Raw genomic sequence first — 60,586 nt, 5'->3', positions numbered from 1 at the left:
AATGCAGAATGGAGGGTAATGAAATGAGCTTGATTATTTACCGCATGGTAATGTGGAGCCATAGCACAGGTTTTATAAAAATAATAACACAGCAACACAGATGTAGGAAGGTTGCCTTCCCTGCTTTATTTTGTGCACTACAAACTAGTATGTTTCCTGTATCTGTGACGTAAATGTGAACTTTATATGGTGTCCAAAGTAATACATGTATAAAAAAAAAGTGATAATTGCAGTCAGCCTAAAAGAGATTTGCAAAACCATGAATCAGATTTGGACTGACAATCTGAACATAGACAAAGACTCTTATGCTAAGGTCACACATAGCCGGTTGATCCATGAAAACCGTGGCCGGGCCTACCGCGGTCATTCTGGCAGATTTGTGGGGATGATCTGTCACATAAATTTGGGTGAAGTAAATATGCAAATGAAGCCACAGTAGCCCTGATGATAGCAATGGAAGACGCTTGTAAAACCAATGGTGCCAGTGATATATAGCAATGTATGGCCTTACAGCAATGATGGCAGTATGTACAGATTTCACGACTGCAGTACGGCATAGCCACAGCAAGACAAAATAAGCCACACCCTTCTCAGCAAACTTTTTACTTTCTGCAGAATGTTGTTCCGTGAACAATTTGAGCTCGATGGTTGCGACGGAATGCGATCGTAATCCCCAGTAGCTGACATAAGCCTCATGTATGCCTCAAGGATGATCATGTATGCTTCAAGGATGCTCACTTGAATGATGAATGATGAATTCATTCGGTGCTTGACCCACGACAATTTTCAACACGACGAAACTTTCCAGGGATGTAAGCCATGCCCTCTTAGTTGTTAAGGTAGCTCCCTGGCTCTCACGAATTCTGATGGAAGGGCTTGAAACACATACCAGTTGACCCCTGAAAGGCTTAAAATCATCTACCAGCATCTACCATGAAATGATTATGGCTATGTGTGACCTTAGCTTTAGGAGAAAGATGGTAATTCATACAGTTGACATCTTTTGCTTAATAATTTAATGAAACAATGCTCATCACAAAATGGTTGCCTTTAAACATGACACTGAACATGAAAAAACATGTGGAGGAGAGGTGCATGTGAGAAAGTGGGAGAGATGAGATGTGGAGAGAGACTGAGAGAAAAAGAGATGGAGAAAGAGCAGGATGAGAGAGAGTAAATGAGTGTGCCCAGTAACGGAATGAACCTATTTTAATTATGAGTCTCCTGAACCCAAAGTCTGCCTCCTTCACAAATCTCATATCTCAATATGGGAGCACAATTTCTTCCAGACATCCACTGGCAGCATCATGTGCCTCTTCATCACTGGCTGAGGTGGTGGGATCAGGCAAAAGAGATCCTGTGGCTAATACCACAGAATATCATCCCTCATAGTCCATAAGAAATGGTTTTGGCCTGAAAAGCTCATAGTTTTGACAAGAGTGCAATCTTCCACATCCACATCTTGAATTATTCCTGGATACACATAGCTGTCATAATTTACAACACACCTTTAAGTTTGTCTGTGATTTCAGTGACCAGAGCAAAGGTTGCTTCTGCAGCAATCACAGATGTCTGCACATCCATGTTTGCAGCTCTCTTGGATGTGGTGGGCACTTGTAGTCATCTACAGCTGACCAGAAGCAGCTGAGTTCTTGCCGGTTTATTTGCCCTGGGGTGTTGGTGAAGATCTGTTTCAATAGAAAAGACTGTAGGTTAATGCTGCTTTACAGATTATCCACATTATGTCAGCAGCATAGAACTGAAATTTACCAGGTGAATCTTCATGGTTCCACAGACAGTGTCCAGCTGTTGGGGAATTAATTATTTAATTAATTAATTAATTAGCCTCACTCTCAAAGCTACACTGCTGCCTCCCCACTGTTTCTTATCTGGGATTTGCGCTCTCACAAGGGGAAAGAAAACCATCCCAGGACAGACAGCAAATTCTCTGTGAGCTTAAACCTCCCAGCACCCAGACAGGCATGCTAAGGTTCCTCGGTCTGGTCAACTACTGCAGACAGAGGATTCCTGACTGCACCACACATGATAAAATCCATCACTCTGTTTGCAAACAGGACTCTCCTGAACAGATCACATGGGCAGAGAACATGATGAACTCCTTTGAAGACCCTAACAACCTCCATCTGTTCTGCTTTTCCATTGAGTTTGCCTAGCTTTTCCCTTTCACTTTTATGTCTTTGAATCAGGCAGGATGGCAGCTGGAGTGTCAGCTCAAGAGCATGGAGGTAGTTATCAGCCTGTGGATTACCTCTCCAAAGCTCTAGAATTGGTTGTTCAGGGCATGCCTGCCTGTCTGTGTGCTGTTACTGCATCTGCCCTGATGCTGAACAAATTGTTTTGTGTCATCCAATTATTGTACATTTGTCTCACCAGGTAGTGATGATTCTTAACAACATTCAGACACAACACATGACAGCACAGCATCACTCTGGGGATAAAGCAATCTTTTCTGCAACCCAAAGTCTTTCTATTAAGCCTGCAGACACTCCCGACTCACCTGCTGTACTGTTACATCATTTATTGACTGCCTCATCATCCTCTGAACCTCCTGACTCACATGACTGTTTACATGAAATTACTGACGTCTCGAAGATTAGATGGGATTGATCCTCTGTGCTGTTTGAGCATGGTGTGCATGTGTTTCTTGATGGTTTATGCCCAAAGCCTATGATTCCACTTTTTTACTGTGGTTATTTTCTGTGTTCTTCAATACTCTTACTCCCACTATAACTGACCTTAAAGGAGATGTGCAGAACCATGGCCTCACTTTTTGTTTATAAATGCCTTAAGATGGGTGGCACGGTGGTGTAGTGGTTAGCGCTGTCGCCTCACAGCAAGAAGGTCCGGGTTCGAGCCCCATGGCTGGCAAGGGCCTTTCTGTGCAGAATTTGCATGTTGTTAGCGTGGGTTTCTTCCACAGTCCAAAGACATGCAGGTTAGGTGAACTGGTGACTCTAAATTGACCATAGGTGTGAATGGTTGTCCGTGTCTATGTGTCAGCCCTGTGATGACCTGGCGACTTGTCCAGGGTGTACCCCACCTTTCGCCCGTAGTCAGCTGGGGTAGGCTCCAGCTTGCCTGCGACCCTGTAGAACAGGATAAAGCGGCTAGAGATAATGGGATGAGATGCCTTAAGACCTCAAGAATGGCATAGGAATAGTTTTAAGCGTTAACAATAAATCTAATATAGTAATTTTTACAATCAAAATGATTCATGTAGGTAGCAGTCTGAGTGAATGACCTTGACATCTGTGACATCACAGCAGGAAGGCTATCGGTCTCATCACCATTTCCGCTATACTAAAACACAGAGCTTACTGCAATTGCGATCCTCCATTTTGAGCTAATTTATCGCCATGCCACGTAGATGCATTTTTGGCCGGTGCAGCAACATGACAGAAGGTGGATTTATGTTGCATTCATGGCCCAATAATGTTCAAACTGCAAAGATTTGGATCTGTTTTGTGAGAAATTCATGGATTGGGCGCCTAAGAAGTGGTCTCTCCTCTGCTTTGCATATTTTACTGAGGACTCGTACGAAATCTCTGATCTGTTGAGGAGTGTTGGCTATAAGCTGGTATTGAAAGAGGGTGCAGTACCAACAATTAAAGGAAAAGAAAACTACAAGAAAAGGAAAGTAAGTTCAATTGCACCATTTCTCCCGGAGTGTGAGCCAAGCAATAATGGCAGAGTACTCAGTAGGGAGAAAATGGAGAATGAGTGGACCAGTCGTCAGATTTCTCCACTGGATATTCTTTTTTTTTTCCCCCACTGGATATGCTTGCCTCAGCAGCAATATCTCACCCTTACGTGGAAGAAGCGAATGAATGAAGAACTGAACGAAGAACTAAAAGTCAGATTGTTTCAAAACAATTGGCCACAAGATCGGCCTTCAAGAAGCAAGAACACATTTGCGACTCTCATTTGGATACAAAACAACAAAAACAACAACACTCGTTGTTTACCTGCATTTAGATTAATACATGTAACTTGTATTGTGTACTTAAGTTACCGGTATAAGATTATTTAATTTGCTTCAGAATGTGATTGTCTCAGTTCATCTGATTATCCTTTTATGTTTTATTAGTGAAAATGCATGCATCTACATTGCATAAGTTATAACACCTATCGTGTTTTTATGAGAGTCACATGAGACTGTCAGTTCAATTCCATCCAGTTCTCTAGACAGCTTTGTTCTCTGACTTTATTTTGTAAGGTGGGGGCCTCTGCGGCTGACGTGTTACTATCGGATTCACTTTCCGATGGTTCGAACTGATACAGTTCTACGTGTATAACAGTAGCATGTACACACACTCCAATTTCAGGACTATCACAGTCAGATGAATTGCTATCTGAGAAATCTGAAGAATCTCCAGTAAATCTGAACAAAGATGCCATTGCAACCATGCTCACCTGCCGAGTCTGGCTTTGGTATTTCACCTGACGTCACAGGGTCACGTGACGCCCCGGTGTCCACCATTTTGGACGGCAACCTAGCTAATGTCAACAACAGTAGCTAGTATGTTACTGTAGCAATATTTACGTTCAGTCATTTGGATGACTGTTAAAACCTTTCAGTCTCAAGTTTTTCCTTTACTGGATTTACTAGTTTACTGAGCTAGCGCGTGATGGCTCCCGGCTTGGCCGGCGAGCGCGCGATGGCTCCCGGCTTGGCCGGCGAGCGCGCGATGGCTCCCGGCTTGGCTGGCGAGCGCGCGATGGCTCCCGGCTTGGCCGGAGAGCGCGCGATGACTCCCGGCTTGGCCGGAGAGCGCGCGATGGCTCCCGGCTTGGCCGGCGAGCGCGCGATGGCTCCCGGCTTGGCCGGAGAGCGCGCGATGGCTCCCGGCTTGGCCGGAGAGCGCGCGATGGCTCCCGGCTTGGCCGGAGAGCGCGCGATGGCTCCCGGCTTGGCCGGAGAGCGCGCGATGGCTCCCGGCTTGGCCGGCGAGCGCGCGATGGCTCCCGGCTTGGCCGAGCGCGCTAGCTCAGTAAACTAGTAAATCCAGTAAAGGAAAAACTTGAGACTGAAAGGTTTTAACAGTCATCCAAATGACTGAACGTAAATATTGCTACAGTAACATACCAGCTACGATGTTGTTGACATTAGCTAGTGCTAACAGCTAGTTGCTAATACACTGCTACAACTACACTGACCCTAATAATACAGTTCTTGGTCATTGCCTGGTAACAGCAAATTTATAACGGGCCATGTCTCAACAGACTAAGAAGTTATTTCAATGACATTTAATAACATTTTGTTTATCCTGAGGACCGAAAGTAAATGAATATGTGAACAAACCTTAGCTGTAATCAGATGGCGACCACCGGCTCCAGGGACGACCCGCCGATATAGGCATGTTACCCAGCCTGACACAAAATATTTGTAGGCATCCAAACTCTTATACGCTTTCAGATCAATACCTGTGTATGGCGATGGGTTTTTAACGACATAGGTATACAGATCATGTGGGCCGAAGTCAGGTAAAGACGAGGGCTTCGTGTACTTCCGTACGTCAGTGAACAATCCAGGCGGAAGCAGGTAAACGTCGTTCTCTAAGCCTGCTAACCTCAATTTTTGCAAATACCTCTCCCTCTGCTCGCCCTGTAAATGCCCTACGTAACTGGATAGTGAAGGTGTTTTCTGCATCTCGCTCCTTTTTCTTTTATGTTTTTCGTTTGTCGCCTTCCTCGCATTCAAACTGATTCGAGCCGTGCCGTCCAAAATGGCAGCATCACATGACTTGGTCACGTGAGTGAAATACCTCAATAGCACTGTGATGTCACCCACTCAGGGCTGGCTGGCTCAGCGGGGCAGCTCGAATGCCAACTTTGTGGTCGATTTTAACTATGCAGCATACAAGAGTCAAGGATGGAGATACTATCCACTCAGAAATGTATTTAAAAATAAAGGTTCTGCGTATCTCTGAAAAATCAGCTTTCCAAGATGGTGTTGTATATGTTCGACACAGCATGTCTATTCCAGTGTATTGAAGCTGAATGCATGTGCACTACAACTACTGGATCGGTACATTACTGCTTGTTCAGTTTCCCACATGCATAGTCAACATGCACAATCTGCACAGAATTACATTACTGCCCCCTTCTGGAACTCGCCTGTTACTGTCTCAAGGGGGGGAGCATGGAAGGAAAATGAAAATGAAGCCAATTTTACCTGTAATTCTATTTCATTTTAGTTCATGTTGTATTGTTTATTGTAGTTTCTATTTAGTTATTGATTTTTTTGAAAACCATCGCTTTTGCAACGATTAACTCTGGTAAGTAGGACCTACATAAGTGTGAGAAACACTGGTATGATTGACAAAAGTTTCAGTAAATAATTATTGTGCTCCAACCTCAAGAACAGGAAATGCGTTGTCCATGGACTCATTCTGTGCAAAATTATTGTTAATGAAGTATCAGATTTTTAACTTATCATAACTATTTTTGAGATGCCTGTGGTGTGTTATTTTACTGTATTTAAAAACATTTTATCATAAAGTTTTTGATACACTCGGTACATAAATGACAGTTGATTTTTCAAAAGAAATTTATTTCACAGACAGGCGGTTCAGATGTGAATGCAAACATGTAAAGTGCTCCATCTTGTGAGAAAAGCACGACTCTGCTCCAGTCATGTGTAGTGCTTTTTGTACAGTGTAGTTGGGTTTCCTGTCACTGTGGGCTCCAGAGCGCAGTAGTACAGTGCAGAGTCTGTCACTGCAGCAGGGGAGATGAGCAGATCCACTTTCTTACTCGTTTTATCAAGTTTAATGAACAATCCTGGATGAGGCGGATCAGCCTTTGTGACCTGTTTATTGCCTTCAAGAATCAGCAGCAGAAACTCTGGTCTTGATCCAGGTTTTTGTTGGTACCAGTAGAGACTCCGAACTGATCCAGTATATGTGCAGGACAGTGTGATGTTGCTGCCTTCGGTTCCAGATATAGTGGTTTGGTCTGGTTGAATGCTGTTGTCAGCAGCCTCTGCAACAAAGATATTAAAATAATACCATAGCTATTTACTATTAATAAACTATGACTAAGAAATAATTGTTCTTTTTATTTGTTTAAAAACATAAAATACCACGTGTAATATATATGGCTTACCAGTATTAGCAATGGTCAATAAAAGCATGAAGAGGAGTAACATTGTTATCCTGAGTGTTTAGTTCAGACCTCTAGCTTTAGAAATAAATGTCATTGTTGTGTATTGAGATTGTCTCTGCTGTCTCCAGATGTAACTCCACCCACTCACATACAGTGCCCTCCACAATTATAGGCACCCCTTGTAAAGATTAGTACAACCCCGATTCCAAAAAAGTTGGGACAAAGTACAAATTGTAAATAAAAACGGAATGCAATGATGTGGAAGTTTCAAAATTCCATATTTTATTCAGAATAGAACATAGATGACATATGAAATGTTTAAACTGAGAAAATGTATCATTTAAAGAGAAAAATTAGGTGATTTTAAATTTCATGACAACACATCTCAAAAAAGTTGGGACAAGGCCATGTTTCCCACTGTGAGACATCCCCTTTTCTCTTTACAACAGTCTGTAAACGTCTGGGGACTGAGGAGACAAGTTTCTCAAGTTTAGGGATAGGAATGTTAACCCATTCTTGTCTAATGTAGGATTCTAGTTGCTCAACTGTCTTAGGTCTTTTTTGTCGTATCTTCCGTTTTATGATGTGCCAAATGTTTTCTATGGGTGAAAGATCTGGACTGCAGGCTGGCCAGTTCAGTACCCGGACCCTTCTTCTACGCAGCCATGATGCTGTAATTGATGCAGTATGTGGTTTGGCATTGTCATGTTGGAAAATGCAAGGTCTTCCCTGAAAGAGACGTCGTCTGGATGGGAGCATATGTTGCTCTAGAACCTGGATATACCTTTCAGCATTGATGGTGTCTTTCCAGATGTGTAAGCTGCCCATGCCACACGCACTAATGCAACCCCATACCATCAGAGATGCAGGCTTCTGAACTGAGCGCTGATAACAACTCGGGTCGTCCTTCTCCTCTTTAGTCCGAATGACATGGCATCCCTGATTTCCATAAAGAACTTCAAATTTTGATTTGTCTGTCCACAGAACAGTTTTCCACTTTGCCACAGTCCATTTTAAATGAGCCTTGGCCCAGAGAAGATGTCTGCGCTTCTGGATCATGTTTAGATACGGCTTCTTCTTTGAACTATAGAGTTTTAGCTGGCAACGGTGGATGGCACGGTGAATTGTGTTCACAGATAATGTTCTCTGGAAATATTCCTGAGCCCATTTTGTGATTTCCAATACAGAAGCATGCCTGTATGTGATGCAGTGCCGTCTAAGGGCCCGAAGATCACGGGCACCCAGTATGGTTTTCCGGCCTTGACCCTTACGCACAGAGATTCTTCCAGATTATCTGAATCTTTTGATGATATTATGCACTGTAGATGATGATATGTTCAAACTCTTTGCAATTTTACACTGTCGAACTCCTTTCTGATATTGCTCCACTATTTGTCGGCGCAGAATTAGGGGGATTGGTGATCCTCTTCCCATCTTTACTTCTGAGAGCCGCTGCCACTCCAAGATGCTCTTTTTATACCCAGTCATGTTAATGACCTATTGCCAATTGACCTAATGAGTTGCAATTTGGTCCTCCAGCTGTTCCTTTTTTGTACCTTTAACTTTTCCAGCCTGTTATTGCCCCTGTCCCAACTTTTTTGAGATGTGTTGCTGTCATGAAATTTCAAATGAGCCAATATTTGGCATGAAATTTCAAAATTTCTCACTTTCGACATTTGATATGTTGTCTATGTTCTATTGTGAATACAATATCAGTTTTTGAGATTTGTAAATTATTGCATTCCGTTTTTATTTACAATTTGTACTTTGTCCCAACTTTTTTGGAATCGGGGTTGTAAAAAGGGTTAGAAAAAAAATCCACCATTTGGTGAAGTAACTTCATCTCACACTGAAAAATGAGAAGTCCAACCTTTAATAGAAATAAATTTATTCATAGAAAATCAAATCCTTCATCAAGAAATAATTATTTTCAACAAAAACACACATGCCACTATTATGAAACTACAACTTTAAGTATTGTGGAATCAAGCCCCAGATCAACCTTGAAAAATCTCCAACTTTGCTGTGAGACATATTGTAGATTCATTTACAAACCCACTCTACCTTAACAATATCAGCAGCTGTTTAGTGTCCTGCAGCTGCAGAAAACAAATGTTCATTCATTCACCATTTATTTCCAGGGATCACTTTATCCTGGTCACATTTCCATAACTGACTTCCATAACATCCATTCATCTTCAGTAACTGCTTTATCCTGTCCAGGGTTGTGGTGGATCTGAAGTGTCTCTTGGCAACACTGTGGATGAAGCAGGAATAGACACTGGATGGGACACCATGTGCCTTCACATACCTTGGCAGCTCTGACAGTATTACTTTATGGTGGACATAATTAGAAAAGCTTGTTAACCCACATTGTAATACCAATTAACCCAGTTTGTAAATATTTGATGAAAGGCTGGCTATCATAACAAAACCACAAGTTTGTTTTGTGGTACAGCCCTCTCAACCCCTTTGTCACATATACATTTAAGCACAGTGAAATTCTTTTTTTTTTTTTGCATATCCCAGGTGGTTAGAAAGCAGGCAGGGTCAGCCATGATGCAGCATCCCTGGAGCAGAATGGGTTACGGGCCCTGCTCAAGAACCCAACAATGGCAGCTTGGCAGTGCTGGGGCTTGAACCTCTGATCAGTAACCCAGAGCCTGATATATTGAGTCACCACTACCCCAGGAGATTAAATACCCTTATTGTGTTAGGAAGATGGGAGGGGACCTTCATAAAGTGGATGGCTTTATAAATTAATATTTTCTGTGAAGAATCCTCACTGAAGATGAGAGACCCTGATGATGTTATGAGTGGTTTTCACTATCTGCTGGAGAATCTTGGACACTACAACAGAATACAGTTTTCATCGCAGACAGTGTTACAGCTGCACAGGGTGCTGTCTCTGATTCTTTCGAATGTAGTAAGGGTAAGATAGGTGAGGTTTGCTCTGCTGTGATGTGCCCCAAAGACTGTCTCTATGATCACAGCAGCAGAGGAGCACAGATTGACCAGTTGCGTTCTCCTAAGCTGTACTTTGCAGCAGTGTTGCGAGTCGTCAGAGTAATCATGATCTCAGCATCTAATGAAATGTAGTGTTCAAGCAGATTTGCAGTTTAGAACTCCTGCCTAAAAACTCAAAACCATATCAAAGTGAAAGCTACTCTTAAAACTTATCACACATATATTATTAGTTGCTGTCATAAAAACAAAAGCCAAACCATTGTACAATTTCCACTTTTCAGGGACAGTTCAGCTGTGGGTAGTATTGCTGCCCAGTTCAATGTTGAGCTCAGGTTACATGAGATTTCCTCCATGTTTTCTGCTTTAATCATATTCCTCCCTCAAGCCCAGTTTTCCAATGAATGAATCATGGAATGAATGAATGAATGAAGGAAGGAACTGACATCTAATAATCCAGTATATGCCAAGAATAGAAACTTCGTAAATCATGAAAGAATCCCCCCCAAAAGTGCATGTAGATTTCTCAAAATCATTGGCAGAATTGCTTTCAAAGGAATAAAACTGTGAAAGTTTTTGTACAGTGCAGTGGGATTTCCTGTCACTGTGGGCTGCAGAGCACAGTAGTATAGTGCAGAGTCTGATACAGCAGCAGAGGAGATGAGCAGATCCACTTGGTTATTTTCCTGAACTTTAGCAGTCATTCGTGGGGGGAGGTCAGGACTTCGAAGTCCAGTTGGATAAATATAAAGAAGGAACTTGGGTTTAGATTTTGGATATTGCCTGTACCACTGCAGGGTGTTGGTTCCTAAACCACTGAATTTGTAGCTGCAGGACAGAGTAACATCATCACCTTCATCAACAACATTCTGAGTGAAAAGTGGCTCTATTGAATCTGCCATGGAGTCACCTGTCATAAAGAAGAGAACATAATGTTTTTAATCAAGCCAGGACTACATGTCAGACCTATTTTCTGATTTTTCTTAACACCACACAGACTAATTAATCACTAGTTTCTGAAACAAGAAAAAGTCAAAGTTAACTCACTCAGTGAAAGCCACAGACACAGGAATATAACAGTGAACATGATGAATGTTGTTAGATGAATAAAAATATTCTGAGGTCTTTCTGTACTCTCATATGTTAACATCATAAAGCTTCATGAAGCTCCACCCCACAGCATCACATGACAGTGTCACGAATGTTACTGTCAGACTGTTGAGTTGCTGCAGCGTTCTGGCTTTACACTGAGCATCACGTGGGACCCTGACCAGGATAAATCACTGACTAAAGATGAATCAGCGTGGGTGTATATGTGGGTGTGAGTGAGGTTTACTGAATCAAATGAAGTTTGCAGTGATATTTGCTTGAAGAGTGTGTGATAATTTGTTCAATGTGTTTTACTTCCTTCATGTGTGCAGCAGCAGCAGGTTAATGTTAGAACTGCTAATTGGAAGAGAAACAGGTTTACTTGAGAATTAGAAAGAATTTAATATATAATATATTTTTTACTTGTTAACAGTGGCATCGTTAGGCCCTATCACTCGGGACTATAGCCCCGGGTATTTTCACTCTCAAAAAAGTAAGAGATTAATAGAAAACAACTGACTGAAACAGATTGGAACTTGACTTGCAGCGTCCAAAGAAAAAGGGAGGAGGGGGATCAAAACTTTGGTGACTGCCAACAGAAGAACATTCAGAACTGGTTGGAAGATGGCTTAAAAAACAATCCACTATTGTTGGATTTTTCAAGCTGAAACCAGATAGTAAGTCATCGACCGTGGGTGTATATATAGAATATATCAACAATGTAACCTGTCAAATTATGCTGATGCATAAAAACTGCTCCATGTAGCCTGCTGATGTTGAATTTACAGCGTAGGCTCTGTATGATTAGTGTGCCAGGCGAGCTCAAAAGTTTGAGTGGTTTAATGAATATCCACAGTGGTGGTCTATTTGCCCTGATGAAGTTTATTTAACAGGTCAACAACAATTTTTGTTCATGTAGACACCAGTAGTTGCCCTGACATAATTTAATCATGTTTTAATGCGACGTGTAGCCTACGCAGAACCAGGCAATCGGCCATACCATAGCCAGCCTTTGGCATATTAGTCACATATAGGGGTATTTTCTTTTTTTTTCCACACAATATTAATGTGAACATAAATTTGTGTTGTCCAGACACCACAAATGAGCTGCTGCAGTCAACTGAGCCTGGATGCATTGGAGAAAATGGTATTTATGTGTGTGTGAGAGAGCAAGAGAGAGAGATTGAGAGAGAGACTTGGAAGACATATGAATATGATCATAATCTTGTGAGATGGGATGTTATCTGAGATTTTGAATGGTGCAATATAATAATGTAGCTTAGAATGTTTGTGGTCCTAAAGAAGAGATATGTGAGTGACAAATTATATATTTTTAGTAAAATTTATCATCAGTTTAATAGTGATATTTAATAGTCAGTTGGCACATGCCTCAGTTTCCTGAGACATTATGGGTGTTGATGATAACTTAATAAGGAACAAACTGAACTATACATTTAAAAAGAGCAGTGCAAAAATCAGTAATAATAAAGATGACTGTTTCAGTGAGGGTGTGGTCGAGTGTCGGCTGTGAACGGAGAGGAGTCAGATTGAACCAGCAGGCAACATGGGACAAGGTCAAACTGTGTCTAATTACTGGCTGTCTATTAACGTGTGTCTCTGTGTGTCTTTCAGGCCCACTTTACACGGGGACGGTCTGAAACAAAAACGCAAAAGTCCGTTTTCGTTCACTTTTTTTTTTTTTGACTGTTTTCAAGGAGGAAATCTGCGTCTATACGGTGACGCATAAATGTGTGGAATTCAATTGGATGTGCATGCCAGGCGGCTAGGTGGTGCTGTGAAAGACCTCCGCTATGTCTGCACGCATGCGCAACATCTTCCGTCTTGTCTGATCTGCACATCTGCGCCGCGAAAACTTTGACTACTATGGTAAGTAAGAAAGTAAGTAAAAAAGTAAGAGCATACTATACTCTGTTCATTAGCGGTATATGTGCAGATTCGGTATAGATGTTCGAAGGACTCCTGGACGTTTATTAAAGCTGCCAGAGCAGCTTGAAGGTCCGTTGGATCGATGTAATCAGACATGCTCTTACTTTTTTACTTACTTTCTTACTTCCCGGACTGGCATGTACAGGATATGACATATGTATGATGTAAATGCGTACCCGACGTGAGCAGATCCGAGCAGAGTTTCGCGTATTGGGTAGTTTAGATGGATATGCAATGGGAGCTGTTTTTAACTTATCCACTCTGGAAGGCGTTTTCAATTTTTTCCGTTTTTCAGCCTCGGAAATGCCATCCCCATGTAGACGAAAGGCACTTCTGATAAAATATTTAGTTGTTTTTACCCGACAGCGTCCTCGTGTAAACGGGCCCTCAGATGGTCAGGAATGAGAGAGAGAGAGAGAGAGAGAGAGAGAGAGAGAGTGTTGAAGTAGTGTCACTGAAAACTGACCATTAGAAATGTGGGTGGAAACACCTTGTTGACAAGAGAAGTCAGAGGAAAATGGCCAGATTGGTTCAAGCTGCCAGGAAGGACTCATGAACTCATAGCAACTCTTTACAACCATGGTGAGCAGAAAAGTATCTCAGCATGCAACTGCAGAAGAACACATTGGGTTCAACTCCTGCAGCCAAGAACAGGAATCTTAGGCCGAATCCCATTTCACCCCTTGGACCAACCCCTTGGCCCTTCCCCTCCATTTTGCGCGTTCACGTGAAGGGGTAGGGGTATCCCAATCCCAGTTAACGCGGAGGGGTAGGGGAAGGGGTAGGGCTTCTGTACCCCTCCAAACGGAGATTTTCCTGGAGCTGACTCCGAACGAAGGGGTTTGAGTGATTTCCCACAATGCCATGCGGATTTCAGCGAGATTTCATGCGGATTTCAGAAAGCTGGCGGTTCCCGCGGCGAAAGATTGTCATAAACGTATTTTCTCCATTATTTACGTGTTTTAAGTTGTTATCCAGAGGAAACACGCCGCTTGATTCACTTTCGAGCTGAGAATGAGCAGCGATTTCTGAAATCCAAGCTGCTGCTAAAAAGCTTTGGGAGTGAGTATTGGCTTGACTGCGTATGTTTTGTTCTGTTATTCTCGCTTTTATTGTTTACATGAGTGTTCTGACACCTCATTCTGTCGGATGTGGTGCACGAAGCGCCAAAGATATCCCATTCAGTGGTGTTAGTTAACAAATCACACCCTGCCAGCAGAGATTTCTGGCTCTGACTGTAGCGGCTGGTCGCAGCCAATGACGCATTTGGTCGCGTTTTGCTAACGTAAACGCTGACGGAGGTACGCGATGACGTATGCGATCGTTGAAGGGCTATCCCAATACGTAAGGGTTGAATTTCAAGCCCTATCCCTTGTAGCTCAGTTTCAAGGGGAAGGGCCAAGGGGAAGGGGTAGGGGAAGGGCCAAGGGGAAGGGGTAGGGGAAGGGGTAGGGGTAGAAATTAGAATTGGGATTGGGCCTTAGAATCAAGAAGAAGTTCCTACTACACTTGCAGATGAGTGTTTGTTTTTATTGACCTATCTAACCCCCATTTATTTATTTTGAACTGATTATATAATTGATATTATATCATCTGGAATTGTGTAACTTTAGCAGTTGATCAGCCTTCAGTATAACATAACCGTGTGAAAGTTTTTGTACAGTGCAGTTGGATTTCCTGTCACTGTGGGCTGCAGAGCACAGTAGTATAGTGCAGAGTCTGATACAGCAGCAGAGGAGATGAGCAGATACACTTCTTTCTTCTTTTCATCAACTTCAGCAGAGAGACGTGGCGGGATTGAGTCACTTTTATATCCTCTTTCTGATATATAAAGAAGGAAGTCTGGTTTAGATTTTGGATATTGTCTATACCAGTGCAGGTTATGTCCTGTACCACTTGCTTCATAGTTGCAGGACAGAGTAACATCACTGCCTTCATTTATAACTGTTTGAGTGAAAAGTGGTCTTATTGAATCTGCCATGGAGTCACCTGTCATAGAGAAGAGAACAAAATGTTATCATTTCCACCATCAAGCCAGAATGACACAAATCAGACCCACATTCTGATTTTTCTTCCCACCACACAGACAAATAAATCACTAATTCAACACTTAATATTTCTGCAGTGACAAAAAAAAAGTCAAAGTTAACTCACCGAGTGAAAGCCACAGACACATGAATATAACAGTGAACATGATGAATGGTCTCAGCTGAGTGAAAGTATTCTTTCTGTACTATGATATGTTCACATCATAAAGGTTCATGAAGCTCCAGCCCACAGCACCACATGACAGTGTCACCATTGTTACTGACAGATTGTTGATTCTTACTGAAGCATCCTGGCTTTACATTCAGCCTCACATGGGGAACCTGTCTTCAACTCCGACTGTCAGCAGAATTCATGGAATTATGAAAAATCCATCATTCTAATCTGTAAAAATATAATATAATTAATACATTATTAAATGTTTAAATTCCCTGTTATATTTGTTTTATCAGTGGTTTTGCTGCATTAGGAGATTTGGCCTGATCTGAAATTGCTGTAAATAAGTATAAATCATGACAAATAATTTAGTATGACAAGTTATTAATATTATCAAAATGCAATTGATTTATTGACTTTGTAATAATGAAGCCTGTTGTTTCACTGAGGTGAGGAACAAACCAGCTGCTGCTCTTCACAATGCTATGAAAGATGCCAGTAAGCCATTAAGAGGTGTGATGCATTTTGTGTGTGAAGTTTGCTGGATCGAGTGAAGGTTGCAGAGAGAGAGAGAGAAAGAAACTGGGTGTTTTATTTCTTTTGTGTTCCTCATTTCCTCCCTGTAGCCTTGTCTGCTGCCTGGCCTACCTTTATTCTTTCTCATGCCTATATTTTAATTAATTTGCCTCATATGATTTTAATATTATTATTCTGCTTTATAAACCTAAAGACTAAACAAAATCTCATGGTTGCTATTTGTCATTTAAACATGAAACTCTGTAAGCACAATAAAGTATTTGCATTATCTAATCACAAACACCTCCATTACAAGTGAACCTGTCCAGAGCCCATTTTATTCACTGCAGCTGTAATGTGCTTGTCCATGTTGGAGACAAATATATTACAGGTCACACATTATTAACAAATTGTACACAGCAAAATCCCCAGTGTTGAATTAACACCCAGAGTGTTTATATAGGTCCAGTTGGACCCAGATTAACTCTGAAAGTGTTAATTCAACACTGAGGAATTTGCTGTGTATTTATAGTCTGACCGCAATTTCAATTTTCTTCATTAATTCAGAGAAACAAGTCATTTTGGTTTTGGTGAGTTGATACTATTCAGCTTGACCGAAAAATCTGAAACGTTGCTGAAGCTCCATTAGATTGGAGCACAACTGCAATAAGATCTCACATCTGTACAATCTCTTCTTTTTTGCATTGCATTATATATTAAATGACTATGTATGTATGATTGAAGAGAGTGAACATTATTGTGAAAAGGAGTATTCATAAACAAACAAGTCAAGGTCTCTGGGACGTGAGCAGGGTCCTCGTGCTTGGCCCACAATAAGACATCTAATGATGCCATCTTGTGGTGAAAGGTGAAAAACCAAGGTTTTTTTTTTGTTTGCTTGTCTGTTTGTTTTGTTTTGTTTAAATGAACTATGCTCCTCATTTACCGGGAAAAAAAGCGTTGCTGGGAAAAATAAGTTATTGTTTTTTTAAAAAAATTCATATTTCAATAGGGGCGGCACGGTGGTGTAGTGGTTAGCGCTGTCGCCTCACAGTAAGTAGGGCTGGGTTTGAGCCCCATGGCCGGCAAGGGCCTTTCTGTGCGGAGTTTGCATGTTCTCCCCGTGTCCGCGTAGGTTTCCTCCGGGTGCTCCGGTTTCCCCCACAGTCCAAAGACATGCAGGTTAGGTTAACTGGTGACTCTAAATTGACCGTAGGTGTGAATGTGAGTGTGAATGGTTGTCTGTGTCTATGTGTCAGCCCTGTGATGACCTGGTGACTTGTCCAGGGTGTACCCCGCCTTTCGCCCGTAGTCAGCTGGGATAGGCTCCAGCTTGCCTGCGACCCTGTAGAACAGGATAAAGCGGCTAGAGATAATGAGAATGAGATGATGAGAACATGTTTACACCAACAACCAGTTTACACTCAAAGTGTGTAATTGAATTCAAAATATGTCATTAATCCAATCATCCCAAAAATGTGTTATCCACCGTTCGATAAAAGTGACAAATTTGACTGACCTAAGAGTTATATTCACTATAGATCATCCCTGAAGCTATTAGCAGCCTGAGACCTTTAACTTTAAAATGGTAGCATCTAATAAGATAATCTGCTTTGGAAATCCTGAGCATGTGTATTCAGTTTTTTTTTTCCACAAAATGGATAGAAGACATATTTTTTGAAAATGTGTCCAATCTAGTAGCCTGCTGAATGAGTGTACATGAACTGAATATGGCAATAATTTGACTGGGCATTTATATGTGCAACAATATCATGGTTGAGGGGGCAAGTTTGTATGGGATCAATTAAACATGTTTTGTTTTGTTTTTTCCCTCCATGAAAGACCTGGCACCATCTCATCTCATCTCATTATCTCTAGCCGCTTTATCCTGTTCTACAGGGTCGCAGGCAAGCTGGAGCCTATCCTAGCTGACTACGGGCGAAAGGCGGGGTACACCCTGGACATGTCACCAGGTCATCACAGGGCTGACACATAGACACAGACAACCATTCACACTCACATTCACACCTACGGTCAATTTAGAGTCACCAGTTAACCTAACCTGCATGTCTTTGGACTGTGGGGGAAACCAGAGCACCCAGAGGAAACCCACGCAGGCAAGGGGAGAACATGCAAACTCCGCACAGAAAGGCCCTCGCCAGCCATGGGGCTCCAACCCGGACCTTCTTGCTGTGAGGTGATAGTGCTACCCACTATACCACTGTACCACCCGACCTGGCACCAGTTACATGAAAATAAAATAAAGTAAAACCATATACAGTGCCTTGAAAAAGTATTCATACCCCTTGAACTTTTTCACATTTTTCCACCTTACAACCACAAACTTAAAAGTTTTTTTATTGAGATTTTATGTGATAGACCAACACAGAGTAGGACATAATTGTGAAGTGAAACGAAAATGATAAATGGTCTTCAAAATTTTAAACAAATAAAAATCTGAAAAATGTGGTGTGCATTAGTATTCAGCCCCCTGTACTCTGATACCTCTAAATGCAATCCAGTGCAATCAATTGCCTTCAGAAGTCATCTAATTAATTAATAGAGTCCTACTGTGTGTAATTTACTCTCAGCATAAATACACTTGTTCTGTGAAGGCCTCAGTGGTTTGTTAGAGAACACTGAAGAACAAACAGCATCATGAAGACCAAAGAACTCACCAGACAGGTCAGGGATAAAGTTCTGGAGAAGTTTAAAGCAGGGTTAGGTTATAAAAAATATCCCAAGCTCTGAACATCTCAAGAAGGACTGTTCAATCCATCATTCAAAAATGGAAAAAGTATGGCACAACTGCAAACCTACCAAGACTTATGGTACTTATGTGCTACTTTGTGCACTACTTATGTGCTACTCTGTGTTGGTCTATCACATAAAATCTCAATAAAAAACTTTTAAGTTTGTGGTTGTAAGGTGGGAAAAATTTCAAGGGGTATGAATACTTTTTCAAGGCACTGTAGATATCAAGCTGAAAACATCTTGGAATGTTTATCAACTTTTGCTTACTGCTGTTACTTAGATGCCAATTAAAGACATCAGATAAACATGTTAGAGTGACTTTTTACAGAGTTGGATTACTGACCTTAGTCGCTACTCTGAGCATGCAGTGCAATATTCTGCACCTTAAGAAATAACCAGCATTTCCTGCTTACTTTTCAAATGGTTAAATTAACCTACAGTGGTGCTTGAAAGTTTGTGAACCCGTTAGAATTTTCTATATTTCTGCAGAAATATGACTGCAGTCCCAAAGTCACCATGACAGTTGCAGTCCCAAACCATCATAGCAATACTGTAAGTGTCCAGAGCCATCTTCTAAGTGTATCTTTCAACTGTCCAGATGGGGCCATCCTCAACAAGAGCGATGTGATGAGATTCCAGCCAGACGTAGGGCATCAGGATAGTTCAGGCAGGTGTGAAGAGCAGGAGACGTCAGCTTCACTGGTATCTCAGGATGGATGTGTCACAAGAGAGAGAGAAACACAGGTTTTTAGGTATGCCCATTGTTACCTAATGGTTAAGCACAGTATACAATGTGTGTGCTCAGTGCAAGCAGGGACTCCGGCAAGACAAATTATGACAACATAACTAATAAAGAGAGCAGGAAGGTAACGCAGAAACATAAACCAGCCAGCCACTCCACCATCGAAGAAGCACTTACAGAGTCTGACAGTCCATACCATTCATTAAACAAGCACTTCAAGAACGATGCAGCCAAGTGAAATCCATGTCGCCAGCAGCCCTTGTCAACCATTTAAGGTAAAAACTGGACTCATTGGGGATTTGAACCCAGGACCTCTCATACTCTAGGCAAAAATCATACCCCTAGACCAATGAGCAAACAAAAAAATGAGCAAACAAACAAAAATTAATCCACCTCTTTCTCCGTGGCTATAGGCTCTAAATCATCCTCAAACAAAAAAAACAAAGCTTGAGGACGAATTTGAAGAGCTTTCGTGTCTTTTTCAAAAGAATCAGTATCAAGAACGCACACAACTGCAGAGAATAGTATAGAGTCCGTATGGAAACAAAAGAAGGTACTGGCTCAAATGACATCACACATGCAGCGCCGCCAAGCTGTAAATCGCTGCAATCTAATAATGGCGGACAAGCTTTTAGTGATTTTTGGAACAGAATTCAGACAATATCTGATAGGTTTCTCCTCATTGTCATGTAAATCTTTTGCCTTTTACTAAAGATTTTCATGGAGCGGAATGTTAATGAGTTGAACTTATTTTTGCAGGCTTTGCTTTGGTGGCGCTGGACATGGAACATGTCCCCTTCACATTTCATAATTCTTCATTTGCCCCCCCCCCCCCCCCCCACATTTAACATAAAATATTAGTTCACCCAGCGCTGTTTCTATTGCTTCGTGAAAGAATCCATTCCATTTGATCGATAAGAGAATACACATACCACTGAAAATCCACTCTGGGTTTTCCGGGCGTTACCTAGCTATTTCTAAAACCTTATTCTTTTGTTCTATGCCCTCAAAATTAACCCTAGGCCACATTAAATTAATGTTCAACTAAACAATGAAATAAGCTTAGCCGTATTCTTGGTTGATGATGAATTGTTTGCAGTATTTGCTCCTTCCCCAGACACAATGGACATGAGGAAATTCTTTACAAAGAAGTGGAAAGTAAGTCAAAATTTCCCCACAGGACAGTTTTTTTTATCCCAATGGAAATGTTAGTGCAGTTAGCTGGCTAGTCAATGTTAGGAGACGTATCAGATAGCTTAATGTTAGCTATCATTTAACTCAAACTCAAGGCCTCCCTTATTGTAATGCCAAGAATGAGGTCAAGTCTGCTCTGATGATATTTACTGATTCCCTGTTGTGATTTGAAGAACTTGTTTTGTCTGGTCTTTGCCAGTTTTCTGGAAAGTAAGATGGGAAATCAGTGTATGGGGAAGGAATAGTAGAAAGGAAAGCAATGGAGAGAGATGGATGTTATTCCAGGTGGATTGTGAAGGAAAGGGGGATAAAAGTTATGAAGTGGTAGAAATTGTGGTGGCACCAACGTAAGAAGGAGTTATATCTATAAATCTATTTGTTATACTAATCTGTAAATGTTACTGTAGTACCACCATTGCATGTAGGTTGACAAAACTGCACTTGTTCATTATGTGACGTTATCTTTTATGTGTCATTGCTTGACACAGTGTAATTTTGTGTTATGAAGTTTGCATGATGCCATGTCATGCCTGTTCATTGTGTGAAATTATGAATATTCTTATTTTTAAACATACAGTTGAGTGTCACTATTGCTTGGCACAGTGGCATGTTGTGTTACTGTATGTCTAAAACTAAATAAAAAAGGAAACACAAAATAAAAAATAAAATGCACCCATAAAGTCATTGCTGGTGATAAATTGTGTCACATTCATCTCATTATCTTAGGGAGAGCAGTGGGTTTAAAAACAGGCTGATGAGTATATGGACTAGTTGAATGAGGACTTATTGTTGAGTCTCTAAAGTAGTCACTGAATTAAGTGACTTTTGTGGGTAAAATTAGGTGTTTAACAACCTGTTAAAAATACACCAGAATGCAGGAAATGGCATCTAATTAATTAAAAATTTTCTGGGGGAGGACCCCCAGACCCCCCACCAGTGTGTCCCCCCCACATTAAAAATGTGTCTGACACCCCTGGTTAGAAATATTGGGCTTTTTGAATGAACCCCCCCCCCCCCCCCCCCACACACACACACAGTGACGTCTCTCTTCAAAAGGATCCAGCTGTTGGGGCTGGAGTCTAGCTGTGTTTGCCTTTCTGGATTTTAATATTTGGAAGTGGTATATTTAAAGCCATTGGCTGCCACAAGTTATCCTTTCTTGGTCTTTTGGCTAAGATCAAGTGTAGTATCTGTTTTATTAGTTTGATCTCTGATGTATTCTCTAAATGAGAATGTTATCTTAAAGAGATTTTCAGAGCAGGAAGCTGGAATAGGGGCTTGTTTTTTTTTCTGCTCTGTATATCAACTTGGTATTGTAATACTTCCAGAATTAGTATTCTTGTTAAAAAAAAATATATCTTTTTTTTAATGAATCATTTTGATATGTTTTCTAAATAAAGATGGCAAAGGGATGTTTTTGAGCCGAAAGCTGATTTTGAGATTTGTTCTTTTTGTTCTATGCATCTTTATGGTATTGTAGTGGCTTTGCAGTGCGTTCTTGATACCAATTCTTTTGAAAAAGACACCAAAGCTCTTCAAATTTGTCCTCAATCTTTGGTTGGTTGTCTGAGGATGATATAGAACCTATAGCCACAGAGAAAGAGGTGGACAAATACACAAGCCAAGTCGCTCGTGAAGAAGATGATCAACAACTGCAGCAGCTGTTTTCTGGAATCCGGGGAGTTCATGGTACTATTTTATTTTATTTTGTTTTATATATACAGTATATATATATTTTTACTGATTTGATGTTCAACTTTCACAGTTATGATAAAGCAGTGTCTCTTTGTAATTGTCATGTTTGTATACATGCTATAATATAATCTGTTTTTTTTCCAAGGCAGTCTAGGTTATGATAATATTTGCATATTTACATCAGGCTTTTGTGTCAAGGAAAAACATTTTGCGTTTATGAATTTTCCATGCTGTTGAATGTATGCCACTATAGGAAGCATGGCAATCGAAATATCTTTTCATACTTGTGTGGATTGTCTGGAATCTGGCAACATAGCCTACTGTATGTCTTAGCAATAATTTGTAAAAATATATCATGCACCAACATTACGTAATGTAAGCTACGTTAGAATATCATTTCGAAGTTGGAGACAAATTTTTGCTGTAATTTGCTGTAATTTAAAAACTGGATTACTTGAGAAAGGCAAAAGGCACGGATGAATACTTTATAGCATTTGAAATGGTAGGGACTGTTGTTTATTTTGATGTATGGTTTGTCATGTAAACTCAGGAGTTAGTGAGGTATTGTGCCGATAAGAACGGGTGTGGAGATGGACGCAGAGCTGTATGCAGAATATCATTAAATCTGATGTGAATTCATTGATGTTCAATTTATCGCAAATTGTTTATCACAGGAACTCGTGGGTAGCACCTTAGGGAAGCTCAAGTCATGTGGTTTAATGTGATATATGTGTGTTAATTGTGTGATGAGTGTTCCACCAGCAATTTAATAGAGGTGAATGGGTGCGATTTGCATGCATCGGTCATATACGGTTATTCCGCAGTGCCAAATACATTATTGTTTCTGAAATGTGATCAGGAAATTTTACTGGGGCACAGCAGATATATACTGGGGCACGTGCCCCAGTGAAATGGGTCTGGCGATGCTGATGGACAACTCATAAATTCAAGCAACAGGCTAAACGCAAGCTTGACCCTTACTGTGCGGTGAGCTCTTTGGGATGGCATTGCTGGCTTTTGTTTCCAGATCGTAGGAACTGCTTCATGTACCAGACATCGCTCAAATCCTTCTATGTGAATCTGCCTCATAAATTTATCTTTTTCAAAATGTATGGAGCAGACAACAAACCGTCCTGTCGGCTTGAAGTTACCTCTCTTTGTCAGTACAAATCAAACCCATTCATTCCGCAAGTGTCCTGCTGACTTTGGACTACAATGGATCAAAATTCTGCTTTTTTTATTGGCTACACTTGAACAGCCTTGAAGGACACACCCCTTAGCAGGCATGCTTTGGTTTTAGTTTTCATTCATTCATTATCTCTAGCCGCTTTATCCTTCTACAGGGTCGCAGGCAAGCTGGAGCCTACGGGCGAAAGGCAGGGTACACCCTGGACAAGTCGCCAGGTCATCACAGGGCTGACACATAGACACAGACAACCATTCACACTCACACCTACGGTCAATTTAGAGTCACCAGTTAACCTAACCTGCATGTCTTTGGACTGTGGGGGAAACCAGAGCACCCGGAGGAAACCCACGCGGACACGGGGAGAACATGCAAACTCCGCACAGAAAGGCCCTCGCCGGCCCCGGAGCTCGAACCCAGGACCTTCTTGCTGTGAGGCGACAGCGCTAACCACTACACCACCGTGCCGCCAGTTTTAGTTTTGTTGTGGAATTAAAAAAAAAATTAAAATGTGCTACACTTTGCAAAGCAGATGAAGCCAGAAATGCCACAAACTTTCAAGCCTTTTGCATATGACGCCACTTCTTTGAATGAACAGTAACTTACCAGGAACGCGTTTGTGTAATGGCGGACTCAAAGAGCCAAACTTTACCAACTAAACAGAACATGTCCCTGGTCTCATATTAAAATACAATTTAGACAGTAAACTATTTAACATGTCTAGTTTTATAAGGTGTAATTTTCGTAAGACAAGCACTTTAATGGAAACAAAGGGTTTGGGGAATGACAGCGTGCTTGACCAAAAGGACCCTCTAGTTGAGACAATCTGTGTATATTACAAGCTGCAAACAAAGGCTCTACAGAGATTTGAACTCAGGTCACTGGAGTTAAAGTCTACAGTGCGAACCATTACACCATGAAACAGAGGCCACATTGCTTTCACCACCAAATTACTGGCATATACTGACAGCGACCTGGCAAAAAATCAAACAGACCCTTGGTCAAAAGCTTAGATGAACACACACCACAGACCTCAGTGCCGAAACCCGGGATTGAACCAGGGATCTTTAGATCTTCAGTCTAACGCTCTCCCTACTGAGCTATTTTGGCAAGATCATGCTACCATCTAAGCGGTCATGTCACTGATATAAACATTAGTAGTTGCGAAAACTTGTTTAATGCTTTTTAGCTTTTAGTGATAACTTAAGGCCTGTTTCATAACAGAGGAAACATATTGCAGTTATTATAATTATAAAGAAATACAGGTCTTTATAAATAAAGACTAAAGAATAGTGAAGTGCAAGTTGGGCTTTATTCTACCAAGAATAAGACATTAGTTCACCTCCAATATTGTCTTCCTTAAAATAATGTATTGCCACAACATATTGTCAGTGTAAAAATGGTGGTTAAACTGATATGATGAAGAAGTGAGGGTAAACATGTACATAGCTCCATCTTGTGAGAAAAGCACGACTCTGCTCCAGTCATGTGTAGTGCTTTTTGTACAGTGTAGTTGGGTTTCCTGTCACTGTGGGCCCCAGAGCGCAGTAGTACAGTGCAGAGTCTGTCACTGCAGCAGAGGAGATGAACAGATCCACTTTCTTACTCGTTTTATCAAGTTTGATGGACAGTCGTGGATGAGGGGGTTGAGTGTGTATGACACTTCCACTGCTTTCAAGAATTAGCAGCAGAAACTCAGGTCTTGATCCAGGTTTTTGTCGATACCAGTGGAGACTGGTACCTGTTCCAGTATTTCCAGTGTATGTGCAGGACAGTGTGGTGTTGCTGCCTTCAGTTGAAAATACATTAGTTTGGTTTGATTTAATGCTGTTGTCAGCAGCCTCTGTTATAAAAAACATTATAATAATATTGTGATATTTTCATCATAAATGCAGATATCCATACAGAAATTGTGCTTCTTAATGATAAAAAATAATTATTTCATGTGTAATGTATATGACTTACCAATATCAGTGATACTGAAGAAAACTAAGAGGAGTAACATTGTTATTCTGAGTGTTTAGTTCAGACCTCTAGCTTTAGAAATAGATGCCTGTGTTGTGTGTTTGAGATTTTCTCTGACGCCTCGACATGTTGCTCCGCCCACTCATATTTATTCATATTCATGACAACTCTGCTTCATCTTATAATGAAAATGTTAATTTTATTGATTTATTCTGCTTGTTTAACATCCTATAAATATATAGAAAAATACCATCAACAATAAAATACACTAGATCATGAATTCATATATTGTTACTCCTTTCTTGTGATAATTTTTTTTTAAATTCATACTCTTGTATGAACACTGTGGTCACTTCAGCTTAAAAAAAAAACTGTCAACATTCCACATACCAATATTTGAGTAAAATGTAATTTTGGATAAAAACTCAAATTATTTATTTAAAATTCATAAAACTGTGTGTGTGTGTTTTATAGGAGTTTGTTATCAGAGCAAGTATTTAAAGTTCCCTGTATTTTTGAAAATTGAATTGGATGTAACCTATAAATGTGTGTTTGAATAAAGTTACATTCACTCATAATTCTATATCCAGTTCTCGGTCATTACGAATGGAAGTTAGTCTGACTTACAAACCTGTGTTTTATACTGAATGCTAAGTTTAAAAAATCTGAGGCAGAAACTGAGTCAACAATTTGTGTTTTGCAGAAATATTTTTGTATTAAAATTCTTTGCCAAACTTTGGGTGAAATAAAAGAACTTTCAACTTCAGACTTCAGTTCTCTAAAACTACAAAAATGATGCATTTGGACAATATGCTAATATTATATAATACTATATTAATATAGAAAATCAATGTTATTCCTTAATTGCCATTCTTACAGCTTGTAGAGCAACACAAATAAAAATACAGTTTTTACCCCAAGAATCTGAAATTTATTTAAACACCATTGGGAGAATTTATAGCAAAGTTTTGAGACCCAATATGCATAAACTGAAAAAAAGTCTTTCTTGTTGTTTTACACAACTTTTGTCAAATTGAAGATAGCATAACATGGTCAGAGCAGTAGTCAGCATTGTTACCTTACAGTAAGAAGGGTCTGGGTTCAAGGCCTTTCTGTGTGGAGTTTGCATATTCTCCCTGTGCCTGTGTGGGTTTCCTTCCAAAGACATGAATCAGGTTAACTGGCTGTTCTAAATTGCCCGTAGGTGTGTGTTGAGCTGGGATTGACTCCAGCTTCCTCTGCATGAAACAACGCATTTTAAGTTTCTTCTCACAGAACTGTGCTTCTTAATTACTTCTTCAGATCAAGGCACACATCTTCCATGTTGGCTTTTTACGGTCTATCAGTACAAGTCTATGGCTTTGATAAAACTACAGTTTTAAACATTGTGGAACCAAGCTACAGAGCAACCATCAAGTTTGGTATATTATATAATCATTTACAAACCCACTCTACACAATATAAGCAGCTGCAGCCAACAAATGTTCATGTAACTGCTTTATCCTGGTCAGGATTGCAGTGGATTTGGAGTCTATCCGAACACCACTGGGCATAAAACCAGGAAATACATTCTGGACGGGACACAAGAACAATACAAGACACCATGTACACGCACATTCACACTTATCTGCAATTAGCCAGTCCACCTACAAACGTTTGAAAGTTTAAATCTCATTTCAAATAGAGTATGATGGCGTATTAGGGCCATTGAAGGTATCAAAAATATTGAGCTGGTGGAGGGGGTAATAGTCTGAGATATTTACAAGAAAAAAGTCACAAATTTATGAGGAAAAAAACAATTGATAATAAAACTATGAAAAATAGTGGGAGCAGTCGACGACACAGACTGCACTTCCTATAACTCTCAGTTATAGTTAACAGTTGAGCCATTTCAAAATGACACTTTATTCTTTTATATTGCGCAATTGATAAGGAAGGACTGCATTTCCTATAACTCTGGAAATCTATGCCATCTGTGCCGTGATGACGTTGGTCCAACCAAAGTGAAGTGGTTACTTGACAAAAACACTATTTTCCGAGTTTTGTTTCTCATAAATTTGTGACTTTTTTCTTGGAAATTTATGACTTTACAATCTGAGAGAATATCTGAGGTTTTTTTAATCATACATTTACAACTTTAATCTCAGAAATTCTGAATTTTCCTCAGAATATTACCCCCACACCCCAGCTCTGTAATTTTTTTTAGCGACAGTTGCCCTAATACACCATCATACTAGAGCCATTCCTGATCATGTAATTATGTTTTAGATTACAGGGCTTTCCCCAGAAAAAAATATCAGAGCAGTGTTACTGATGCAGAGCCCGGCCTGGAGGGCTGGCTGCTAGGGGGTCCGGGGGCATGCTGCCTCGGAAAATTTTGAAATTAGAGCCTTCAAATGGTGCATTCTAGTGGCATATATAGGGCTGATTTAGGCACAATTCAACATTATTAAATTTGCTGTTTTTTACCTTGTCAGATATGCAAGGGGCAAAATTTAAAGGGCAAAATTAGATTTGAAATGAAAACACTGGAAACAGTCAATTCAGAGAAATATTTAATTTTATTGCACAACAAAAATACATAATATTGAACAATACAGCAGCTGAAATTAGAATGTTAGCAATACGGCTGTCAACTACAGACCCAACAGGCAAAAGTCACACACAAAAGCCTGCAGTATAGTGCCAGGAACAGAATCAAGGTCAAATCATGCAACAGCGCCATCTAGCGACCAGCACCTAGAACATGGTTTTGTATATGGTTGTGAATGGCAGTCAGTGTGCACAGTGAAACCCTTTATTTTCACTTTTGGGTTGAGTACCAAGATAGTCTAGACCTATGTATTACAATATCTTCTTATTTCTATAGTGATTAGTGATTAGTCATTTTCAGAGGGGAACATGAGATATTTAGGTGCAGAAAGCACTCTGCCATGCCATGCCACTCTGTGGTGGAGCATCATGTAGCCGCACTTTGGGGAAAGCCCTGGATTATATATACAGTATGTGACCATTATTTATCAAAGTTGTACACAAAGTTGTACAAGCAAAAAACATAAAACAAGGAAAACAAAGTCCACCAGTAATTTCCTTGTCGGGTGGCACGGTGGTGTAGTGGTTAGCGCTGTCGCCTCACAGCAAGAAGGTCCGGGTTTGAGCCCCGTGACCGGCGAGGGCCTTTCTGTGTGGAGTTTGCATGTTGTCCATGTGGGTTTCCTCCAGGTGCTCTGGTTTCCCCCACAGTCCAAAGACATGCAGGTTAGGTTAACTGGTGACTCTGAATTGACCGTGAGTGTGAATGGTTGTCTGTGTCTATGTGTCAGCCCTGTGATGACCTGGCGACTTGTCCAGGGTGTACCCCGCCTTTCGCCCGTAGTCAGCTGGGATAGGCTCCAGCTTGCCTGTGACCCTGTAGAACAGGATAAAGCGGCTAGAGATAATGAGATGAGATGAGTTTCCTTGTTCATCTGTTTTATCTTTGTCGTACAGATATGATCAAACTCACATCCGTTGAAGGTGTTCCTAAAGGTCCATTGCTTTAGCTCACATCCCACAAAGTAACATTTGTATGTATTGTACATGCATAATAAACACATGAATGAATGAATGAATGAATGAATGAATGAATCATGGGGAAAACTGACCAGTAAAGGTCAGTTAATTTATTTACACATCGTTTACACCAGTAACACCTGACCTTCATGGTTCTGGTAGTGTCATTAAAATACATTCTTGAGCATGGTGAAAAATGTAGATTTATGAAGTTATTCTGATTAATGCATTGTCATTCATATCTTCTCACATTTATTTTCCATTTATTTCAGTTGCATGTTATGACATTTTTGTTTGTGTCTATGGTTAACTGATAACAAGTTAGTAAAGGAAGTATCTTTCACCTTCTGTGGTTTTTACAAATGTGAGGTTTTTGTACAGCCTCTCATTGACTCTGTATTACTGTGCTGCTACTTGAAGAGCGCAGTGATAGAGTGCAGAATCTGAGATCTGTAGATCTTTAATAGTAAGTTCAGTCGAGTCTGAGGATGTTTCTGCCTTGAATCGAGCGCCACTGGGGTTGTAGTCAGAAGAACTCCATGATTAGCGCCTTTAAGCAGTAAAAACTGCAGTGCGCTGTTAGGATATTGTTTGTACCAGTGAAGCAAAATGTTATTGCTGCTTGACTGATATGAACATTTCAGAGTAACAGTGTCTGTTTCTTTTCCCACAATGTTGGCATCGTTGTCTGTCGGCTCAATTTTATCTGCAAAACTGCCTGAAGCAAACAAGAATATATAAATAAATATAGATTTCAGAATAAATCTTCAAAATATTTCTGTAAACATAACCAAAACATCAACTAATGCTTAAAAATATTATGTGAAAATGAATACAACTAATGAACTGATGGTTAATTACCTGTGTATCAGTGGGATGTATCTCACTGTGTACAGTAAGTTGTATAGTTGAGCCTTTTCTGAACACAGCTCTGTGAGGATTCTGTATAATAGTGCTGTATGTATTGAACTTTTCACATGAGGGAAAATGTGTTTCGAAGGCCACGCCCAGGAAGTGCAGCTGTTGTGGCATAACGCTGTACAGATCATCACTTCACAGTATCAGTGTCAGTGAACTGCAGAGGTGGGAAGTAACGAAGTACAAATCCTTCATTACTGTACTTAAGTAGAGTTTTCAGGTATCTGTTACTTGAGTATTTATTTTTCTGGCAACTTTTGTTTTGCTCCCAACATTTTAAAACAAATATCTGTACTTTCTACTCTTTACCATGAGAATCAGGCTCATTACTCTAGTTTTAATGCATTTGAGGGGATTTTTTTCTTTCGGATTCAATTGCACACCTTCCCAACATCAAGACCGATTTTAACCTAAATGGATGGGACAATAACACACAGAAAAGATGACAGTGATTAAAATAACCCAATCTGGCAGCACTGACCATGACTTAAACATAAGCTGCTTCCTTGATGAACAGGTTTTATTTGAACTTCTAAACATTTTGGGGGTAAATACATAATTGTAGCGAGAATCGCGTGTGGGTGGAGCACAGAGGACGGCAGGACAGAGATCAGGTTGGTCTATCGGCTTTACTGCCACACTTTTCAGGGTTACAATAATGTTTCAAAATAGCGAGAGAGACACACACACACACACACACACACAGCGTCTCGTCCGGGGCTGAACTCCTCTGCTCTCGCTCTCCCTCCTTAAATAGGGCGGTTTACTGGGGAGAACACACAAAACACAGGTTAATGACACTCAGGTGAAGTGATTCTGCCACTTACCTTCCCCAACTCCGCCCTCCTGTCACAGACCGGTGCTTGACCACGCCCCCGCTGCCACAATAATGCACAATCTGGATGTGATGTATGCTCTTCAAGCTCTTCAAATAAGCTATTAGTAGTGTTGTGGTACTTGAGACTGGTCTGAAGACCACTTTGTGAAGGTCTCAGTCTTATCTCAGAATCGACCACATTTTTATTTGGTCTTGTCTCAGTATCAGACATTGAGGGCTCAGGATTTTATTTCAAGACCAGTTAAGACCACAACTATGTGGATTTCACTAAATTGCCTCTGAATTGTCTGATTTATTTGTTTACATTGTTACAGTGATTGGATGCAAAACTTCCTGTCTCAAATGCAACCAATAATACGACTCATTGCTAATTTGAAAATTTTCTTCCTATTAATGTCTGTCACCCCTCCCCCACCCCCTTTACACACTGGTCTGGTCCTGGTCTTAATTCAGTCTTGCCCTGCCTTGGTCTTGGTCTTGACTTGATCTCAACCCCTCAAAGTCTTGGTCTTTTCTTGGTCTCGACACATTTTGGTCGTGGTCTCGGTTAAGGTGCTCTTGACTTGTTGAGATAATGTTTACAGGCTTTGAAGTAAAGACCTAATGATGGCCAAAACTGAGCGTATATGGAATTTAAATATTTTATGTTTGTCAACTGGCATCGCAAAATGTCATTCACATCTGTAACATCAAAAACACAGTCTTGATGAGTTCAAATTATCTGCTTCTTCTCTCCTTCATCAGCCATAAACAGTGTAAACATAAACATCGAAAGTCAGGAAAAATGTTTTATGAGTTTTTCAAATTCAATATAACTTTTTTTTATATTTTCACCATCAAATCATTATTTTCTGTGTTCAACAATATGCACTTTTGTTTAATGCATGGAAAATTCATTTGAATTTTTCCCCCCCTTTGGATAGGTGGGTGATTATTTAATTAAGTTTTGCATGTAACAGCATAGCATGGAAGATAAACCAGTTTAAACCTACATTTGCTGTAAATAACATATCATGGCAGTAATGATGTGGTGTTTCTGGTAATAATAATGTTTTGATGATAACATCAATGAAAAAATGGCATATTATAATCAACCAAAATAGAGAAAAAAATACACCAAATATTCAAGAAGCCTATGGGTTGTTTGCAAGAGAATCAGATGCAACAATAACAATGTTAAATTAAAATAACAGAAAAAATCCAAACATAGCATAGCCATAAAGGCTACGTTCAGACTGTCAGTCTAAATCCTTTTTTTTTTTTGTGGCATATTTGATGTGAATCCAATCTTCATGATTGACTGTCTACAGTATATATTGCAGGTGATCAAATCCAATCTATGTGTGGCAATCCTCATTTTCAGTCTTATTCACACTGGTTGCTAATAATAATGGCACTGCACCTGAAAGTAGTTGATGTAAGCAATGCTGTAACAATGATGTAAAAAATGGAGTGTAATGACCATGTGGTGATGTGGAGCCATGGCGCAGGTTTTATAAAAATAATGACACAGCATCTGAGACAGAGGAGGCTTACCTGCCCTGCTTTATTTTGTGCACCACAAACTAGTATGTTTCCTGTCTGTGTGACGTAAATGTGAACTTTATATATTGTCAAAATTCACAAATGGAAGAAAAAAAAAACCCTGAAATCTAATCAGAGCAGTCACCCCAAAAGAGATTTGCAAAACCTGATACATACATGAATCAGATTTGGACTGACAATGTGAACATAACCAAAGACTCTTATAATTATATAGTGGGGAAAGTCAAGAGCAAGATTTGGCTAGATTTCTTTTTCAGTTTCTTTTCTATCTGAATGATTGTATGCATGTACTGCTGCCATTTTATTATTCATCCATTTCATCTTTGTAAAAGGCCATGCATAAAATGCATTTTTATGTACCTGCATAAGTTATTAATTAAAAATAATTAAAATTGAGCACTATGTATAATGGGGAAAACTGGCCAGAAAATGTCAGGACCTTTAATTCAGAGTAGTTCACACCAACAACACCTGATATAATGACTCTGGTAACGTCAATAAAACATTTCTGAAAAATGTAGATTTGTGAATTTACTGTGATAAATGTGGACTTGTTGAAAGTTTGCCACATTTAAACCCTCTTTATTTTAATTTGCTTTTACTTTTAGCTGCAGATGTTACCACAACCTTTGTTTGTGTGTGTGGTTAACTGATAACAATTTGATAAATGGAGTATCTTTGATGAGGTTTTAGAAACTTCCTGTGTAACATTTGTATGTTTTTGTACAGCCTTTCATTGACTCTGTATTACTGTGCTTCCTCTCTAAGAGCACAGTGATAGAGCGCAGAATCTGAGAGCTTTAGACCTCTGATAGTAAATTCAGTGGAGTCTCTGGTTGTTTTTGACTCTAATCGAGGATCATCAGGAGTGCTATCATCACCTGAGTTTGACTTTGCGCCTTTATACAGTAAAAACTGTGGTGCGCTGTTCAGAAATTGTTTGTACCAGTAAAGATAAATGTAATCATTGCTTGACTCATATGAACATTTCAGAGTAACAGTGTCTGTTTCTTTCCTGACAATGGCATCTTCATCTGTCGGCCAAATTTTATCAGCGAAACTGCCTGTTGTAAAGAGGAACATAAAGAAATAAATCTGTGAAGTATTTTTGTAAACAAACCAAAAACAGTCATTTCATGAATTTATGCTTAAAACATGGGTATTAAGGAATACAGTTAATGATCTGATGAAAGTTAATTACCTGTAGTGACAGTGAGAATCAGTGGGATGTATCTCACTATGTACAGGAAGTTGTATAGTTGAGCCATTTCTGAACACAGCTCTGTGAGGATCCTGTATAATAGTGCTTGCTGTATGTGCTGAACTTTACACATGAGGGAACACATTTCTAGAAGGCCACACCCAGGAAGTTCTGCTGTTGGAGCATAACTTTGTACAGATCATCACTTCTCAGTATCAGTCACAGTGAACTAAATCACCAATACAACACAGAACAATCCCACTGTTGCTGATCAACTCACTGCATCCAACTTCACCTCTTAAATAGATCTTTTGGAGTTCGAGGCCTGGGCTGTGTCTCAAGATTGAACATTTATACAAAAATATAACCCTCCCTTCAGTTTTGTTTTACTTTTTTGGTCCACAAACAAATAATTACTGTATTGTTTAAGTGGCAATTGGAGTGATTTTTTAAAATTCCTGAAAATAGTTCTTAACATCTTAAATTGTGTAAAAACAACTAATGTTACAAATGAGCTCAGTGACCACTCCAGCTGAGGTTTTTGTCTGAAAGATGGCTGTTCAACTGCCATTATGGTCATTCGCTAACAGCTGAACCATATTTGAACAAAATCTCTTTTTTAAACTCAAATTTACTGTGTCCAGTACAAGCTCAAGTCAGAAAATGTTTAGACGGTATGTTGAAACTGCAATATAAATTGAAAAAAAAAAAAAAAAGATTGGTCAATAATGTTTGACATGTATTCTACTCAAAACAATACAACAGCACATTATTTAATGTTTTATCTCATGAATTTTACTGTTTTTCCCCCCAAAATAAACACTTACTTCAATTTTGATTCTTGCAACAGATTTTCAAAAAAGCTTGGACTGTAAAGCTTCTGCCACTTTCTAAAGTTGCCATTCCTTCTCACAGCACTTAAAAGATGTTTAGGCAGTGAAGACACCAAGTGATGAAGTGGTTCAGGTATTATTTTGTCCCATTCTTCCTCCAAACAGGTCATAAGGTGTGCAACAATATGGGGGCGTCATGATCATATTTTTTCAGTTCAAAATTCCCCACACATTCTCTACCAGGGACAGATGGGACAGGCACTCTCTTCTTCCACAGCTATGCCTTTGTAATGTGTGCAGAATGCGGTTTTGCATTGACTCTGTTACCTTTGGGTGATATTATTCATAAACATTGTATTAGTTTCCACTGTTATGCTGATGACACACACACTGCGTTTACATGCACGTAGAGAAAATCGCATTTCTGCCATTGCTCGACTGAAATCGAAGTTCTTAATGGCATGGAAACACCTTAGCTAGGCTGAAATTGAACCGAACTTGATTTCTCACAATCGAGCTACACGACCTAGATTATGCGATTTTTGCTGAGCTACTTAGTGCATGTATACCCTATCGAGCTACGTAGTCGAGCTACTTACTTCAGCACTGCCCCTTCTGGAAGTGACGAGTGATGAGACCACAAGCGGGAAACACAACAGCCTCGGTCGAAAAAAGAAAAAAAAAAAAAAAAACAGCCTCGGTCGGCATGACACTTCACCTTAGCCGCCACTTTATTAGGAACACTTCTGTTCGTACATACAAACTACAAACACTCTTCTTGTGAACACGGAAGTGATAACTTTGTTTATACTCTTGAATAGCTCTTCTTCATAACGACAACCGGAAGTGTACCAACACGATGGGGCGTGTAGCGCCACCTGTGGCTCGGGTGCACAATGTACCTCACACAATAGCTCGATTTCCTTGTGTGCATGTAGGATTGGATTTCTCTGGCACCCCTGCTGGGACCCTTTGCTCGATTACTGACAGCAGCTCAATTTGGATGTGCATGTAAACGTACTGAATGTTGTATGTTTCTGCAAAACCTGATGAGAGACACCAGCTTAATAGAATTGAGGAATGTGTTAAGGACATTAGACACTGAATGCTTATTAATTTCCTTCTGCTTAACTCTGACAAGACTGAAGTACTTGTACTAGGACCACATACAGCTAGAAGTAAGTTTTCTGATTACACAGTGACTCTGGATGGCCTTTCTGTTTCTTCACGTGCAGCAGTAAAAGACCTCGGAGTGATTATTGACCCCAGTCTTTCATTCGAAACTCACATTGATAACATTACCCGGATAGCTTTCTTTCATCTCAGAAATATTCCTAAGATAAGAAATTTAATGTCATTACAAGACGCAGAAAAACTAGTCCATGCTTTCGTTACCTCCAGGTTGGATTATTGTAATGCCTTACTGTCTGGATGTTCCAATAAGTGCATAAACAAGCTCCAGTTAGTTCAAAATGCAGCAGCAAGAGTCCTTACTAGAACTAGAAAATATGACCACATCACGCCTGTCTTATCCACACTGCATTGGCTCCCAATCAAATTTCATATTGATTATAAAATACTACTATTGACCTTTAAAGCACTAAATGGTCTCACACCACAGTACCTGAGTGAACTTCTGCTCCTCTATGACCCGCCACGCCTACTTAGATCAAAAGGTGCAGGCTATCTGCTGGTACCTCGTATAGTGAAGGCTACATCAGGGGGCAGAGCCTTTTCTTACAAAGCCCCACAGTTATGGAACAGCCTTCCAAGTAGTGTTCGGGAATCAGACACAGTCTCAGCATTTAAGTCTAGGCTGAAAACATATCTGTTTAGTCAAGCCTTTTGTTAATGGTGTTTATGAGGTAAAGGTGTAGATCTGGAGGGTCCTCAGACATAGAGTGTTTTGGTAAACTGGGATGTATGGATGCTGTCAGTCCCCACTCGCTTGCTCACTCGAGTTTGTTGATGGTGTAGTGGCTGGCTGCTTTATGTCCTGGGGCTCCCTCATGCCTGTGTTACCTTCTGGCTCTTCCCTTTTAGTTTTGCTGTCATAGTTAGTTGCCGGAGTCCCTGCTTGTACTCAGTGCAATATGTATACTGTTCCTACTTATTCAGGTGACATTGGGCATACCTAACAACCTGCATTTTCTTTTCCTCCCCCCCCCCCCCCCCCCCAAATCTGTCCCATGGAGTCAACAGGAAATCTTTTGGTGGAGAGGGTGGAGACCTCGACTGGCTATCGTAGCCTGCAGGGAATCAGCCATCAGACATTCTGTCGCATGTCCCAGACCCGGTGAAATGTAACTGAATTGTCTCGGCCAGCCCTAAGGGTCCCATCTGCATCTCATCATTGCTGAGGAGTGTGCTCCCATCACCCAATCAAGCATCCAGCCAGAGCAGGTCATGATATTTTTTAACCATATTAACATGCCATTGTTGTGTATTATGCCTGATGTCAAGACTCTCGTCTCTGCGAGCCTACCACACAGATTTACTACTTGTGTCATTTTTAGGGCATACCTAACAACCTGTGTTTTTCTCTCCCCCCCCCCATCTGTCCCTCTGAGTTACATGTTGGTCCTGGGATTGAGATGCTGGCCTCTTCTGCCCCTTGGACCTGCTTGATCCATCCTGGTGCCCTGTGTCTGGTCGGAGTTTTATTGCATCGCTCCTGTGAAGGACGGCCCTATGAGGACAGTTGAGGGTTATACCTGGAGGATGCTCTGGACTCTTACAGTAATGCTTTTATAGCTGAGGACTACAGTTGACTTGCTAACTTTAGGATTGCAGTTGTCATGAACAATTTTGCACTCAAGTTTCCATCAATGAAGAGTTATAACATCAACGAAACTGTCCTCATGTTAAAACTGTTAATATTATAGTCATGCTGTTTGTTGTTGCCCAAATGAGGATGGGTTCCCTTTTGAGTCTGGTTCCTCTCGAGGTTTCTTCCTCATGTCGTCTGAGGGAGTTTTTCCTTGCCACCGTCGCCACAGGCTTGCTCATTGGGGATAGATTAGGGACAAAATTAGCTCATGTTTTAAGTCATTCAAATTCTGTAAAGCTGCTTTGCGACAATGTTTATTGTTAAAAGCACTATACAAATAAACTTGACTTAACTTGAAATACACAGGTGATTATTTTTTAAAAAATCATTTATTTCACACTTCAAAAGCAGCAGGCAAACGTAATGCATGCAGAATTGTGTCACTTATCTATGCCGACTCACATAAAATGCCTTATTTTGAAATAGATAAATAAATCACAATTTTACCTGAACTTTGAACAGTTTTAGACCAAACTTTGTAGCATCTTTAGTGCTTTTAGAAACAGCATTTTTTCATAATCTGTAATTCTTCCTCACTTACGGTGACAAAGCGATTGGCCGCCATTTTGCAGAGTCGCTCAAGGTGATTACTGAGAAATAATCCGAGTTTCGCAACCAATCAGTGCACGATTTTTGATAATCACCTCCATATTTACACTAAAACAAAATCCCCAACACAATACATTTCTGGAGGTGCTGACTCGGTAAATATGAAAGAAAAATGTCGAGAGCATATTCTAAAGAAGCATGGCCTACTGTTTTGTTCAACCATTTTTTAATGACATCATTGTTAATTTGGAACACATTTTCACTGATTTAAGTTTTTACTTTCTCCTCAGTGACACATTTCAAAAGTCATTTATTTGTAGGATTTTTATTAATGGCAGTAACAAATCAAATTTCAATAGCAGGATTTTTTTGTAAACTCCAATTTTACCATCAACATATTCTAATATTGTATAAACATTTTAGAAATTTCATATTATATATTTTCCAAATTCATTTTTTTCTAAAATACTGTGTGAACAATTAAAATTAAGAATAACAATTAAAAAAAAACATGAATACAAAGTAAAATGTTATGAACCTGAATTTATTGACCTGACTACTAAGAATCAGTTTTACAAACAGATAAATGAATTGTGCAATTGTGACAAAGAAATTAAAACATTCATTTTCTGGTCATAATTCATTCAAACACATATTTTCGGCTCTGATCAGAAGAGTCAGAATACACCGTGATATCCTTAAGATTTCATCACCTGAAACAAGTGTCCAGTGGAAAGCAGAAAATCAGTAAATATGTATGAATTTGGAAACATAAAGCCAACAATTCTGTATTTGGATGTTACAGTTAAATTGTTCAGTTAAGACACGCTCAATAGAGAGGCCTCTGCAGTACAGTTTATTGGAAAATCATTTCTTTGTTTAACGCAGAATACATGATCGGCAGTCACAGCTTCTATTTATTTTTCATTTTGATGATAAAATGTAACATAAATCCTCTGTAATATCCTTCTACACATGGATATTTACCGAACATGTAAAATTTCATGAATGCAGGTTATCTGGAACCTGAGACTTTTTTGGTTCTGGGGAAAAAATAGATTTTTGAGCAGGAGGAAAAACAACAACAGATTTTAATGGAAATGGTTTTAGAAATGTGGTTTAACGTGTTTCCACTCGTTATTTTCTCAGGAAATTGACATGTACACTCGCGGGCCACTTTATTAGGAACACTCATCCACCTGCTGTTTTATGCAGTTATCTAATCAGCCAATCACTTGACAGCGGCACAATGCATAAAATGATGCAGATACAAATCAAGAGCTTCAGTTAATGTTCACGTCAAACATCAGAATGGGGAAAATTATTATCTCTGTGACTTTCACTGTGGCATGGGTGTTGGTGTCAGATGGACTGGTTTGAGTATTTCAGAAACTGCTGATCTCCTGAAGTTTTCACACACAACAGTCTCTAAAGTTTACACAGAATGATGCGAAAAAAATAGTGTGAGCAAAACTTCTGTGGGTGGAAACACCTTGTTGATAAGAGAGGTCAGAGGAAAATGGCCAGATTTGTTCAAGCTGCCAGGAAGGATATAGAAACTCTTCACGACCATGGTGAGCAGAAAAGCAGCTCAGCATGCAACAGCAGAAGAACACATTGGGTTCCACATTGGGTTCCTGCAGCCAAGAACAGGAGTCTTAGAATCAAGAAGTTCCTATTACACTGGCAAGTGAGTGCATATTTTTATTGACCAATCTAACCCCCATTTATTTATTTATTTATTTATTTTAACTGATTATATCATTGATATTATATCATCTGGAATTGTGTAACTTTAGCAGTTGATCAGCCTTCAGTATAACAGAATTGTGTGAAAGTTTTTGTACAGTGCAGTTGGATTTCCTGTCACTGTGGGCACCAGAGCGCAGTAGTATAGTGCAGAGTCTGATACAGCAGCAGAGGAGATGAGCAGATGCACTTTTTTATTCTTTTCATCAACTTCAGCAGAGAGACGTGGTGGGACTGAGTCACTTTTATATCCACTTTCTGATATAAAAAGAAGGAAGTCAGGTTTAGATTTTGGATATTGTCTGTACCAGTGCAGGGTGGGTGATGTAGTACTAGTTGATTGATAGCTGCAGGACAGATTAACATCACTGCCTTCATCTATAACTGTCTGAGTGAAAAGTGGCTTTATTGAATCCGCCATGGAGTCACCTGTCATAGAGAAGAGAACATAATATTTTTATCATTTCCACCACCAAGCCAGAACGACATAAGTCAGACCCACAGTCTGATTTTTCTTCCCACCACACAGATGAATAAATCACTAATTCAACACTTAATATTTCTGCAGTGACAAAAAGTCAAAGTTAACTCACCGAGTGAAAGCCACAGACACATGAATATAACAGTGAACATGATGAATGGTCTCAGCTGAGTGAAAGTATTCTTTCTGTACTATGATATGTTCACATCATAAAGGTTCATGAAGCTCCAGCCCACAGCACCACATGACAGTGTCACCATTGTTACTGACAGATTGTTGATTCTTACTGAAGCATCCTGGCTTTACATTCAGCCTCACATGGGGAGTCTGTCTTCAACTCCGACTGTCAGCAGAATTCATGGAATTATGAAAAATGAATCATTCTAATCTGTAAAAATCTAATCAATACATTATTAAATGTTTAAATTCCCTGTTATATTTGTTTTATAAGTGGTTTTGCTGCATTAGGGGCTTTGGCCTGATCTGAAATTGCTGTAAATAAGTATAAATCATGACAAATAATTTAGTATCACAAATTATTATTAACATTATTATAATGCAGTTGATTTATTGACTTTAATACTGAAGCCTGTTCCAGCTGCTGCTCTTCATAATATTATGAAATATGCCACCAAGCCATTAGGCCTTAAGGGAGGTGATGCATTTTGTGTGTGAAGTTTGTTAGATCCAGTGAAAGTTGCAGAGAGAGAAAGAGAGAGACTGACTGGGTGTTTTATTTCTTTTCTATTTCCTCCCTGTAGCCGAGTGTGCTGCCTGTCCTACCTGTCTTCTTTCTCCTGTCTTTTTTTTTGCCTCATATGGTTTTAATATTATTATTCTGCTTTTTAAACCGAAAGACTAAAAAAAAAAATCTCATGGTTGCTATTTGTCATTTCAGCATGAAACTCTGTAAGCACAATAAAGTATTTACATTATCCAATCACAAACACCTCCATTACAAGTGAACCTGTCCAGAGCCCATTTTATTCACTGCAGCTGTAATGTGCTTGTCCATGCTGGAGACAAATATATTACACATCACACATTATTAATAAACTGTATTTATAGCCCTACTGCAATTTCAGTTTTCTTCATTAATTCAGAGAGACAAGTCATTTTGTTGATGATGAGTTGACAATTATACTATTCAGCTCGATCGAATAATTAGAATCATTGCTGAAGCTCCAAAGAGGGGCATCCGGTGTAAAACCTCTGCTAAATCAAACATGTGGAACAGATCCACTGTGGCGACCCCTAATGAGACCAACTGGAAGAAGTCGTATTCATAATCAAACAAGTGGAAATCTCAGGGATGTGAGTGGGGTTCTCATGCTTGGCCCACAGTAAGATAACTGATGATTCCATCTTGTGGAGAAAGGTGAAAGACTTTAACACACCAAGGATTTTTTTTTGCTTTGTTTTGTTTCTTTAAATGAACTACATCCCAGTTGACCCTGAAAAAAAGTGTTACTGGGAAAATGAAGTCATTTTTTAAATTCTAAATTCAAAAATCGTGACAGCAAATAGTGAACTTGATGAAACTCCTGAACTCGTACAGAGCCTCAGCTACATCACTCAAGTTCAGAATTGGTCTCAACCACACATGTGGACCTTTCTCTAAAGTTTTCTATCTAATTGTTTAAGCTGTAGTACGGTGTTACAGCTGCGCAGGATGCTCTCTATTATTCCCATGAATGTCCTGAGGGTACAGTCTCTCCTGGAAATTAAGACATTGCAGGGATTTATTTTGGCCCAGATGAGATCCTCAGTGATGTGCAACCCAAGACTCGCAGAATCCCATGACCACGTGAGCAGACACACATTAACCACTGTGGATCCTCCTGAGGTCAAAAATAAGATCTGCTGTTATGTCCAGGTGTAGTTGCTTCTACACGAGTCCTCAAACTGCCCACCTTCTCTCTGTATGTAAACTCATCATTTTGCTGATGATGCTCAACACTGTTGTGTCATCAGCAACCTTGAAAACATGAATCTAGATGTGCATTGCAGCAGAGTAGAGGTCTGCGCAGGTCGGATTTTTCAGTCCCGCTCCCGCCCGCATTGTGCAGTCCCGCTCCAGCCCGCGCCCGCAAAGAATTATGATTTTCAGTCCCGCTCCCGCCCGTGCCTGCCATATTTTGTACATCACTGTCCCAGTCTGTAATGTCAAAACAGTTCTGAAGTGCGGGCGGCACGGTGGTGTAGTGGTTAGCGCTGTCGCCTCACAGCAAGAAGGTCCTGGGTTCGAGCCCTGGGGCTGGCGAGGGCCTTTCTGTGTGGAGTTTGCATGTTCTCCCCGTGTCTGCGTGGGTTTCCTCCGGGTGCTCCGGTTTCCCCCACAGTCCAAAGACATGCAGGTTAGGCTAACTGGTGACTCTAAATTGACCGTAGGTGTGAGTGTGAATGGTTGTCTGTGTCTATGTGTTAGCCCTGTGATGACCTGGTGACTTGTCCAAGGATAAAGCGGCTAGAGATCTCAAGGATAAAGCGGCTAGAGATAATGAGATGAGTTCTGAAGTGCAGAAGTAGCACCTCTGGCTGCACATGTATCTCTTTCAGAACTGATTTGGTCACTTTCACCCTTGGCCTGTATGCTGGCTTTAGCATAACTGTGATGTGGTCAGAGAGTCAGAGGTGGGGGACGGGGGCAGCCTTGTATGCTCCTTCGTTGTTCGTGAAAACAAGGTCCAGTGTATTACTTCCCCTTGTCAGGAAATCAACATGTTTGTGTAGCTTGGGTAAAACAGACTTTGGATTGGCATAGTTAAAATCCCCAGCAAGAATAAGAAATCTATCTGGGTGGGCTGGCTCTTGCTCACAGATAGCTTGGTACAGTTCACTTAGTGCTGCCTCTCTGTTGCTGTTATTAGTGCTGGGTGGAATGTATACAGTTACTAACAAAATAGCTGTAAATTCCATCAGCAGGTAAAAAGTTCAGCACTTCATAATCATAAACTCCACCAGAGCTGAACAGTGTTTAGAAACCACTATCATATCCCGACACTGAGCATTGCTTGGTCTTACCTCCCACTTCCCAGGCTCCATCAGCTATGTGGCACATTAGCCAGTCTAGCTGTATGGCGGAGTCCGGGATGGTGTTATTTAGCCATGTTTCTGTGAAAATACAAACACATTTTCTCGTGTCGCACTGGGTGGCTCTCAGAAGGTGTACATGGTACATCTTATTGTCTATGGAACGAACATTGGCGAATATGATGGATGGTACTGCCGGTCTATTTGGATGAGCCGCTAGCCTAGCCCATGTCCCTCTGCACTTTCCCCTTTCCTGCTTCCTCTCACAATGCCTGCAGTGCCCCCTCTCCTGATAGGAAACAGCACTTGAAGTCAGTGACGTTGTGATCTGGCAGAGTAGGCTGAGGCTCTAGGGATTTTGTTCTTCTGCTGCTTGTCAAGCTGTGTTCACTTGTTCTGCCAATATTCACCAAAAACTGGTGACTGTACTTGTGTCTTAACATATACAAACATGTAGACATAGATGAAGAAACATTTCAAAACACCATGTTATTGGGTTTGCGAGGGGCTGCTGCATCCGTACATGCCGCCATCTTGAAACCATCTAATAATGCTTCTGTCCCAACTTTTTGTGTGTGTGTGTGTGTGTGTGCTGCAGGCATCAAATTCAGAGTTTGTTTATTTTTACAAAATACAAGTTGGTCAGTAAAATTATTGAAAATCTCTTCTTTGTCCTTTTGTCAGTTAAATAAAGGTTCACATGAATTGACACATCACACATATTTGGTTTAATTGCTTTTTGGAAAATATCTCAACTTTTCTGGAAATGGGGTTAGTATTAGTCCATATGGAGATTATAACTAGGGGGCGTGTCACTCTGTGTAATCATCTGACAAGGCTGTTCCTGATTCGCTGAGTGAATCTACAGTGCTGGGTTCATTCAGTTTGCCCAAAGCCTCATTTTATATCATTGTTTGTTTTTCTTTTCTTCTTCTTTATTATGGTGCTCTTGTACTTGGCTTCACAAAAGTCCAAAATAGTAATCTTTAAAACATTTGTTAACCAAAATAAGACAACGTAGAAGCCAAAAAATGAAATATTATACTGATTTTTTTTTCTTTGAAAGACAGGAGGGCTTAGTCCTGCTAGCCCACAAGCTGCCGCTGGTGATTATACAGTTGAAGATTAGTGGGGGAAAAATCTCGTCTTTCTCTAAATCTTCAACTGTCCAGTTTCAGTGAGTCTATTGCCACTGTATCCTCAGATTCCAGTTCTTGGCTGACAGGACTGGAACTTGATGTGGTTTTCTGCTGTTGTAGCTCATCCAACTTAATGTTTGATGTGTTGTGCATTTTGAGATGGTTTTCTGCTCACCATGATTGTAAAATTTGGTTATTTGAATTGTCAGAGTCTAACACTTTGGCAGCTTGTGTAATTTCTAACAGCTGGAATACAGATATCACATTTCTGTATGCTGTATATATCAGATACTCACTGTGAATGTCTGAAATTCCTCATGGTGTTTGCCATTCAATGGGGCATAGTGGTGTTTTCTCTGTTTCAGATTAGGTCAAGACATGATAGGAAAGCTGGAATTAAAATGGATTTTGGGGGGTTAGTACCATTTGATTTACACAACATGCCTCCCACTTTAAAGGTGAAAACTGTTGTTTTATTGTGAGACAAACAATAAGATGAAAAAACAAACATCTAGAGGAGAGGCACATGATCTGCTTTGGTTTCTACGTTAGATTGATAAATGAAACCCTTGATGTCCTCCTTGTTAGTATAGTGGACAGTATCTCCGCCTATCATGCGGAAAACCGGGGTTCGATTCCCCGACGAGGAGGCTTTAAAAATATTAACGTTGGCAGTTCTAGTTAGAACCATGGCCTTGCTTTTAAATGCCTTGAGACCTCAAGTATGGCATAGGAATAGGTCATACACACCGCCTAGTGGCCAGTGTTAGTAATTACAGTCATACACTCCGCCTAGTGGCCAGTGTTAGTAATTACAGTCATACACTCCGCCTAGTGGCCAGTGTTAGTAATTACAGTCATACACTCCGCCTAGTGGCCAGTGCTAGTAATTACAGTCATACACTCCGCCTAGTGGCCAGTGTTAGTAATTACAGTCATACACTCCGCCTAGTGGCCAGTATTAGTAATTACAGTCATACACTCCGCCTAGTGGCCAGTGTTCGCGGAGCTCCTGCGCCTGCGCGAGCGGAGCCCCATAGGTACAGAGTGTGGATACATAAAGAAACCCATCGATTTGTTTTCTGATTTATTGTCATGACGCATTTCATTGTACCTCTTACCTTTAACTGACAAGCGTAATTTTATCATTTAAAGAAGTGTATGCTTATTTACATAGGGGAAACCGGGTATGGTTGTAACACGGGGGGAGTTGTAACGCCACTAATTCCACCAATCAGGGATAAGATACAAGTCATGTGGCAATTAGAATCTCTTCATAGTTCCTTTTTGACCACGCATGGACATTTGGAAATCGTTGGCGCAAGTTCTCACGGAGAGAAGTGAAAAAAACAAAGTCTGAGGTAAGAAAGTAACTTTTTTTTATATTATTTTTTTTCCTAGTGCTTTACACATTGTAGGTAACGTTGTATGAGTTATATCAGGTCAAACTACAGTCTCTAAGGTAAAGAATGGTGTACTTATCCCCTGCTAATGTCAAAGCACCATGCTAATACAGCTAGCTAAGCAATGGATGACAGTGGTGGGGTAGGTTGTAACAAGTTTTTTGAAAGTGTTACAACCATCCCCTTACATACAAAAAAGATTTTTTTGTGATTTTGATAATTCTGCAGAATGCCTAGAACATGGGTGAGGAAAACAACTCGTGGAGTGGATGCTAAACTACTAAAAAGAGCAGCAGAAGAGATTAGAAAAGGTACATCTGTAAGGGCAGTGGCAAGAAACCATGGCATCTGCCATGTTACCCTTAACAGATATTGGCAGAAGTATAAACTGTTGAAAGACCAGGGATCTCAGGATTTTCAATATGGAGAGTGGATTGTATGTCATACAACATAGTTGGTGAATCTATTTTCCATGTTCATGCAATAAATCGGCATATGAAATGGACTTCTGTTGTTTTTTTTCTGTGTTTTAACTACCTGTTACAACCTACCCCAATACGTGTTGCAACCTACCCCAGTAGTGGGGTAGGTTGTAACAAAGGTACACTCTGTATTTGACATAATCAGACAAATTTTGTGATGTAGTTGAGGAGATTTAAATGGTTGCAAACTGCAGTAGACAAATGTGGGTACTTTGCCTAAAAGTTCTACAACTGTAGTTTAAAAAGAAATGAGAGTTTTATGTGCTGAAGAAAAATGTGTTACAACCATACCCAGTCTCCCCTATATGATTTTCTTTCAGCTCACCAGCAAAGTTACTTTCTCTTTTGGATGAAAAGAAGCCCAAAGATTCCAGCCTGCAGAAATTGTCTAAAAATACAGCCAGATGGCCGATCACTGGAGTTCATTCTGTCTCAACATACTGTATTATGTGCATTATTCATTTTGATAACCGTGTAATAAGGACCTGAGACCTTCGTGCAAAACATGCACACTTCTAAAAAAACATGTTAATCTTTTAGGAACAAACTATAACTCTAGTTATAACTATAACTCTTTAATGGTCTTTCTAGTTTAATCACACAATTTCTTAATATTAGTATGTTGATAATGCCGATGCTGAGTGTTTTAAATATTTCCTCAATTGCACTTTTTTTCCCCACAAAACCTCGATCATCTTTTCAAAGTTAAAGCTCGAATCCCCGGAGCTCCATGTGCTGCATTCGGACGAGGAGTCCGTTCCCGGGAGGTTCGAATCCCACTGGGGTTTTATCCCGGGGTTTCGTACCGGGCAGCGGATTCATTGTATTATATTTAGTTTTCAATATGATATTATTTTTCCAATATGTTATTTTTTTGTATTCTTATCTCAGCAATGGTGAAATCGAATTTGTAAATAAAATCAGTGCCCTGACTCTACTCATCAGGCCAGAGCTATTCTCTTTCTGTGTCTGTTTTGTACAACATAAGGAAACAGTATAGTAACTATAACGGTAAAGAAATAAAACAAGAGAGGCTGGCTATGATATAAGAAAATTCTACAACCCAGAAACAGATGGGCTTTTAGTCAGTGCCTCAATCTATATATTACCGCTTAAAACTATTCCTATGCCATTCTTGAGGTCTCAAGGCATTTAAAAACAAGAAGTGCACTTTTTGTTCGCTGCAGAGAAAATCAACCGAAAATAACAGCGACCCCTAATGGTGAAAATGTTAGCTTTTAAGTATTAACGATATTACGTTGGCAGTTGGTCCAGGAAGGACCGAACTGAGGAGCCAGCTTATGGGAAATATTTTCCAGACATGGCAAGCTGAATGGGACAAAGATTTAAAGGGGAGACACCTGTACTCTATTCAGCCTTCAGTAAACACACTCTGTACACTATCAGGGGGTAGGTCTCAGCAAGTGGTCCTGACTCGTCTCAGACTAGGGCATTGTGCCTTAAACTCTATGTTACATCTGATCCATAAACACAGTGACGGTCTATGTGAAGTATGCAGAGTCCCTGAGACAGTTCCCCATGTTTTATTAGAGTGTGTGCTATACTGTGAATTTAGGCGTATATTGGTCATTGAATTATCTCAGCTTGGTGTTACTACTGTATCCCTTAACTCTCTGCTTCAGCTAAAGGATTCGAAAGTCACTTCAAGTCTAGTTAGATTTCTAAAAGCATCTGGAGTATACACTAGAATCTAAGAGACTGAATGAACTTGCAACGACGTGTAATATCCTGTAGGCGGCGGTAATACACCGGATGGTGTCTAACCCGCCAGTATTTCCTGAAGAAGAAGAAGAAAATGTTAGCTACTCGGAACATTGAATGTGATTGGCTGAGTCGCATTCACTGTGCACGCGCCAGCCGACTTCCTGAGGACAGCGCGAGTCAGACTGCGCTGACTGAAGTTCACACCATGTATCGGCGGCGGCGGGGTCCATACAAAAGATATTTGAGTGATGTTAATGTCGACATCCCAAGAGAAACGTCTCGAAGAAGATTGAATGTAATTGTAAGTATTAGTGTTTTTGTCTGTTTCACTTCTGAGACTTTGGGTAACTTGGCTACAGCGTCTCCACCATGATAACTTTAGTTAGCTAATGCGCTAGTGCCTTAACGTCAAATGTTACGATTGGGTTCACATAAACGCTGTTTGTTTGACGTTGTGTGTTGTCGAGAGTCCAAGAGAAACCACGCGAAGAAGATTGCATATAGAGGGATTTCACTGACGTCACCCGAAACCGGAAGTAAACAGACCCTGCGCCATTTTGGAAGACCAACAAACTCGTGATTGGGGGAAATAACGGCAGCGGTATGTGAACCCACGAGAATAAAGTGGAGTGGCAAACGACTTAAACAAACAAATCTGAGCTGTTTTATTTATGATTTATTGGCCCAACAGTAGACTTGAAAGAAACCTGTGTGAGACTTGGCAAAAAACTGTGGATATAATGGATAAGTCTGTGCATGATCTGTGGACATGGCAGATTATTTCAAAACCCTGAAGCCTGCTGAAAGGAAGCGATATGTTGAGAAACTGACTCTGATTGATGGTTTTGTCGCTTGGCTGCGTTTATTACAGCCAGCCACTGACACATTTAGTGTGTCTAATGACGAGGGTGTTTTCGTTAGAATTTCATGCACTTGGTTCATCAAACAACCTACAATGGTAAACTTTTGTGCTGTGTTAGGGTGTTCTAACAAAGCTGATGGGAAAGGTGAAAAGAAGTCTTTCTACAGAATACCAGCTGTGACTGAGACACAAGGGGAGCAAACCAAGGAGCTTTCTGCCAGGAGACAGAGAGAGGATTTAGCTGCTTTATGCAGAGCGGATCTGAATACTTCAAATCTACAACAGTACAGAATATGTTCAGACCATTTTGTTACTGGTAAGTCACTAGGCTAGAGTCTTGTAGAACATTTTTTTAAATGTTTACTGAATAAAAACATCCTTAATTTTATCACATTTATGTTATATATTTCATTTCTTTCTTTTGTTTTCATTTTCCTCCCTCCATCCCTCTTTGGATTTTAAATATAGTTTTTCCCCCCATGTCCAAATAATTCAAAGATATATATAAATAAAAACTTCACTCTCGCTCGTAGTTTGTTTTATATTGTGAGTATGTATGTACTTGAGGTCTTCCAATATGGCGCCCTAACAAAATCTCGCGGTACGGTGACGTCACGCGATAGGGCTATCGCGTGATGTCACCGTACCACGAGATTTTGTTAGGGCGCCATATTGGAAGACCTCAAGTACATACATACATACTCACAATATAAAACAAACTACGAGCGAGAGTGAAGTGACACGATGGCTGATAATTCTGGTTATGTGAGTACATTACCAGCTGCAGAAAGGGCACGGTATGTGGAGAAACTTGCTGTGATTGATGGGTTTGACCCATATGATAAGACTCGGGGCAAGGGAGAATGGAAACATAAGGAGGACCTGACACCAATTCTGCCATCTGTTTGCTACCCAGACATTGTAAACTATTTGTTGTTTACACCCAGTGCCTACACTGCTGATGACTTGAAAGCCTACAAAGGGCTACAGGCTTACAATTATGTTGTTCGTGGCTTGGTTTGTGATATTACAGCTGTTGTTAAGAATAACCTACACATAGTTATGGCCAAGGTAATCTTGTTGATATTTATCTTTTAATAATATATCTTTTCAGTTGAAAAATTAATACTTTTTGTTACTATTAAGGTATCCATAATTTAGGTTAATTTATCCATTATACATTTGTATTTATGATATATGCCTACACAACAACTATGCTTTATTTATATAATAGGAGGAAGAGCAAGCCCCAAACCATCCTTTATTATTATTATTATTATTATTATTATTATTAAATTGTAGAAGTCTGGGAGGCTTGCTCCTCATACAGTTATCAACTTGGGGCCAATTTAGCATGTTTTAAATCTGAATTTCTTGCATTTGCTTACCTAAATGTGTCAGTGGCTGGCTGTAATAAACGCAGCCAAGCGACAAAACCATCAATCAGAGTCAGTTTCTCAACATATCGCTTCCTTTCAGCAGGCTTCAGGGTTTTGAAATAATCTGCCATGTCCACAGATCATGCACAGACTTATCCATTATATCCACAGTTTTTTGCCAAGTCTCACACAGGTTTCTTTCAAGTCTACTGTTGGGCCAATAAATCAAAAATAAAACAGCTCAGATTTGTTTGTTTAAGTCGTTTGCCACCCCACTTTATTCTCGTGGGTTCACATACCGCTGCCGTTATTTCCCCCTAATCACGAGTTTGTTGGTCTTCCAAAATGGCGCAGGGTCTGTTTACTTCCGGTTTCGGGTGACGTCAGTGAAATCCCTCTATACCTCTAAGTATTGATGTTTTGTCTGTTTTACGTAAGGCTTTAGGTAATTGGCAAGCAAGCTTGGCTAGAGCCGTTTCCACAATGTTGTAACTTTAACTGTTAGCTTGTTGGCTAGTGGCTTCCCATCATATTTTTTCTCTACTCTGCATCGTTTCAAATTGATCACAGTCGCCAACAGGGAGGTATGGCTAATGTTTACTAAATATGTAGGCATTAATTATAAAGGGGAAAACACAAGTTTATGACATTAATTTTCTTGTAATCATCTGTCACCATTTGTATGTGTTCTATCAGGGAGACATCCCCTACCCCTCTGAACTTGAAGACGACGAGGCTCGTGACCCCGAGAGAGACCCTAGTGAGGTATGTAGACAATGCACTTCTCTCTCTATTCTGCATCGTTTCAAATTGATCAGTCTCCAACAGGGAGGTATGGCTAGTGTTTAGTAAATACGTAGGCATTGTAGACAGTCACCTTAATTATAAAGGAGAAAAACACAAGTTTATGACATTACTTTTAATCATCTGTCACCATGTGTATGTGTTGTATCAGGGAGACATCAACTACCCCTCTGAACTTGAAGACGACGAGGCTCGAGACCCCGAGAGAGACCCTAGTGAGGTATGTAGACAAAGCACTTCTCTCTCTTTTCTGTATTGTTTCAAATTGAGTTTATGACATTACTTTTCCTGTAATCATCTGTCACCATTCTTATGTAGCCCTTACTATTCTTTGTAGCGTTGCACTTTTAAATTGCACTTTTAATATTCATGTTTTGATTCATGTTTCCTAGCGCTGTCGCTTCACAGTAAGAAGGTCCGGGTTCGAGCCCCGTGGCCGGCGAGGGCCTTTCTGTGCGGAGTTTGCATGTTCTCCCCGTGTCCGCGTGGGTTTCCTCCGGGTGCTCCGGTTTCCCCCACAGTCCAAAGACATGCAGGTTAGGTTAACTGGTGGCTCTAAATTGACCGTAGGTGTGAATGTGAGTGTGAATGGTTGTCTGTGTCTATGTGTCAGCCCTGTGATGACCTGGCGACTTGTCCAGGGTGTACCCCGCCTTTCACCCGTAGTCAGCTGGGATAGGCTCCAGCTTGCCTGCGACCCTGTAGAACAGGATAAAGCGGCTAGAGATAATGAGATGAGATGAATGAGATGATTCATGTTTCCTTGGATTACATCAATGACTTCTCAGATGATGATGCGGACGAGAATGACATTCACATGCAGTACCAAAGAAGCACTATGTAGGTATTTCACTCCCTTGTTCTTGCTGTTAGGCCTAATGGGCATTACGGATGCACTCCCATTGAGTTAAATGGCTTTTTGTATTTTAGGAACCTTTCCATCTTCATAACAAATGGTATTACCTGAATAGGATGTCACAGTGTTATTACATGGTTCCCCAGAGGGGGGTTTGGCCAGGTATTGCAATGACCCCTATTGTTATGTGACACTTTGGGCCATGTTGCCATCTGTGATTGTGCCTGTTCTTTATTATTTTTAAGGGAAAGGACTGTTCAAAATGTAAATGCCTCGAACAGCGTGTCAGAGAACTGGAGGAAGATCGGCAGCGGTTAAGCTGGCAGCTGGATACATTTAATGGTAAGTTTGGACTTGATAAATTTATTGGCCAGATTTTGAAGCTTTTACTCTCTCTTTCTTCAAATAGTGTAGTAACTTAGTTTAGACACATCCGAAATCTAAAGCGGACTAAAATATTTGAAAATGTAGAGGGTAATAGTGATTTCTTTTCTGTGATACAATTCTGTGATTTCTTAGATCTGAGAAATATGCTGGCTGAGGTCTTGGCCAGCCATCACCAGCCTTTGCCAGCCATCACCAGCTCCCAACCAGCCATCACCAGCTCCCAACCAGCCATCACCAGGCCCCAACCAGCCATCACCAGGCCCCAACCAGCCATCACCAGGCCCCAACCAGCCATCACCAGGCCCCAACCAGCCATCACCAGGCCCCAACCAGCCATCACCAGGCCCCAACCAGCCATCACCAGCTCCCAACCAGCCATCACCAGCTCCCAACCAGCCATCACCAGCTCCCAACCAGCCATCACCAGCTCCCAACCAGCCATCACCAGCCAACCAGTCAACCAAGAACAGGCAAATGATGTAAGTGAATTTTGTAAGAGCATCCATTTACCTCCCAAGCAATAGCCTTGAGCCAGCCATCCCTCAAATCAAATAGCCTGCTGTCAAGTCAAACAAGCCTGTTGTTAAAATGTCCAAATGTTATCAGTAAATTTATAGTAGATCATGAAGTTCAGTTCAGAATTGTCAGCCAATGTTAACTGATGGGGGTGAGGAGGCTTCATATAGCCTATAACAAGTTTGTGATTTTTCTTCTGAATTTCAAGGTTGTCATTGGAGGAACCCTCAGGGTCAACAAAATTAAATTGCAAAGATGCAACCACCAACTCCCGACCAAGCTGGTGTGCGACCTGCTAGGAGTTGTATTTTCAAAAAGAGAGATGGCCACCTCGTCCCTGACTGGACAAAAGGGCAGTGCCAAAGACGAAATAAAACCACCACTGGAGGCCACCGCAGTCAAAGCTATTTTTGGTAAGTTTAGCCATTTTGTGTGTCTAAGGACAAAAAAAAAAAAGTGTGTTTCCGGTTACATAGATTTCAAAACTAGGGTCGGTAGGCAGGCTTTTTTTTTTTTTTTTAATTTTTTTTTCAAGATGGCTGCCATAACCTATATTTAGACAGGAATAATTTCACAAAATATAATGAATTTCTTTGCAGGTCACCTGAGTTACCACCTTCTGATGAATCTGATGCAGCATGAGACACCTTTTAACATGAATTTTTCTGTAAATATAACAGCTCAATACACCATGAGAGAGAGAGAGCAGCCCCGCCCCTCTCTGCTCCCTGAGTGCAGCTCATTGCCTTGGTAACGGTGCAGGGAAAAGACACAATATAACAAGCAAAGAGCACTTTTTCTCAGAGTTCCCTCTCCTCAAACAACGCTGATTTACACGGAAACGGAAGGAGCTATTCACAAAATTATTTCACATTGAGTGCTACAAGGGTCCCATGAACACATTAATGTAATTTTTTTGTCCCTAGTGTAAAAAATGTGGACACTAGAGCGAGTTAAAAACAAGTGACTTTTCTGATTTTGCAGTAAAAGCGCTGCCACATTTATAATGTGAGTCTATGGGAGAGCGCGGCTGTCCTCTCCTTACTTTCAGGCTTCTCATTCAAAAACTGTAAATCCTATCGCTCAGGTAGACACATTGTGTGAATCAAGACAAGTGTGACTACAACTTTTGAGAAAGTTGTGTGTGTAGAGTGAAAATTGTGGCTGAGAAAACAGTTTAAATGAGAAAGTTAGAGCTTTTTTTTTTCAAGCTGCCTCCACTCTAAACTCCTGAGCCCCACTGGTGTGTAACGCCATAGACACCCATTATAAAGCCTGAATTTCTCCAGATGTGCTCATGGTGTTTGATCTGTGACTGATCAAAAAGTATAGAACCTAGCAAAAAAGTTGAATGCCAGATCCACACAGGAGAATTTTGTCTCCATTTTAAAGTTTGAATCATGTCTCTAGGTGAAAGACAAAATAAGCGTTATCTCTGCTTCTGTTCCCTCCATTGTCTCCTCCGACGGCCCCGACACACTACTGCCTCCGCTGAGTGCGCGCGCACACACTGCATGTCGGGGCCACGGATGAGTTACTCTCCCTTGATCAATGAAGTTGGCGGGGAATTTGTGGTTATTATCGGTACAAACAGCGCGAATCACAACTTAAATGAGTGCGGTTCAGTTTGACGTTATTGTCAGTCCGTTAGATAAACATTTAATTTTATTAAAATCGAAAATTAATATTTAGAGCCTGTGGGCTACAAAAATAATAGTCATTAAAGTAGCCGGCTGGACTTAATTGTGTAGTCGGCTGTGTGGCTGGCAGCCGGCGCTTGTGGAAAGCCCTGATTTTCCCAGTGAGTGACAAAAACTTCCGGTTCACGCGGTTGGGTTATATGTAAAAGTCGCGACTGGGAAAAAAACGAAAAAAAAGTTTAGGGTCGGGCGGTACGGATTAGGGTCGGTCGGGTAACCGGAAACACACTTTTTTTTTTTTTTTTTTTTTTTGGCCTAATCTGCTGCACGTATTAAGATATACAGTATATGCCATTTTTGCAAATTAACACCACTACTACTGCCATTATGTTCATGTTGTACCGCACCATTATCACAAAAGAAACTGACCTTTAGAATGTTGCCATGTCTTTTACTGTTTAATCACATATGGGATTATGTTTTTCACATTACTTTGCAGAATACACTCTGCAGAAATTTCCCAATGTGGATCTATCCGTCCTGAGGGGAGCCGTCAGGAATAAGTTAAACAATGTCAGCAAGCTGTTCAAGAAAACACAGTAAGTGTACTCAACAGTGAACACAAACACACACACACACACACACAGGCATCAGGAAGGTCACCACAGTCTTAATCCATAGTCAGCAAATGTAAACAATCCATGCCCCATGAGAATGGCCAGGATAGGGCTTAACAAAAAAAAAAAAAAATGCTGCAATACAACTGCATGTTGAAATTGGCTGGTATTCTCCTTTTAGGCTAGCATTTCTTTTGACCCACTGACACTGCCGTAAAATAGAAATCCATATACATTAGTATCCTATGGCAAACATTGTGTTATATCTTTTGCTAGCTAAATAAATAAATACATACATAAATCATTAATCTGTATTATATCTCTTTCTCTGTTCCTCTCTCACACACCTAGGGCTGAAGCTGGATCTGATGGACCCTGATCCCTCAGACATTGATTTATTTGTGGAAAATAAAAACTTTAATTATATACAAATTGATTCTTCTGTTTTTATTTAGGCAGATGGAAGCATGAAGTCATTTAAGTGGGTTTTTTACGTTTGTGGATACAATTAGGCTATTTATTATTGTTTGCTGTGTGAATTATTGTAGCCTACTTTTGAAACTTGAATAAGAAAACCATGGTTTAAAAAGCATGGTTTGGTTGGAAAAAAAAACCCCATGGTTTATGGCAAAGATTATACCATAGTGAAACCATGGTTAAACCATAGTCATGAGCCATGGTTTTCATGGTTACCCAAAAAAAACATGAATAACTATAAACCATGGTTAATTTTCATAAGGGTGAGGCCATGGTTCTGCGCATCTCCTTTCAGTACCTTGCTCAAGGGCACTTCAGCCCAAGTTAACTACATGTCTTTGAACTGCAGGGTTAACCAGAGCTGACACAGGCAGAACATGCAAACTCCACACAGAAAGGCCCCCACCAGCTGCTGGGTTCAAACCCAGAACCTTCTTGCTGTGAGGTGACAGTGCGAACCACTCCATCCCCCTGCTGCTCAAGTTAATATATTGTTAAAGTCTCCCCATCAGGGAATCAAACCCCGGTCTTCCACGTGACAGGCAGAGATACTGTCTACTATACTAACGAGGATGACGCAATAACCTCATTTATCAATCTAACGTAGAAACCAGTGCAGATCAAAGTGTAGAAATCACCATATGACAGGGTTTATGTGTGATTCAAGAAACGTTTGTATCTTGCCAATCACAGCGTAAGAATGATTGGGCATTGATAAATGTGGTGGGTGAAAACCATTGTCATTTAAATATCACAATCCTAAATATTATCGGTTTAGAGGCCTTGCTCCTTGACTTTACGGCATGGAGAGGCGTAATATGGTCAAGAAGAGAAACTTATCTGCCCTCAGAATAGAAGCTTTAAAATCACAAATCCAATGGAATAAATTATTTATATTTGGCAGCCTGAACAGTAGCATCACAGGAAGGCACTTACTGCTGGGGTCAACAGCGTTCCTGTCAATAATCAAACTCCAGCTTTATCTTTTTATTCTTTATCTTTATTTTATATTATTCTTTTAACAGGGACAATGCATATTAATAAAAACATTTACATGTAAATACGCAAGATTATAGCCAACGGCTAATTTGCATCTTTAGTCCCTGTGGCAGGTTGATCTTTGGAATAATAAAAATAATAATAATAATAAAAATAAGGTAAATAATGATAATAATAGTATCCAGGCATTAAAGTGCTTGAGTGCAACTTTTGATCAACAGGTCAATACAGTATACACAAACATATAAATAAGGTCAGGTAAAAATCCAGAATATAGACAATCATAAAGTACTTAAATGCTAAAGTCCAAGCATGTTAAAGTGCTATGCTTCAGTGCAAAAATGCTTTAGATGTTAAAATGCAATATGCAATGTCAAAAACAAGCTGATGTTTTCATATTTAATTTATAGGCCAACATCCGTGATATTGGACAGATCACACAGCACTCAACTGTTCCTTTTCAAAATTCAACACCCCCCACCCCACTTGCTTATCTATCTATCCATCTATCAATCTTTCTTTCAAAAAAGCTCGTTGGTCAGACATTTCTCTGCCTGTGTGCAATGGCTAATAAATATGTATTGGTGTAAGAGATTGGCCCAGGCCACCTTACCCTCTACCAGCTCAGCTTAAAACCAGTCTATTATTGATAATAGCCCTCTCACTCACCATTAATGAAACAATGTGCTCAAAGCTTGATATTCACGGTGTAAGGAAATCACACTTCAGCCCAAGATGCAGCTTTAGCTCTACTTTCACAATCAGCATTACAACCCCAAATCGGAAAAAGTTGGGACAGTATGGAAATAAAAAAGAAAGCAGTTATTTCAAAATTTACTTTGCCTTGTATTTCGTTGTAGACAGTATGAACCCAAGATATTTCATGTTTTGTCTGGTCAACTTAATTTCATTTGTTAATATACATAGAATAAGGAAGAAAATAATATTTTTGCTTCTGAATTAAGGTTTATTAAACCCCTTACTGCTCAGCCCGAACAACACACAAAGTTAAACATCATTAAATATGAAAAATTAAACTTTTCTCTACTAAAGGTCTCATCAGAAGAAGAGAAAGAACAGTAAAGAAAGAGTTACAGACAAGTTCACTGTTTCTGACACAGCAAGTGCTTTATCAAAGAAATGGAATTAGATGAGGATTTATTCTCATGAAAGTTTAGTCATCCGTGGACAGTTATGTTGTTTTATCAGAATGGTGTCTCTGAAATTAGATACTAAGAGTAACCAGAGCAGGGGTTCAGATAATACATATGCAGTGTGTATGATAGAAGAGCAGGTATACTCTGTCACAGAGGTTTTATTGTGAAAAGTCGTGTTCTTCATCAAAGAACTGAACATCTCTGGAGGATGTGAGCAGGGTTGTGTGGTTCTCAGTACTTTGCCCACAATAAGATAACTGACTGCGCCATCTAGTGTTCACCAAGGAGAAAAACCTTTATACATTCATCAATGTTTACAACACATAGTGTATACATTACAGAAAGACAAAAGAGTTATGAGCTTTCAAAGATTATTTTAATTTTGCAAATTAATATCTGTGCAAAAAAAACAGTACAAATAAAAAAATTGGACACACCTAATTCAATGTTTTTTCTTTTTTTTTTTTTTTTTTACAAATTAACATAATCTCTTAAAGTAATGATGGACTGTCATTTCTCTTTACTTAGTTGAGGGATTCCTGACATGATATGGATTATTACCAGTGTTGACTTGAGCTAGTTACTGTATTTTTATTATTTATGATTTACTGTTTGATGTCAAACACATTAAGAAGGCAAGAAATTCCATGAAATAACATTTGATGAGGCGACACCTGTTAACTGAAAAGCATTCCAGGTGACTGCCTCATGAAGCTGGTTAAGATAATGCCAACAGTATGTAAAGCATCGTCAAGGTAAACAGTGGCTACTTTGAAGAATCAAAAATATGAAACATATGTTTGTTTTTTTAACACTATTTCATTTACCACATAATTCCATGTGTCATGTGTTATTTCATAGTTTTGATGTCTTCAGTATTGTTCTACAATGTAGAAGAGTTAAAATACAGAAAAACCTACAGTATTTATAGGAGTCGGTGTGTCCAAACTTTTGACTGGTACTGTGTATAAAAATTCATAAGGAAATAGTTGTTGAATACAATTGTAAACATCAACAACTAAAATTAAATATTCACATGACATACTTTCTGATCTATCTGGGGATTAAAAATGCAAAATTCTCTTTCCATAAATTTACTTAAATGCTTGATCATTCATACTTTTAAAAATGATTTTTAGTCTTTGCTTCATACTGAAGACTGTGTGAAACAAACAATGCATTAATAAATAGGCCAGCTCTATTCATTTGGTGAAAATACAACTAATTGGTTTGTAATGTTTATTCTAGCTGATACATGAATAAGAAGATGTGGAGTGCAGGCCAGTCATTGGTTTCCTCTGTAAAGCTTTAATATTTAAAACAAACAAATCAAAGTACATGCCATATAAATTAATGTGACAAAACTTTAAATCACACAAACTGCAATGGTAAATTACATGGGCAAACTCCATCCCAACAGAAGTGCCAAAGTGTGTGAGGTTTACCCATCCAGTGGCAGTTCTTGCTTGTATGGTGCCCTGAGCCAAATAGTAGAGCAGGAATCATAATCCGGAAACGAGCGAGGGTCAGTCAATCAGCAAACAATGCAACAGAGAGCAAGCAAAAGACAAGGTCGAGGATAAATGTAAACACGGGTCATACACTGGAAATCAGGGGTAAAACAAACAGCTCGGTAAAATTAGACATGGGGTACTAGACAATACTTTGCGAAGTGGAGAAGTGAGAGCTAAGTATATGTAGGAGAGAGGAGGGTGTACCCCGTCTCTCACCCATAGTCAGCTGGGATAGGCTCCAGCTTGCCTGCGACCCTGTACAGGATAAGTGGCTACAGATGATGGATGGATTAATGGATGATAACAGTGACCCAGTGGGCAGCATTACTGCATCACAGCTTCAGGGTTCTCAGTTGGATGCTGAGATCAGGTTGTTGTCAATTTGTGTGCAGTTTTACATGTTTACTCCGTGTCTGTGTTAGTCATATATAATAATAATAATAATAATAATAAAACAACCTTGCAGTTGGAAGTTTGCTTGGAGAAATTGCCTGAAGGTGTGAATGAGTGTGTGAAAGGGTTTGTGCATGGTGCTCTATGAAGAACTGACAGTCCATCCAGGGTGAATTCCCACCTCACAGCTGGGAGCCCCAGGACAGGCTTTGTGTTCACGACAACACTGACCAGCATACAGTGGTAACCAAAAAAAACCCAAAACTGTTTACTAATAATGGAATATGTGTCAATAATATAACTCTTCATAAATTTTGAAAGAGAGAGATTCCCACAAAAGTGCATGTCAGTTTCTTAAAATCATCAGCAGAACAACCAACAATACAACAAAACTGTGTGAAAGTTTTTGTACAGTGCAGTTGGATTTCCTGTCACTGTGGGCTGCAGAGCACAGTAGTATAGTGCAGAGTCTGATACAGCAGCAGAGGAGATGAGCAGATCCACTTCTTTCTTCTTTTCATCAACTTCAGCAGACATTCTTGGAGGAATGTTGGGACTTAGATCTCATCTCATCTCATCTCATTATCTCTAGCCGCTTTATCCTTCTACAGGGTCGCAGGCAAGCTGGAGCCTATCCCAGCTGACTACGGGCGAAAGGCGGGGTACACCCTGGACAAGTCATCACAGGGCTGACACATAGACACAGACAACCATTCACACTCACATTCACACCTACAGTCAATTTAGAGTCACCAGTTAACCTAACCTGCATGTCATTGGACTGTGGGGGAAACCGGAGCACCCGGAGGAAACCCACGCGGACACGGGGAGAACATGCAAACTCCACACAGAAAGGCCCTCGCCAGCCCCAGGGCTCGAACCCAGGACCTTCTTGCTGTGAGGCGACAGTGCTAACCACTACACCACCGTGCCGCCCGACTTAGATCTCCACTTTGGTAAATATAAAGAAGGAACTCAGGTTTAGATTTTGGATATTGTCTGTACCAATGCAAGTAGTTGTTTGTACCACTTGAGTCATAGCTGCAGGACAGAGTAACATTGCTGCCTTCATCTCTCACTGTCTGAGTGAAAAGTGGCTTTATTGACGCTGCCATGGAGTCACCTGTCATAGAGAAGAGAACATAATGTGTTTAACCTTTACACCATCAAACCAGAACTACATGTCAGACCCACATTCTGATTTTTCTAACCACCACACAGACTAATTAATCACTCATTCTACAATTAATATTTCTGAAATAACAAAAAGTAAATGAATAAATGTATAACTCACCTAGTGAAAGCCACAGACCCATGAATATAAC

At 40.1% G+C, this 60,586-nt stretch overlaps 1 long non-coding RNA gene, 4 other non-coding genes and 1 gene segment (V, D, J or C); 4 read left to right on the top strand and 2 right to left on the bottom strand.

Annotated features, from left to right (window-relative positions):
- The first annotated feature begins 20,005 nt into the window (after positions 1 to 20,005).
- LOC132896570 (U5 spliceosomal RNA) lies at positions 20,006 to 20,120 on the top strand. The gene has a single exon (XR_009656090.1). It is a non-coding gene; the product is annotated as a U5 spliceosomal RNA (small nuclear RNA).
- Positions 20,121 to 21,687: 1,567 nt separating this feature from the next.
- LOC132897633 (U2 spliceosomal RNA) lies at positions 21,688 to 21,880 on the top strand. The gene has a single exon (XR_009656352.1). It is a non-coding gene; the product is annotated as a U2 spliceosomal RNA (small nuclear RNA).
- Positions 21,881 to 22,087: 207 nt separating this feature from the next.
- Positions 22,088 to 37,398, top strand: LOC132887185 (uncharacterized). The gene is made up of 2 exons (XR_009654782.1): positions 22,088 to 22,225; positions 36,472 to 37,398. It is a non-coding gene; the product is annotated as an uncharacterized LOC132887185 (long non-coding RNA).
- trnaf-gaa (transfer RNA phenylalanine (anticodon GAA)) lies at positions 24,455 to 24,527 on the bottom strand. Its single transcript has one exon. It is a non-coding gene; the product is annotated as a tRNA-Phe (tRNA).
- LOC132889936 (T cell receptor alpha variable 18-like) lies at positions 29,334 to 33,503 on the bottom strand. The segment is given in 3 exon segments: positions 29,334 to 29,448; positions 32,987 to 33,299; positions 33,437 to 33,503. Coding segments are annotated over 3 exon segments (495 nt in total).
- A 7,230-nt stretch (positions 37,399 to 44,628) lies between the features above and the next one.
- Positions 44,629 to 44,700, top strand: trnad-auc (transfer RNA aspartic acid (anticodon AUC)). Its single transcript has one exon. It is a non-coding gene; the product is annotated as a tRNA-Asp (tRNA).
- Positions 44,701 to 60,586: the final 15,886 nt, after the last annotated feature.

The sequence above is a fragment of the Neoarius graeffei genome, chromosome 1 (genome assembly GCF_027579695.1).
Source record: "Neoarius graeffei isolate fNeoGra1 chromosome 1, fNeoGra1.pri, whole genome shotgun sequence".
NCBI lineage: Eukaryota > Metazoa > Chordata > Actinopteri > Siluriformes > Ariidae > Neoarius > Neoarius graeffei.
Note: the sequence above shows the minus strand (reverse complement) of the source record. Positions and strands in the feature narration are given on the sequence as shown.